The sequence below is a fragment of the Helianthus annuus genome, chromosome 14, assembly GCF_002127325.2.
Source record: "Helianthus annuus cultivar XRQ/B chromosome 14, HanXRQr2.0-SUNRISE, whole genome shotgun sequence".
Lineage (NCBI taxonomy): Eukaryota > Viridiplantae > Streptophyta > Magnoliopsida > Asterales > Asteraceae > Helianthus > Helianthus annuus.
The window spans coordinates 130,242,889-130,314,977 of NC_035446.2; the positions used below are offsets into that span (position 1 = coordinate 130,242,889).

The following is a 72,089-nucleotide window of genomic DNA, read 5'->3' on the forward strand; positions in this document are numbered from 1 at the left end:
ACAAGTTTTACAAGCATAAATTTTTTCAAATAGCATGCCGAGGAAAATGGTTTATTACGTTTTCACAACATTATTTGAACCCGGTTACCAAAAAGATTTATTTCAAATCTTTTTCAAACAACTATGAACTCGCCAACTTTATGTTGTTTTGCATGTTCTTTATCAGGTTACACATTCAAATTATGGCACGGTTGGAATAAGAGAACCCATTGTGATTCGAGTACTTAGTGGGAGTTCAACTGTGCAATGAAGATACCAATCGCTACGCCCAACTCTGATTTTTGCGGGTGTGACAAACATACACCTAGCTTGTCAACTGTTAGCTCCTTTGGTTAGGGTCTTTCAGAGAATGTTAAAAAATATGGGACCTTGGCGAGATTAACAAACATGACCTTACCCCCTAGTAAATTCAAGGTCGTTGTTACGTTGTTGTTGCGTCACTCAACAATTCAATCAAACCCTTTTTCAAAATCTCATATCGCAACTTTTGTTGTTGCATCATTCAGCCCCGCATCATTGTGTTTTCTTTACCGCCATCTCTTTATCGATGTCTGATGTTTATTTCAATTGGGTTTGAATGTTTGAACACTTGGGCCTGGGGATTGGGTTTAATTGTTTAAACATATTTGGGTCACTCAAAATCTGACTCAAATTTGGGTCACTTAAAACAAAATGGCACTCAAAAAGCTTAAGCTAATATAGGCCAGTTAAACTGTTAACCCAATTAGTCAGGGTTACACAGAGTTACATATATTAAATAATGAACACAAATTGACATTTTCGTATCTTTGACTTATGATATCATAGAAACTCAAGAACATGTTTGCCATATGTTAGCATCAAGACTTCCTCCCGTCCGCGACGAACACGTGTTGGTTCGATTCGTAAAGGGAATCTGTGACGTTCGTATCATACCTAACTCGATAGCCACTTCTTTCATTGTTGGCCTATATTTTCTATTCAAATTCAAGCATCGCATTGCAAGGTTAGCTAATAACATAAGCTCGTTGCTCACACCCTCTTTAAGCACCATCATATAAAAAATATACATAACATGCCCTTCTTCAAAAGCCAACATAAAGTGTGTAGCCAAACTTATATGTTCACCAAATCTGTTTATGAAAATTGGCTTTTCTCCTGTTAACAGTTCCACCAAAGCAACTCCAAAACTATAAACATCACCCTTTTCCGTGAACTGGCTGGATTGGAAATACTCAGGATCGAGGTAGCCAAATGTACCTTTGACCAAGGTGCTCAAATGGGTTTGCTCTATTGAGACAAACCTTGAAGTTCCAAAGTCAGAAACTTTGGCCCTGTATTTATTATCCAAAAGTATATTAGTAGTTTTGATATCTCTATGATATATTGGAATGGAAGTTGCCGAATGTAAGTAAGCAAGTGCTCTTGCAACCTCTGTAGCTATCCGTATTCTCATGTCCAAAGATAATGGGAACTCTTTAGTATCGTTGTGTAAACAATCATACATGGTACCATTTGTAATGAATTCAGAAACGAGTAGAGGGACATTTGTCTCCAAACAACATCCAAACAATTTGACCACATTCCTGTGATTGACTTGGGAAAGAATGACCACCTCATTGATGAACTGTTCTAACCGACTTCCATCAACAACTTTTGATTTCTTGATTGCTACAATCCTTCCATCCACAAGCATCCCTTTATACACTGTACCTTGGCCTCCTCGACCTAGAATTCTATTCTCGTTGAAGTTGTCTATGGCCTTTTCTAGTTCATGGGATGTGAAAAGTACGGTTTTACCGACTAAAGACGAGTCTGCTTCTTCTTGTTGTTTTAAAAGCAAACTGCTGTTTCGTTTAAAAAACCTCTTTCTTTGACTCCTTTCTCTTGCTTTCTTGATCCATTTATACAATGTATAACTTGTTGCCACAAGAAAAAGTATACCCATGCTTAGGGTTGCACCTGGCCAATACAAAGATGCGAGTTAGAAACTAATCTAAAGTTTCAAAAAGGCTCAAAATAATTAAATGAATTGATGTTAAAAGGCTACAGAAGTCTTATGAGATGAGTGTATTGCTGTTATAACTCAGCCATTCATCTTGTAGCATTTTAGGCGGTTTTGTTTTAAATAGATCTTTAGAACCACTTTTTTGGCGTTTTTTTTTTGTGTGGATCACCCAAAATTATTATTTGAGCCACCCAAAGAAATGATTTTTATTCAGAATTGAAAATATGTTGGGTCTTTTATGAGTTTATCATGTCTGGCCATTATGAAATTGCCACGCATTTGTAGAACTTGCAAATAAAACAGGATCGAATAATGTACAAAGAGATCAAATATTACCTAGAGTAATACCCAAGGATGATGATTTGCTTTCATACCATTCAGGATTTTGGCTACAAGTGAGGTTGCTGAATTTGATTAAGCCATGCACAAGATACATGATCATGTAGTCACATGAATAAGGGCACCTTGCACATTCTTCCCTATCTAAACACAAGTAGTATAAGAGAAATCAGTTTGCGATAAATTGAAAATAGAAATATATAGATGCTTAATACCTTCACATCCATTATATAAATAAGGGTTTCCTTCGTAGCGTCCATCAAGGAAACATCCCCGCGACTCCATTGAAGTACCATTACCCATATCCAGTTCCAGATTCACAAGGTAAGCTCTTTGACAACAGTATGGTGTGTCATTTGATGTAAGGATCCACATCAAGGTAATGGGAACAAAAATGTTGTGTGCATCAACAGAAAGCCTTCCTTTAATATATGAATCCTCGTCCACCAATAAGGCATACTCACAATCTCCAACTCCATCCACACTAGTTAGATTCATGTTGTAGGACTGTAGATAATGCGGAATTGTTGCTTGGCAATAATTAATGTCGTAACAGTTGTTTCTTTCACTAAAAATGTCATTCTATCAATAAGTCGAACACCCAGTGACCACTCTCTCATTATCCATCATAACAACATTACCACACCCCTTAGAAACAAACATATTGTGTGATTTGGAAAACAAAAAGGGGCTCCTAACAAGATCGATGCTCATCATCTTGCTACCAAACCAACTATGGTTGTGACAATAAGAGATTGTTGGTGTATTAACAATGATTGTTTGGTCTTCCAAATTTACACCCAACACTTATAGTTGTTTGAGTGCACACAAATATGGCGTCGAGTAGTTGTAATCAACGATGTACCATTCATTGACAGAACAATCCGCACCAATTCCAAAAGGGTATGTAATTGTCACGTTCCCGCATGTATCACTACACCTTGGCTTGGCATACTTTGCAGTTGCATTTGTTGCTATTAACCAAAGAAAAATGAATAGATGCAGCTGAGCTAGAAATAAGCTCATATTTGTAAAGGAGGATATATAGGATTATAATAGAACATGTAAAGGGGTGTATGTGTTTATAATTGTTGGTATTATTGCTAGAACCTAGGAAAAATGTAAACTTGGAATACTGTGGGCTTTTCTATGTGAATATCACAATGTTTTTGTTTTTCTCTAACGACTTAACTGAATCGTGATATAACATATTATTTAACTTTCCTTGTGTAACTTTAATATTTAACTATTTTAAAATCCCGTGTATTTCACGGGTTGTATAAAGAAAATACTTCTTATATATCTATTGATTTGATAAATTACATATAAATGTAGATTCTACTATACTCAGAATTGGTTCCCGTATTACGATTATTAACATATTTTAACACCCCGTACTCTTTAACATGAAGTTGCTTCTCATTAACAAATGAATACGAAAAAATCACAGGTTGTTTTATATAGTATACTTTACTTATATAATATATAATATAATTCATTTTATAATAAAATGAAATGATGCATTAAATATGAGAAACAACTAAATTACAATATAAAAGTTCTTTTTGTTCTTTATTATTTCTATTGTATGTGTGACTTGAAGTCTTGAATCTAAGACCTTCAAATCTAATTATACCTAAAGGTTTTTGCCTTTGTCAATGGGTCACCAACCTCCTAGGTAAGTAACAAAGCAATCTATAAATCTCTAATATTCCGTTGTACACCACATTTGTCGTCTTATTTGTAACATTTTTCATCTTTGTCTAATATTAGTAACTTGACTTTGTGTTTTCTTTTTATCCTTGATAGTATCACATACAACTATCATGAGCAAAAACCAATTCTTTTAAGTACAGTCAAACCTTTGATAGTGATTGTGTTTGACTTTTATTATTAATAATCATTTGCTAAACATCAAATTGTTGTTTAGTTATAAGATATGCAAACATTTTAAAAATGATTTTTAGTTATTACTCAAGTTTTCATTAAAAAATAATAATAACAATACACAAAAGGTAATAATTATTCTATTAATTTATTAAACAAAAAAAGGCAATTTAAACTATGTTGATTGCGTAAAAGATATATTAAAATTTTTACAAATTTTTTTATATTACAGTTACAGTTATAAATTATATTTTAAAAGGTCATTGTATTTACTAAGTGTATTTATTAAGATTTGTGGCTTGCAATCACATTCAAAAGGAAACAATCCGCACAAAAAGGAAAGTCTAATTACTTTAAAATTTGTGAGAAAAGAAGAGCAAAAAAGTCTTGTATCTATATATCTAATAAAGCAAACCATTGGGGAACATATGTCACCCTTTGGTTTAGGCCAAATCAGCAGACACATCATTGTACATGTGGCATAGCTCTAAATCAAGGACTGGGAAAGCTTATTTGGTACGCTTCATATACTCTCTCTCATTCTATCATTAATCATTCAACTGATTACACCAAAACCCTAATCTCTCTCTCTCTTTGGCGACTAAGAATCCTCTGCGTCTCTCTCTCAGTACCATCGGCGAAAACATTCAATCGGATATTTCAATCATCATTCTATCGAAATTGACGGATAATTCTTTGAGTTTAAGGGTGTTCAAGGTGATTTTTAGGGTTTCAATTAGGATCTTCGTATAATTTAGGGTTCGATTTCGTATGATTTCATATTATACCATGTGTTTAGGGTTCGATTTCATATAATGCAAGTTCATTTTCATACGATTTCTTGAATAAACATTCGTTTAGGATCCAACTGGTAAGATTTTCGTCTTTTGTTTTTCGATTTGTAATTTGTTTTTGCATATTGTTGTTGTAATGTTTTTCTGCGAATTGATTCCTAGATCAGATATTGAAGGCAAAGAAGAAGATTTAGATGTCAACAATGGCCATAGGTATGAACCGGGACCATCCCAAGATGGTCCAAACTCAGAAGAGGAACTGCAGAAAGATCAAGTTTCAGGAAACGAGACTTCATATTATAAGCTAGAGTTTGTAAAAAATCATTTGATCTCAGCCCATGGAAATCAGGTATTTTAAGATATTGACCTGCAACTTAATAGAGTTTTTACGTTTATCTTTGTTACTGCTATTTTGAAAAAAAAACATAAATATAACAAATCCTCTACAGAATTTTGTTGAAGTGGAAGATTTTAAGAGGGCTAAACTTGATGCTATTGCACATTCGGCTCCTAAAATCATATCCCGTCTTAAATCTGGTGGAGAGAGGACAACACTAGCCCTTAAATCACTATGTTGGAGATGCAAGGGCCTTCAAGTGGAGGTAACATCTGCTCATTTTATGTTCCTTTGTCTTCCAACGCTATGTAAAAGATTATTGATGATGATAATTTGTGTTTACATTCAAGTTCTTACTTATATAAGATGTTAATGAAACAATTGATTTACATCGAAATAGAGGGCAAACGGTAATATTAAGCTTTTGATGTTTCACTGCAGAAGAAAAAAATGATGGTGCTGAAAAAGAAGTGGTGAAAATAGCAGAGTCGTCTAATGGAAGGTAACACTATAAAGTTATGGTATTTGTGAGAACGAAGAGTAGTGTTTCGGGTTTATTTTTCATTCATAAGTGTATTTGTTGCTTTACTGTATTGGGGTTTATTGTTTTGTATTTTAAATATTTATGTTATGCGTCTGCGGTCTCGGTTTGAATTTTTTTTTTGCCAGCAAAATTGAGCCAGTTTGTGTTGCTGGTTAACACTTTAGTTCTGGGTCGGGTTGGGTTGGGTTGGGTTGGGTTGGGTTGTAGGGGTTTACTTTTTAACTAATTAATGTTTAGCTAATTTTTTTGGTTAGTTGGTTTGAAAATCGTAGTTTGATCAAACAAATCATATTAGTTAAGAAGTTCTATACATCCAATGTTAATTCTTTACTGATTTTAGCAACTAGGTTTATTGCCCAGAAAGTTTTAATTTATATTCGATTAGTACCTCTATTCTATTGTGAAATTTTAATATCGGTTTATTGCCCAGAAACTCGAGTCCAGAGACAACCTGAACGCTGACATTGCCGCCGTGAAGCCTACCCACGTGTTCAATGCCGCCAGAGTCACCGGTCGTCCGAATGTTGACTGATATGTGCCGCACAAGGTGGTATGTGTTTAATTTTGATGTGGTATTTATTTAAATATTTGTTTGGTTAAAAGGCTGTACAAATTAATTGTTGAGAATTTGGGATGTGATCAATATCTAAGTATGGCAAATCCGCTGACAGGTCAAACGTTGAAAGTATGGTTAAAAAGCTGAGATATGAATCCTGTGATCAATATTGAAGTTCTATATACTGATATACATGTTCATTGGAAATATCTGCTGGTACAAATTATATCACAAGACGATGCTTCAACGGCCGCTGGGGACGTGAATGGTGAGGAAGGTGGCCGCACATCAAGTCATAAACTTAGGCAGATGCTGTCAGAGATCCTTGTAGACAACATTAATCTATGACAGCAGGTGAGTATGCAATTGACTATTCTGCACAACTGACGTTTGTCTTTTGTTGACCTTTTTTGTTTCTTTGGCCACATTCCCTTTTTTCAGATTCCAGTTTCTATCCCAAATCACAGTTTCCCTTTAGCAATCAAATGATAAAATTCAGCTCCATTACTAATTTAAATATTATAACATGTTTTTTTTTAATTTAATTAATTAATTGTTAAGTTCTTTTAATAAAGGCATCCACTTCTTTATAAAATGCTAATGAGTTTAAAAAAATGCTAAAGTTATAAATTAGTTTTTTTAAGGAATTGAGTGACATTCCTTTGTATATGAACGAACTATATATAATATCCTTAACATTTTTTTTGCATTTGGAATCACAATTAAAAGTATCCAAAAAAAATTAATTGATGTCAATTGAGCTTGAAATTATTTAGTCAGGTAATCGTAGATAAATAAGTATAATTAGCATGCATAGTCGTAGATAAATAAGTATATTTAGCATACCAAATTGTTATTACTGTAATCAAGGCCAGTTAGTGGCCTCACTACTAAATAGGGATGAGCATTTGGTATCAGGTAGCGGTACCGAACCGTACCAGGTATATTCGGAACCGGTACAGGTACCCACTTTATTTGATTTTAGATACCGGTACGGTACCGGTATTTACGGGTAAAACACCGGTAAGTGTCGGTACCGTACCGGTACCGAACCGGTGTATTCGGTATTGGTACTTTCGGTACCGAACGGGTATCGTGCTCATCCCTACTATTAAAGCATTCACTTTGGACCTTAAAAATTTAGGCTGACAATTTATAAAAGAAAGTTATATAGGGCTTTTTATCAATTTGGGTTGGACTGTGAAGGGCCAAAGAAGCACACTCCGTGGCTTTGATTTAGGGCATCCAGGTTTCTAATATTAATTGGTTATTGGTAGATGAAGTCTGTTGAATACACAATTGCAAGAACAACTTGGAGGACTGAACTCATTTGCTCGCCCCTAATTTGAACTTTTGTTGCCAGTTACCGTCTTCACCATATATTGTACTTTTTGAGAATCCACTGAAAGTAGATGTTTCTTATGGCATTTGATGTAGAATTATATTACATACCATTTCTATTGTTTAGTGCATATGAATTTGGGGCTGAATTGACGAATATGTGTTTGTTTTTGCTTGCTTAAATATGCACTCCTCATGTATGAGAAAAATTACAAGTATTTCTCACTCCTTGGGCGATTTGGATTTCGCTTTGTCAAAGAAAATATAAGGGATGCTTGGGTGCGGGGCAGACATCGCGTTCTAGCAATGGATGGTTCGGTTCTATATTGGATGCGATGGAAGTTGTTTTGAAGGTAGTTTATTCCTACTTCGTATATTGTGTTTGAATATATGTTGTAGTAGTTGGTTGTGAAAGATATTTAGATTAGAACATAATAATTTATGGTGTGGTAAATTGGAGAGACTTTTGTTGCTGTTAATAGTATAGGTTGCACAATAAAAGAACTTTATTTTGTTTATTATGGAATGACAGGCATTTGCACCAAGGAGGTACTATGAAATCGACCTCCGTTAACGGCGTGAAGATGTATACAGCTGCAGGATAACATCGCTCGCTGGCCACTTGGCTACCGCCGAAGAAGCTTAGAGCTTTTCGCAAAGACAAAAGTATGGATTTTGCTTATTGTTTTTAATTTCGTTAATAAACTTGAATGTGAATTTGATTTGTTAGATGTGGTACTTTTTTTTTCATTAGCTATACAAGAACTGTTGTTTTCTTTATTTAAGGGTGTTATTTCTACGAATAGATTACACAGAAAGGGTGGATTTGATCCAAGATTTAAGATTTGTCAACGTTCTAAAGGCATTGGTACATAATTGTACGCCAATTACTCGACAAAATGTCTCAATGAAGTGCTGCCAAGTCATAATAATGTCCAGCAATGTTGCATCTGATGTATGTGTAAGAGTTGCAGCAATAAGCAACTAACACACTTCTACTACAAATTGCACCAGCAATATATATGTTTAAGTGACCAGAATTGTTAATTTGCAAAAACAAAAAAAAAAACCATTTAAATATTTTATACTCTATTACAAGAGTGTAGTCTACAAGGAAGTTTTTTTCCGGGATTTAATAATTTTCTGTTTGTTTCTTCCAATGTATGCGTTTGTACAAATATTACATTTCAAAGTAAATAATATGATTTTGGTTGAAGCCACGCATCGCGCGGGCATTAACCTAGTTTTCCCTCCTAAAACAAAGCAATAAGGAGTATAATAATAACAACACGTGGAAATTAATGGTTTAAGAGAAAGCCATGTGGCTTAAGATAGTTTTGATTTATTATAATTTACTAGCGGTAAGACCCGTGTGCAAACACAGGTGGTTTCTTAGAAAACCATGCATAACAATATTGATAGAACATATAGATACATGTATAGATATTGTACCAAAACGTGTTATCTATTATAGTTAAAAGACAACTATAAACATGCATCATCAGTTAATATATAAGATACATATGAGTATTTCCATTGTCCTATCCACAAAAAAAGGAGCACCCACCTATTGACAATGAAACCTGTTTATAGACATAACTACATATAGAACATGTCTAAGAAGCAAAATTAGTACCACCGACGAACCAAATGTACAACCACAAACAATCATGACATGAAACGTTGTCTATAAATCTTCAATCAACGCAAGACAAACTAAGAGGACTTTATCTTTGTCACGAAATGCACAACTTTTTTTAACTTCAGCAATTGAGTAGACTTGTGAAACTCTAACGAAAGTTCATCACCAAAAGCAATATTGCAAGATCTCAGATAAGAAGACCATCCAACAATAGTGTAGTTGAATCTAGTATTGGTTTTTTGAGATGTTGTAAACAGTTCCTGGACTTCACATTTGAGATTCTGGATCTTGATAGGCTTAGGATTATCAGTATGCAGATCCAACGCAGAAGACACATCTGATGGCAGATGCTAAAAAACAGAAAATTGAATAGTGAATTTTATAAAATATTGATATATAACTGAAATTGTTGAAATAACGAAACAAAGTAACGACTGCAAAAGCTTACAAGCCTGTCTTCAGCATGTGTGGTGAAGTGTAAGACTGATTCTGAAGTGGATGATACTAAACGAACCTTTTAAACTTTACACGGTCTATCAACAGCTTGGTTATCCTCAACAATTGTCTTGCCACGAAGATTGTGCATCTTTTCAATCTAAGTAAATTAATTTAGAATATAACAACTCTAAATTCTTGAAATTTTGTAACTTTCTTTATCAACACAAACTATCTTCTCAACTCAGCTTTGAAGTTTAAGACTCGATCATATAGAAGAATATCAATATACTGAGACAATAATAAAATAGACAGTATAAAACTAATAAATGCTTACATTAGATACAACACTTGAAGAGGCAGAAATGTCACGAACAGGAAAATCTTTAGACTGAAGTTGAGGATCGTTAACATCATCAGCTATTTTTACAGAATGATCTTCAGGCTACAACAAAATTTAAAAAAAAACTTTCTTATACTTATTATACAATAAAATATATGCGTAGGAAATTATAAATTTACAGCATTTTTAACATCTGACTCATCAATCAGACGCGCAATCTTTGAATCAAATAGCCCATCATCAGCAAACTATATTTATAAGAATGATCATATATAAGAAACCATATTTTAAATCATAATAACATATAAATATTACATGTGTATATATACATTAAAAATATCCTCAAAACTCGTAAACTGCTTAGAATTACCAACCGAAGCTCCAGTATCCTCATCATTTAAAGCAACTTCCCCGGAATCCAGAACCTGTTTGTGTTTAGCCTATATATAATATGGGATTTCAAAAGTTATTAGCATAATATAATAAAAGTTACTTATCACCATCATGTTATTAAACAATGTATTTTATCATCAAAATTTTATACCACAACCAATAAATCAAACCCATTATCTCCATAAACTGAATCATCCAAAACAACAACATCAGCTTTCTTGAAGGAAACCTCAGTTCCAGTCTCGGGGTGGAAAACGGAAAGCTCAAATGTTTTAGATGCAATCATGGTGAAAACCAACCAAGATTCAACTGCTATCGGAACTTCTTCAATCAATTTTAACCATCTATCAGTAAATCCGCATCCATCAGTCCATCCTTTCATCATCACATTCCAAAACATTTCGCCAACATAGATAGTTGCCATCCCATACTCGTAATTTTTACCATAGAATTGTTTCCAAAATTTGTCAGCCATTAGCTATAGAAGAAGCAAAGAAATAATTAGTGCATACTTACAAATTTGATATGAACTAATGAGCAACAGAAGTTACAACGGGTTAGTCAACAAAAGTTAAAATGAGAATTACTCAACAGGGTTAGTCAATAGTAGTTACAGTATTTACACACAACCTAACCACTGTTTGGCTATCAACTATTAGATACCTCTGTTGCTATCCAACATAGGTTTCGTAACAACTGTCATCCATTATGTCCAGTAGAGGTTGCAACATGGACAGATGTTAAATATCAGATGTTAGTCAACCGAGGTTAAAAGACTTAGTCAACAGAAGTTAAAAAGTTTAGTCAACAGACGTTAAGATTATAAGGAAACAGACGTTAAAAGGGCAAACATATGTTAGCAAGTTGTTGAGCTAGAAAAAAATGTTTACAGTAAGTAACAAAATAATATATCATTACTTACAGTCATGCCAAGTTCAGGTCTAATATTTGCTGAAATGTAAGAGTTCTCGTAGACATTTTCTTTAAAACATGAGACAACGAATGACAAACTTCCAATAGCTTTTACCAATACAACATCTTTGGTTTTCAAACAACAATCTCTAACAAACTTTGTCCATTCATCTGTAAATATACAATGATCATCTCTATTCGTTACTCGTACTAACCATGATTTGTCACCATCAAGTAACTCTACAATTCGACCGTACGGGACCTCCTTGCCCCACAACAGAGTTTCAAAATCAAGTGGTATATTCTGCGATAGTAGTTAACAAACATCTTACATCAAAAATTAATGTAGCATCCTAATAGTAGCAAGAAAGTTACCAAAAAATATAAAATCATCTTCATTAAGGAATTTTAAAAAGGATGGTGTTTGATTGGATGGATTCATATATGCAATAAACAATTGAAACTTACAAGTTATAAAGATGAACAACATCCAACAAAAGTCATAGACAAACAACATTATAAAATAGACATCACTAACATCCCTTAAACTAAATCAGCACTTAAAAAAACAAAAGTATCAAATATTAACTGGACTATTTGTATAATCACACATTTAAGGTATTACAAAAACAAAGCACAAAATGAAAATCATCATCTCTCATAACAGTTAAGCAAATGAGCATCAACCAAAAATTATATGGTTGATTTATCAATCGTAATGTAGAAAAGAATATCACGAAGGTGCATGCACAAATTGTGACAGAGAATGCTATCAGTAACTTTATTTATGTTAATGCAGTACTTAATCGATAAAAATACACCGGATTACAGCGACTATTATTTGCTTCAACAAAGAATATGAAACGCCGTCAGTGACAAATACATACTCATAACATCAAATAATGATTAATCTAACATTTACAATACAAACAATAAATTCAAAGAAACAATACTTGGTTTTATAGCGTGTAATCTATATTATGCAATAGAACCTTTCCGATTTTGATAAGAAAGTTATTTGAGAAAACTTACGAATATGTTTTCTGGAGCTTATATTCAATAATATAGATGAAAAGTATATTAAATGGAGTTAATACAGATGTTACATTTACACTGGTTGGTTGAAATTAAGTTTTGTAAAATTTATAGTTTACCCCCTTTTTCTTTAAAATAATGCAATTTTTGCACGGCAGCAACCACTGCTTCAATATAAATTTAATGTTAAATAAGAAAAACTTATCTATTAATTCATATATTTATATAATTAAGAATAGTTTTTAAATCCCGATATTAAAGATTATTATAAGTTAAATAAATAAACAATTACAAGTTAATAGATAAATATCTTACTTTCAACAATCCCAATACAATCTTACCTCTTCTTCTCCAGCGAAAAAACTCTACAGTTTCTTCTTCTTCTTCTTCAGACTTGACGATCAGAAGTTTAAAATTTTAGATCAGGTATTTTTTTTTGTTCTCTTATGTATTTTACAGGTATGCTTTGACATGTTCCTTTCAGTTTCCTCATTTCAAATTATATAAACATCAAAATCATAATCTACTGATATTAAAATAGATAAACTTATATGAACTTGTTTTCTTTATTTTATAATAAGATTTATATCAACTTATTTAGTTACATTTTGATTCATTCCATCTAAATAAGAATATGAAATATTGTTGTTTCATAAATATTTGGTTGTATATTTTACGAATGGTTTTAGAATTATTGTATGAACTGCCATGTAGTATTGATAAATTTGTTCTATCAATATTAATTTTGATAAAATATTTCTGCAATCAGTTTATAGTACTCATATGTCTGATTTGTAAGTGAATATAGCCTTGGCTACTGAAAAAAAACTGAAGTTTGAAGTTGACACAAACATGGATATTTGAAAACTTTAATGTCATATAATACTTTTTTATTATACAAGAATATAGATTTCATCTTACACGGTGTTAGATTCATATTGTTGGTTGTATAGACCATATTGAAGTACACAACATATAAGTTTGGTCCTACAGGGTGTTGGATATTTTTTATACCTTAAATAGAATGCTTTTCAGATACAATTGATTTTATGTTTTAGTATTTAATTGTTATTGTATTTTTTACTTTCAGATGGAGTTTATGATAATTATCAATGTCTCTGAATTGACAGACCTAAATGAGGGATTGGTAAGCTATATTCTTAGAACAAATTAACTCAAATCACAATTGTATGCTAAAAACTGTATTTATAAAATTAAAGATATATTAAATGTTGTGTATTTTATATACATAGGTACTTCCAAGGATAATGAGTAACCAATTACCAAGAAAGTCTGAAGTAATAAAGTTGGTTAATTATACGGGATTTAAGTATAAGATTGCAGTACAGAGCATCGGTCATAAAAGTAAGAGGATAAACGTGCCAGAATGGACTCGGTTTGTTGAAACTTATAGAAATAAGAATATAGACAAGCTGTGTTTAAAAAAAATGAAGGAAGTAAAATTTGGGATAAATGTTTTGAACAATGAGGGATTGGATATTAGAAACGATGGCTCGAACAGAGATTATGTTCATGGTTGCTTGATACAGGCTGAAGAAGAATCATACTGCAAGCAAGTTAAAAATTGCTACCTTATTTTTATATATTGCCAGTGTATCTTTTGGGCTGTTAGAAAAACTTCTAATTTATATTTTGTATCCTATATAAAATCTAATATGACATTTCTGAAAAGTATGAAAATTATAGCATTTACCACACGATTTGCTGAAGCTGTTGTCGGAGAGGAGATTAAAAATTGATAACTTGGTTGCAAAAGTACATGGACCAAAGCAGAGTAGTAAAGTTGATGTGTATTATGTTTTCTCTCCTGAAAACAAAAAGGGATTGGCTGCTGGTTTTATGGGACCAGGATGGACAACTTTTTGCTTTGAAAATGACATTGAGGAAAGCTGCAAACTGCTGTTTCAATGGATGGGAAGTACTCCTGAAGACCACTTTAACTTCATTGTGAAAGTTTTTAACAAAGACGAGATTGGACTTCATGGGGAGACTAAACATCACTGCAGCCGTAGCAATCACCAACACCGCAAAAAGCGTCCACATTATAAAAAACAGTTTGAATACCATGATATAGAGACACACAGCTTGGTATTTACATATCTACTTTTTATATGGTTGATTTTACTTATAATGTTGGATCTATCTGTTATTACTTAAAGTATGTGCTGTTTTGAATGAATAACTAAAGAAAGAATTTTCCTTTACAGGCAATACCGAGGAACTTTGTTCGACAACACCAGCTAAATGACTATCGTAGAGCTGTGCTATCATTTGGTCATGTGAAGTTTTTGGTACAGCTGGTTGTTAGGAAAGATCCTAGAAGACCTGACGATAACAACCATCTAGTGATGTATACAAACTGGCAGCGTATCCTGGATGAAACGGGAATATCTGTGGGGAAAAAGCTGAGGTTTGAGATAGTCGAGGAAAAAAGTGTAACAGGAGATAAATACACTTTGAAGTTTGTTGATATAGTCTTTGAACATCTTTTCAGCATTTAATGATTTATGTTTTAGTTGACATGTTTGATGGACAAATTTCTTCTTCGAAAACTAACTTAAGAATGAAGTTATGTAGTGTTAGTATATAAAGTTATATACTTTCAAAACTTTGTGGTTTTACCTTTTTCTATTTTTTCAACTAAACATTACTATATTTTGCATCTAAACATTACTATTTTTCATTATATTTCCCGATCACTCAACAAAAAGAAATATAAGACTCAAAATTAATAAAATAGTATACAACTTGTAATTACAAATAACAGTGTTTTAAAAATCTGCTCCTACCAAAGGGACAAACTCAACATCTGTTTCGCTAAACTTTGCAATCCAAAAGGTCTGTTGAAGACAACCACTGTTGAAGGAAAGTCTGTTAAACCAAACAATCTCAGCTCATGAACCAAACAAAATCTGCTGATGAACTAAAAGGTCTGTTAAGACAAAGACTGCTGAAACAAAGGTCTGCTAAAGAGAACCTCTGCTGATGAAGCCAAATGTATGATGAACCTAAGTTCTGCTGTGGACCAACAGATATTGCACAATTCAACAGAAGATCTATAATATAAGATCTTTAATAGATGATGATCAACAACTCATAAGGTCTGTTGAAGCAAAGTCTATCAACAAATGCTAATGTAACTCAGATCCTAACAGTTCTTAGGGGTTAACAGATGTTAGCACGCTATAACAGTGCTCAGCCTCTAATTGATGTTAATGTATCTTAGACCCTAATAGTTTTCCCACTAACCAATTGATTAAATTTTCATTCATTCACTAACAATAATATACAACCCTACTACTTGTCCAGTCCATGAATATCACCAAAAATATATATAATGTATAATAACAATATTATATAACAAACAAAAGGTTAAATTTACTTGATATTCAAAGCGTAGACATTACATACCAAATACATTAGTTTAGATGCTTCATTGTAGCCCTTACACACCAAACTTTTAACCACAGCTTGTTAAAACAACAGTTAACAGACATAAATAAAAACCACAAGGAGTCTTCAAAAATAAGTGGTTTCTACTTATCTCTCATAAGAATTGTTTTTTCATAAGCATCTAATTGTTAACCTTAGACAACTTCTTCCGGGTTCTTCTCACATTAGTGGATAACTCACCAACGTTGACAACATCAGCATCTTGAGCCATCCGCTTTCCATTGGGACTTGATCCAGAATTCTTTTCAACTTCAACGGATGAAGAGTCGGCCGTAACAGAGACAACATCCTTGCAACAGATCACAAAACAACTATTGATCTCATTTAATAAAATAATGAACTCTTTTTAAAAATAAATACTCACCCTTGAAGTTCATTCAGCAGACACCTGGGAAGATTCTGAAAGGTTAACATCTTTAACGTCAGCTACCTCTTGAGTAACCTAAAGGATCATAATATATGATATCATATAAAAAGTGCTGAATCCAGTCTTTGAAACTCAAAAGAAAAATAAATAGATTGAAAAAGTAATTTTATATGCTACCTCATCAGTATTTTCATCACCATTACCATCTCCACCAACCAACTCAGCAATTATTACTGGATCATCACATGTTTTTTGCACAGTATAAACACGATAGTCATTTTTAAGATTGAACTCTGAAACATCAATCTTAAAAGCAGCCTTCTTATCAACCAATCGAAATATCTCATGAGGGAAACATCCAGTATCATTGGCCTTAACCCGCCTCTCTATGTCACTCGCCGCTAATCCAAGAAGCTTCTGAACATCTCTATCAAACATAACAAAAGAAACACTACCACTCTCATCCTGCACTCGGACTTGCACCTTGAACCTGAAATATATACAAATGACTAAGTAAACTGCAAATCTATATTCAAATATCAGTCTTAAAATGTTACTTATATAAATATAACGTTAAATAATCATCATTGCTTACTTTGTGGTGATGGATGTACATTCACTATGACACTTGGGACAAACCAAAGAAGTCGCAGGAAATCGAACAATATCATCCGAAACATTTTCAACATTCTGCAAGTATTCACTTTTACCCATCACCTTCTTGAAACACTTACGACAGGCAGCATAAAACCAACCATACTCTTCTTGCACAATCTTAATTGTCGCAACCACAACACAAGACATTTCATGTAAAAACAATATATGAACTTGTAATCTCTAGTTTGACAAACATGCAGGTGACAAACCAAACAAATAACCAAACTATATAAAAAGAGGTGAAACCTTTTCTATCTCACTAATCTCAACATGTTTCTTCACACCATCAGTTACAAATTCTTTATGCAATGGAAAAACACTCTAAGACGATAGTATTGTTTGAGAAGTTGAACCACTCCCTTGTCCAAACTTCAGTATAAGACTTCTGAATATCACAAATGATTAGAATTAGTATACAAATAACATGAAACCAAGTATTTGACTTGAACATCTATATACAATAGAAATTACATTGACAAATTACCTCCTCCTTAGCTCATTAACTTCATCAATTTCGTCATTCAGAAAAATTCGTGTTGCAAACTTATCACTTTGAACTGTATATCACCTACATGCAAAAGTATATAGATATTTAATGTATACCTATCTTTATATTGCCAGAAATAAACAGTATAGTTATGATTTGCAGAAAACAAAAATACCTTTCCACTCCTTACACTTTCCATGCTGTATAACAGCCATCACATGCTCATGAGGTGGGATTTTAGAGATGAAGTCCTTAATCTGCAGAGACTAATCATTCCACACAGTACACCGCAAAACCTTACCCCTACATGAAAAGAATATTCATATGACGATATACTAAAGACTAATTTATGACCATTTCTTTACAAATCTCTAATATCAAAACCAAATTCAATGAATAAAAACACAAAATCAAAGGAAAGTTATGACATTTATTAAAGTAGCAAATGAGCCATAAATTAAATAACATATTCACTAAGAATAAACTGTTGATCTCATTTATTACCATGATTCAGCATTAGATACAAACACTATAGATCTCATTTATTACCATTACCATGATCCCACATTAAATACCAACATTCTTCATCTTATTTATTAACATCATTAAATACAAACAATGATATGTACATGACTGCACATGTAAACAACAACTTACTCCTAGTCTTCAATATCGAAATTGATCTTCTTAGTCTCCTTTGGAGGTCGATCAAAGATTTCAAGATCTCCACAACAAACCACAGATCCAGCAACATCTATATGATCACATTATACAAGAACATAAGTAAAACTCTCTAATATTATACAAGCAAGACATGATTACAAAAATATACACTACCAACACTCAAAGCTTTTAACGCCTCTCCTTGAAGAATATCTACATAAGCTCTGAAGTTGAAACCATACTCAACACCTTGCCAATCTCTCACAGGAGTAACAGTTGTGCATCTATAAAAGTTGGTTTTATAAGGCAGCACTACTACTTTATATAAATCTTTATTCTTACCAACACCAAATTTCGCCAGAATCACAACAGCATCTTCTTGAAGTTGTCCATCAAAAACATGTATCAGATGACTCTTAATACCTGCTTGAATCTTAGCACCCTGAAGAACATTTAAAGAAAGTATCTTCTTAGCATACACCACTACATTCTCTAATAAAACGGAAAAGCAGAGATACAAATTACCTTTCCATCAATGAAGATGAGATCCATCTTGTAACCCTGATTCCATTTTCGAATAATTCTCGTTTTCATGTTCCACATATCTTTCCCAGGATTCAAATCGTTAACAAAACTAAGATTGTTACTATCAACTGATATTGACATGCTTCTAATTCGGAATATGGATTGTGATTAAATTTCAAATTTCAAAATCAGAGAAGATGAAAGCGTGACGAAATATAAAGAGGGAAATGAGAAGAAAAGCCTTATATAAGAAGGATGATTGATAGGAGTTTCTGAGTGACATGCATTAATTGAAAATTACTTATTCCCATGCATTTTTGAATTTGAATTTCTTGGTAATTAGCCTTAAACATCTGCTGATCTAAAAGCATTACGGAGCATAACAACAACTGCTGCTAGATATTAAAGTAAAGTCACATATAAATGAGCAGATGTTACCTCTGGCAGAGGTTTAGACAGAATTTAAAATGATTTTATATAATAGGCTTTATAATGCAGTAACGGCATAAGAAAATCATTGTTGAACAGACTCTCTGGCTTACACATCAACTTTTCTTTTGTCATTGGGATTTCTCCTTTTATAGAAAGTATAGATAGATTATAGATTTATAGATGTACCAGGTTAGGTACCCGTATTCTATATGAGTTTAATAATGTAAAATATACAATTCATTCATAAGTATTTTATAGTTAATGGCCATTATAGTAGTTTTGAACAAAGTAAATTAGGCCATTGTATGCTTTTTTAAATAAACCTTTATGCAACTTTCAACCTGCTTGGCCCTTTACAGTTCTAGCTATCTTTGACCCATTGACATGTTTGAGATATAACATAGTCTAATCCACCAATTCACAAGTAAATTCAATGAAACAACCACCTACAATTCTATCAAAAGTTTCAGATTGTTTGATGGAATAAAAGTCAGTTCTATCAAAAGTTTCAGATTGTTGATAGAATAAAAGTGTTAGTTTTTGTTGATCAATAATAACAACAATTTTCCCCAATTATTATAAGCAATGCTTATGGTCATGTCTAGATCAATGAACTATGCATTTATGCTCTGTTCCCGAGTTAACTTAACAAGGGAAAAGAAAAGAAAGTAAAAGTGAGAAAGGAAATGACGAGAAAGGAAAAAAAGTTGTCTTTCCCCCATTTCCTCTCAAATCGGAAGAAAAGAAAAAGTAAAGAATTTAGCCTAGTTTTCCTTTTATTTCCTTTCTGAAATGAAACTCGGGAACACGACATCTTTTATTTTCCTTTGTTTTCCTTCCTTAAATGAAACTCTGGAACACAAAATATTTTTACTTTCTTTTTGTTTCTTTTCCTTCCATTAGTAAACTCTGAAACACAATGTTAGAGAAACTATCAGAAGAGATAATTATAGTGACAATATCCAAGAAAATTGAACCTCAATTATGTGGCAAAGGTAAAGACCACTGTAACTTTAGCCTAATTTTCCAATTTCTATTTTTTCAATGCCTTACACCTAGTACCCTACCAAACATCCTTGAAGATTGCAGTTTGAACCATGAAAGTGAAACAATGAGCTAGAAACAAGAAACTTGTGCTTTAACTTTGAACACAAATACCTCTTGATAAGCTTAACTACTGCTGTATAGGCAACCCTCAACAACGTTAACAGCAGCAACAAGAAATAACACTTCATAATAAGGCGCACCCCGTACCTAAATCCAAACACACTGGTCTGTCTAGATGGGGTTGCCAATTAATCCGTGAGCCCAGATGTTCCCAAACTGGTGACTTGCCAGCCTGCATACCTTGTGACCAACTAGTCTTATCGTGGGTCATGTTGACATCCAGCCAGGACCATGTGGTACATCTGGCTTCGGGCCTGAGAAATTATAGCAAGCAAGGAGAGTCAACACTCATGACTCAATAGAGATATTAAGAGCAAATGCTGATGAAGGTCAATCCAAGTTCAAAATTTACCAAGTTAATTTTGAGTCGAGTGCAAACCCCTTTATAGCCATTTCACGAAGTAACTTAAAGATTTCATCTTTTTCGCCCTTTGAACAAAAAGCTTTTAACAAAGAATCTTATACTAATTTATTAGACATAAAACCTCCAGAAAACATCATTTTCGACATGTTTTTAGCCTCCTCTAGTTCACCAAATTTGCAGTACCTGTTTATTAATATGGAGAAAGTGTATGCATCAGGTTCCACAACCTTTTCATGCATCATCAACAGTAATTCACTCGTGTACTCCACATTCCTGAACCTTGACGAAACAAACTCACACCCTCATCAACCCTTTTCTTATGACATATACCCTTCTACACAAGATTAACAAGGTATGTGTTAACACTAAATCCACTTTTAGTTTGAAGTAACGACGTGAAGACGGTGATTACCTACTGATGGTTGCCGAAGAGAAAATGGTCACACGACAATTTAGTATTTTTATTCAGAACCGGGTGTTTCTCTTTTAAAGCCTTCAAAGTGAGTCAGTTTCATTAATGGCCCATCAAATATGTATTAAACTACATCTTATACTTTAGTACTTTTTATATTTTCATATTGATTTATAGTCCCTTTAATAAAAATTATTTGTCACTACACGCCTCTCCCTACCTTCATGAATTTGTCTATGTGACAACATCCATTAATTACACAACGAACACACATTGAAATTTTACTGTCATTGACTTACGCTTTCATTTAAACTCAAGATTACATTTGCCATAAATTAGCATAAGACTTCCTCCTTGTACTTGATGAACTGGTATTGGTTTAGACCGTAAAGGAAATATGTGATGTTCGTATCATTTCTAGCTCCATAGATACTTCTTTCATTGTTGGCCTACGCTTTCCATTAAAATTCAAACATCGCATTGCAAGGTTAGCTAATAACATAAGCTCGTCCATGGCAGCCTCTTTAATCATAACCACATCAAAAATAGACATAACACGCCCTTCTTCCATAGCCAACATAAAGTGTGCAGCCAAACTTATATTTTCACCAAGTTTATTTACAAAAATTGGCCTTTCTCCCGTTAACAATTCCACCAAAACAACTCCAAAACTGTAAACATCACTCTTTTCCGTGAATTGACTAGATTGAAAATACTCAGGATCAAGGTAGCCAAATGTACCTTTGACTAAAGTAGTCAAATGAGTTTGCTCTATTGAAACAAACCTTGAAGTTCCAAAGTCAGAAACTTTGGCCCTGTATTTTTCATCCAAAAGTATATTAGTGGTTTTGACGTCTCTATGGTATATGGGAATGGAAGTTGCTGAGTGCAAGTAAGCAAGTGCTCCTACAATCTCTGTAGCTATTTCTAATCTCATGTTAAAAGAAATTGGGAACTCGTCTATTCCATTGTGAAGACGATTATACAAGGTACCATTTGGAATGAATTCAGAAACAAGCAATGGGACATCTGTCTCTAAGCAACACCCCAATAGTTTGACCACGTTCCTATGATTGACTTGGGAAAGAATGACCACCTCGTTGATGAATTGTTCCAACTGGCTTTCATCAACAACTTTTGATTTCTTAACTGCTACAATCCTTCCATCCACTAACATCCCTTTATAGACCGTACCTTGGCCTCCTCGACCCAGAATTCTGTTCTCATTGAAGTTGTCTGTCGCCTTGGCCAGGTCACGTGATTTGAAAAGTATGGTTTTACCAACTAAAGAAGGATCGGCTTCTTGTTGCTGTTTTAAAAGTAAACCACCATTTCGTTTGAAAAATCTCTTTCTTTGTCTCCTTTCTTTTGTTTTCTTGATCCATTTGTACAATGCATAGGCAATTGCCACGAGAAAAAGTATGCCCACACTTGCGATAATATCTGAATCTAGGCCAATGTAAAAATGGTAGGTTAGTGACTTATCTAACCTTTCATAATTTTTTAGTTATTCAAGCTCAAAATATGTTCATCTTCTTGTAACATTTTCATGCTTTTTTCTCTCTTTATTTATGAGGATAAAAGTGATCCTTAATGCCAAATGTTTTCAATTTTTTTAACGGCGGCCAAAAGTTTTCATGTGTTATATATGTCATTTTATGGACATAAGAAAAGAAGATTAGAAAACATTGTGGAAAGACCTCAAATCAAATAGCCGTTCCCAACTGATAAGATACTTAGAGGGTTCAGAGTCTCTAAATCACATTTGCAAAAAACGTAAGGCATGTCATTTGAAATTTAAAGGAAAAACAAATCTAATCTTGTATTTTGATAAGAAAAACAAAAGGTACATCCATATTAATAATGACAATGGCACCTTAAAAACAAATTTGCCGCTCAAAATTTAATAGAAACTATATTTATTGAAGTCACGCGTTGTGGCGAAACGAAGCAAATGAAAAGGTAAAACGAACGTTATTTGAAAAAGAAGCATGTTGTTTATAAAGCCAAACCGTCAGAATCGGTTCATTTTATCATCGTACCATTTTATGATAACAAATAAATACTCTATTTTGAATACATGTTTGTTTTTAACAAAACTTATACGGGAATGTAAAGGGAAAAAAATTAACGAACGTAAGTTATTAAAAAAATATCAAATTAACTATAAAAGGCTAAAAACTAAACCCCCAAAAAACCTAAAAAAATCTAGAAAAAAATAAAAAAAAAACACACAATTTTTTTATATTTTTTACATTAAAATTGCTACTTTTAGTAGCCATTTTTTTTAAATTAATTTTTTTTGGTAACGAAATATGAACATAAGTTATTAAAAAAATATCAAATTAACTATAAAAGGCTAAAAACTAAACCCCCAAAAAACCTAAAAAAATCTAGAAAAAAATAAAAAAAAACACACAATTTTTTTTATATTTTTTACATTAAAATTGCTACTTTTAGTAGCCATTTTTTTTAAATTAATTTTTTTTGGTAACGAAATATAGCGATTTTTTTATAAAAATATTAAAAAAAAAGAATTTTTTTTGTGTGTTTTTAGCTATTTTTAGGTATTTTTGGTTGTGTTTTCATTGGGTCTCGTGGTTCTTGCAATAAAGGGTGGTTCCTAACGGATTCTTCTCCTATATATATATATATATATATATATATTGGGGAAGGTTATCTTGAGAACGCTAAATATTGCGAAATGTGTAGGATAAATTATGAGTTGTGTAGGATAAATTTATGAGTTGTGTATGATAAATTTAAGTATGTGTAGGATAATTTTCGAAATGTGTAGCATAACTTTTTATGTGTGTAGGCAGTGAAAATTAGTGTAGAGAATAATAGTCTTTATTAGTAATTAATTAGGTAAAGACTGTAATAAATGAGATGAAAGAATAACTACTTAATATTTTACAATTGTACTTTTTGTTATTTTTTTCTCAATTAAATTTTCTTCTTAAATGAAACCCCCCTAATAAATAATGCCACATATATGGTTTACACAGACATTAAATTTATATAAAAAGATATTGAATTTATTGTAGACCGAACTACAGAATTCGTAATATATATAATGTGTGTGGGAATTATAAATTTGATTTTTTAGGCTCCTACTATTCCCATACTTCTATATTTTATTTCTATACTCTTTTTACTCTATCTCTATATATATGTATATATATAGATAGAGAGAAAAAAGGTGTATGAATATTAACTTCTTATTTTATAACCAAAAAATCATGACAAGAATGTGTACGCAGAACACTTATTTTTGCAGGAACAGGAAAATAAAAAAGAATATCATTCATTTTTTTAGTTTTAATATGTTTTTAATACAAGAAAATAATTGAAATATTGCATATTTATTTCATATTAAGTTACCTGAAATTCAATGTAAAAAATAAAATAATATGACCAAATTTGGTTTATTAATTTATAAAACATAGACATGTGCGAATTATATGCAAGTTATATTAACTACACATAACTTACACATCGTGGATAAAGGATTAAATAAACATGTAAACAAATTAGTTAAATGTTCTGTTATGTAAATATATATCATAGCATTTATCTCTAATAAGTAGAACCTAAAAAAAATGAAATGATAGAAAAATTAAAGGATTTGTAGAGCTTGCAAGGTTTATTATTTTTAATGTTTTCCCTCACAATAATATGAAGTTATTTGTAGAGCTTGCAAATGTATACAGATCATGAAGAAAGAGATCGAGATAATATATTACCAATAGCAATAGATGATTTATTCTCAGAACTCATAGGGTAAGTTGGGGTGCAAGTGAAGTTGGTTAATCTACTTGAGCCATCGTCCTCATATATTGTATCATAGTAACAGTTATAAGGACACCTTGCACATTCTTCCCTTACTAATTAAATACACCAAAGTTTTCTGTCAGAAAGTTAATAAACAAACACAATATATAAACTAATAAAAACTGATAGATATTTGATTAGATACCTTCACATCCATATGACAAATAAGGGTTTCCTACGTAGCGCAAACCAGGAAAACATTTCTGTGTGTGTACGGAAGTACCATCACCCATATTCAGTTCAAGATTGAAAGGGGAACCTGCTCCTTGACAGCAATCTTGTATGTCACTGGATGTAAGGATCCATGTGAGAGATATGGGAACAGAAGCCTTTTTAGCAGCAACCGAAAATCTTCCTCTAAGATATGAATTCTCATCCACCAAGAAGCCATACCCGCAATCTCCAGTTCCATGCAAACCTGTCAGATTCATGACGTACGACTTAAGATAATGAGGAATTGTTGTTTCGCAACAATTAATGCCGTAACACTTGTGTTCTTCTTCAAAACTGCCCTTGCGACAGTAAGTTGAACACCCCGTGACCACGCTCCCATTATCCATCATAACCGCGTTACCACACCCCTCAAACACAAATTTATTGTGTGATTTGGAAAACAGGAATGGGCTCCTACCAAGATCGATGCTCATCCTCTTATTGCTAACCCAATAAGGGTTTAGGCAATAAGAGATTGTTGGTGTCTTAACAGTGACTGTTTGATTTTCCAAATTTACATCCAAGAGTTCCAGGTGGTTGAGTGCAGATAGATATGGCTTCGAGGAGGTGCACTCAACGATGTACCATGGGTTGACAGAACAATCCGCACCAATTCCAAAAGGGTATGGAATCCTCACAATCCCACACGTATCATTGCACCCTATTCTGGAGTAAATTGGACTTGCAATTGATGTTGTTATTAATGTAAGGAAAATGAGTAAGTGTAGGGAAGCTTGATATGAATTCATATTTGTAAAGAAGGATAGGATTATAGGAGAAAATGTAAAGTGTGTTTTTTTTATAATGATGGGGGCATGATTGGGGAACCTACCAAGAAATTAACAATTCTACGCCCTGTTGGAAAAACCGAACTTACAATAACATTGTGGATTTTTCATTGTTAAGATTACAATGGTGTTTTGTTTGTTCTCTAATAGCTTTAGTTGTCATAATATATTGTTTTGTTTCTCTCTTCTAAATCTAAAACGTAGACGAATATCCTTATTCTCTATATCTTTTTAGCAACAATTTATATAATTTCAGACAACCTAACCTTACACTTACAAGGATTTAAACCTACACCACTTTGATGAGTGCAAACATCATACCACTAGACGACTAAGTCATGAGTTTTTTGTTGGGAAAATTAGTGAATGGATATTTAGTTAATTTATAATTTAGTGAAATTATAATTACTAATTAAACTCCTTCATATGATGAAACTCTTGAGTAGAGTTTTATATCACTTGATTAGCTTTTATTAGAGTTTTTATGACTCTAATTAAATCACTAATTAAGTGAAACTTTTATTAGAGTTTTATGTCTCTAATAAAATCACCATTTAAGAGAAACTCTTCACAACACACAACTCTTGTAAAAAAATGGTAGGCTATGTGACTCATTGGAATTATGAGAAAACTACAAGAGAAAGATAATATGTATGAAGAATTCTTGGAGAAGTGGTGAAGACTTGAACATCCATATGTTGGGAATTATAGAGAGATAAGTTTTCTCTACTCGATTCCATCACTTTCATATCATTATTTTCCACAAGTTCAAACACTATAATTCTATTCGGTGTAACCTCGGGCGTGTGGCCATTTCCGGCAGTACATACTGTTTCGGCTGTTGTACCCTGGGAGACAGACGCGTCGTCTTTAGTAGAGGCGCGAAATCTGTTTTAAGGGAAGCGTGTTGAACACGTGCCTCAACCAAAATCGCCAACGTTTTAGTGTTCTCTTTGTTGCAGTCAAGAAGTATTTTTCAAGACTCAAGATGATGAATACTCGAGTCTAGGATGCTATCAAGTGCGCGTGAAGGACCCACCAGAGATGCGGCTTGAATCAAGATTGGTATATATAATTATATTATATATTCTTTTTATTTAGTTATTGCAACCGATATTGTACTATGATATTTCCTACGAATAATAAGAGTCTCGTTATTATATATTTTGTAATTATATTTTACAAAAGGTGAACCTAATTCCTACAAACTTAAAACAGATTTCGTGAGATTGTTGGTACAATCTTAAAAACCTTATTTATAAGGATTTTGGGTTTACGAAAGGATTTATAATAGAATTAAAAAAAATATATATTGTTAGAGGTTATGATCTTATAAATATTTTTTGGAAATATGTATGTAGTACAACTTGTTGTGTTTGGATTTTTTTGAGATTGAGATACAATCTTAAATCCTATACCGTGGTACAAAACGAATAGTTTTTTGGTTCCAACATTTGGTTTTAAAAACGATTTTGGGAATCATTAATTTTTTCTAACTTTTGTGTTAGATCGGGTTTATTAGTGTAAACCATACGTTTTTTGTAAACGTTAAATTCTCTAACATGTGTATTAGACCGGAATTATTGGTGTAAACCATACGTTTTTTGTAAACGTTAAATTCTCTTAAGTAGAGTTTTTATGTCTTTAAATAAGAGTTTTATGTTACTTGATTAGAGTTTGATGTATCTAATTAAGTCTCTATTTAAAGTAGACTTTTCATCCACCCATGGATTGATATGAACAAATAAGTCTTATAATGATTTTTGTAATCATTTGTCTTCTAACATGTGTGTTAGAAACGTTCATAAAACACATTAGTTTGGAAGCAATTTTTAATTGTTTAGTTTCTAACGTGTGTATTAGAAATGACTTATTTATTTGAACCATATATGTGCTTTTAGCAAGTCAAATTAACATTTTGTGAAAATGTTAATATTTCTAACGTGCGCGTTAGAATTTCTTTCATTTTAACATGATTGTTAAAAATGGTTAAAATACAAATGCTTTGAAATGTTTTATGTAAACATTTTATATAAGTAATTTGTTGTAGCATTGATTTTAATGCTTTGTATGATTTAGAAATAAAAGGTCATACATTGAAGTTGATGTTTGATTGGCTTCAAAAATTAAATCACATAAAGTGATAATGTAGTTGTGTGGGATTCATCACCAACTTTAATTTGTGATTTGTAAATCAATTTGAGTGAAATTTTAATTACTAATTAAACTCTTCATATGTGAAACTCTTGAGTTGAGTTTTAATGGTGACATTTGATGAGTTTTATTAGAGTTTAAATATATAATTATTGAGACTCTTAACTCTTCATATGTGAAACTCTTGAGTAGAGTTTTAATGGTGACATTTGATGAGTTTTATTTGAGTTTAAATATATAATTATTGAGACTCTTAACTCTTCATATGTGAAACTCTTGAGTAGAGTTTTAATGATGACATTTGATGAGTTTTATTATAGTTTTAGTCTATAATTATTGAGACTTTTAACTATTCATATGGTGAAACTCTTGAGTAGAGTTTTAATGATAACATTTGATGAGTTTTATTAGAGTTTAAGTCTATAATTTTGAGACTCTTAACTCTTCATATGGTGAAACTCTTGAGTAGAGTTTTAGTGATGACATTTGATGCTTTAAATTGGTCATGTTATATATATATATATATATATATATATATATATATGACTTAAAGTTTTCTAACATGTGTGTTAGAAAATGTGTATCACGAATACGAGGTTAGAGATTGTTCATAATGAACATAAATGTTTTATGTAAACATTTAATTACCTATGTGTGCATTAAAACTGATGAGAAACAGTTTATTTTATAAACTATATCTTTGGAAAACGTTTTATGTAAAAGTTCGATTCTATAATGTGCTTGTTATAACATTTTTTTTCTAACATGTGTGTTAAAAAAATGTTATTTGGTGAAAAACAACTTGGTGTTGTTGTGAACAAATTTAATTGTTCAAGTTTACTACTTAAATGTAGTATTTGTAACCACTTGATGTTGTTTTGAGCATAATTGTCCAAGTTTAAAGTTTCAAGATGAAATGGGAAACTTGTACTTACAAGTGCATGGAGTCTTATTGAGGGAGTACCTCAAGACATGCCATGGGACAATATTGTTGAGAAGATTTCGGTCAGATTATAAAGTGTTGAAGATAAAAGCACTTTGCTATTTGATGTCTACATATTGTCTATACTTCCGTTTAAATTTCAAAAGTGATTGACACTTATGATTTAGTTTCCAATGTATTTTATTGTTTTGTGTTCAATATCTTTGGATAACACATGCAATTTTTTACAAAGAAATAAATCACTAATGGTTATGACGTATAAATTATTTTTGTGGAAAATAATTATAACGTCGGTTATACATTGTTTAAAAGAATATGGTTTTAAACTGATAGTACATGAAAATACTTGGACATAAACAACTTTAGAGTTGTTACATTGACTAAAAGTCAAAGACGAAACATCAAATGTGTAACCACATCATGAATGAGTAATGAAAGAACGTAGTGAGTGTATTGAGATGAAATACACTAACGACATTCATGTCGCATACTTCATTAGAAGTTATTGAAAAATTCACAAGTGTGAATTCTAACATATGAAAGTAAAAGTACTATATGTTATTGTATACCTTTAATAAATCTTGCGAGATTTATAAGTAGATGCGTCTACCACTTGATTATTGTTAGATCTATATGGAGATTTTATCTTCATTTGGGAGAGCATATATCCTAAATATACATGTCTCCTAATGAATAACAATAGATGTGTGCAAATCACTTATGGCAAAATTATGAATGCTATGTTGTTGAGTGTCAATCTAGTTGACTCTATCTCACACATAATAGTGATTGTAGATGAGAAACATTCATCTTGTTGGTGATGAATGTGTTCACCAAGTGACTTGGATTAAGGCTTATGTTTAAGTACTTATGAGTCAATGGTAGATCGTTGGAGATCAAAGGTAAACAAGTTATGTTCCTTAAATGAATGATGAAATTTAGCTTTGTGCTATATACAATAATTTGTGAGACCTTCCTAAATATTGATGTTTTAGGATTATGAATAAGTCTCATTATTTTGTCTTAACAAGGGATGAATGTTGCAAAGTGATATTATGATATCCTTAGGGCTGTGAAGAATCAGAATGATGCATCTTCTGTTCACAAGCTAAAGTATTGTAGTCTAAAGCATGCTAGACTAGTACTTGGTTAATTATGGGTCTTGACGGAGACTAATTAACTCTAAACATTCAAATGTGTATGAACACAAAAAAGTTTGTGTATGGACAAAGTTGAGAGAGAATTTTCATTCATTATAAGGAAATGACATGTAACTTTTAAAAGTTTGTTCGAAAAGCTAATGAGGAGAACTCATTGTCTAAGCTTATTATAGATGTTAAATTAGAATTATTCTAAGTTGGTGACAAACTTATGACAATGGCATGTGTTTCTTTGGTCAGCTCGGAAGCTTGTGTAAGCTAATGCAATATGAGTTGAATTCACTGATACAATAAGGTTGGTCTTGTTCAATCATATGTGTATAAATGTCGCCATAAGTGGTGTTACGGAAATGTTGATCAAATGGCAAGAAATGTGGGGGAGGAACCATTTAAGAAACAACCCTATAAGGGTATGTAGAAATGGTTCTCATTAACACATCTAAATGTTATCCAATAACACTTAAATGTGGGGGGTGTCTTGCATTTGTTTTTAGCAATAAGAATTTTGTAATCCAATCTAACATTGCAAATAGACGACTAAGTGGAGGACACAAAGGTCGTAGTGCATAATGGAGATGTATTTGCCTTAAATGATACACGTATCTTACGAAGACGTATGTTATAACCAGATTCAGATGGTCACTGAGGTTATAGTCTTAGAAGTTGATAATAGGAAAAATTAACTTACGAGTTAAGAACACATCATGACAATTGATCTCAAATACGCAAAGTTATTAGCTAAAGTTATGGATCCAACAACCTGAGGGTTTATTAGAGATCAAGTTGTGGAATGGGACTGAAGCCCTTGAAAAATGAAGTTCATATGATGGAAACCTAACTCAGTAGACTGGAGATCCCAAGAATTGAGTTCAATAGGAAAACCTAATTGTATGAATAAGCGAGGTCACTGTGGGGGAATAACCCTACGCATTTAATAAGGTAGTTTATTATAAAGATTAATAAACTTCCTAGTCCATTCCTAAAAGTGACAAGTATGAGGCTAAGCATAATATGTGGTAAATGATTTGGATAGATCACGATAACCACAATGCTTTTAATGATCTAAGGAGAATCACCTATGTTAGAGAGAAGTGGGGTCGCTTCGAATGGAATTGAGGGCGCAATTCCTAGAGCTCTCGCAGAACCAGGAAAGTGTTCCACGACCATTATTGGACACGACTATGAGGAGATGACCCGGCTAGGGAGAGTCTTGTGTGAAGTGTATTGTCGTCTACACAAACGGCAGACGAGTTCAAAGACATCGAGATCTACTCAGAGCTAGTGGGCTAAGTGCATTTCATGAGCGAAGGTTCAAAGGGTAACACCTACCTATCATATGCAAAACTCAACTGTCGAGGTTCCATTGGAAGTTTTATGTGTGTTTTGAACAATCTCCATTCATGTGGGGGATTGTTGGGAAAATTAGTGAATGGATATTTAGTTAATTTATAATTTAGTGAAATTATAATTACTAATTAAACTCCTTCATATGGTGAAACTCTTGAGTAGAGTTTTATATCACTTGATTAGCTTTTATTAGAGTTTTTATGACTCTAATTAAATCACTAATTAAGTGAAACTTTTATTAGAGTTTTATGTCTCTAATAAAATCACCATTTAAGAGAAACTCTTCACAACACACAACTCTTGTAAAAAAAAAATGGTAGGCTATGTGACTCATTGGAATTATGAGAAAACTACAAGAGAAAGATAATATGTATGAAGAATTCTTGGAGAAGTGGTGAAGACTTGAACATCCATATGTTGGGAATTATAGAGAGATAAGTTTTCTCTACTCGATTCCATCACTTTCATATCATTATTTTCCACAAGTTCAAACACTATAATTCTATTCGGTGTAACCTCGGGCGTGTGGCCATTTCCGGCAGTACATACTGTTTCGGCTGTTGTACCCTGGGAGACAGACGCGTCGTCTTTAGTAGAGGCGCAAAATCTGTTTTAAGGGAAGCGTGTTGAACACGTGCCTCAACCAAAATCGTCAACGTTTTAGTGTTCTCTTTGTTGCAGTCAAGAAGTATTTTTCAAGACTCAAGATGATGAATACTCGAGTCTAGGATGCTATCAAGTGCGCGTGAAGGACCCACCAGAGATGCGGCTTGAATCAAGATTGGTATATATAATTATATTATATATTCTTTTTATTTAGTTATTGCAACCGATATTGTACTATGATATTTCCTACGAATAACGAGAGTCTCGTTATTATATATTTTGTAATTATATTTTACAAAAGGTGAACCTAATTCCTACATTTTTTTCCCTGTAAAATCTTATACGATTACTCTGTTAGAGATCATACCTTGTAAAGTCTAGACATCTAACGTTGGAACGCTTCAGCTTTTGGGTTGAAAAATTCAAAACTTGTAAACATCAAAATATTTTTACTTTTTTAAATCCGAATCGGTTAGGTTTACATCTTTTTGAGTTGCATTAGAATATTAAACACCTCAGCTCCATAGTAGAATTCGGGTTTTGCGATTTTTTTTATTTTGCTATATTTTCATAAAACTTTTGAGTCAAATCTTATAACGGATAATTTACAATAAAGGACCCGCAATTTTTTTGTATCTAAATTCTAATCAACTTATTTGTTCTTAACAATAGTCACTAAAAGCGTAGGGTTTTCATAGGGGTTAGTTAACGTACAATTGGCCTTAACGTACAATGCGTACGCGATGTAAATATAACATGTGGATTTGAGGTTATAACATGCGGATTTTGACGTAAAAACTCGGAAACTTCACAAACTCGGAAGATTCACCATGCGGACTTCACAAACGCGGAAAGGTTCACCATGCGGACTCACAAACTCTGAAGATTTCCAACATGCGGACTAACAAACTCGGAAGGTTTCCAACATGCGGATTTATGTTTTTGAGGTTTATAACGTGCAGAATTCTCATCGCGTACGCTCGTACTTAAAGCCAATTGTACACTACACTTTCTCGTTTTCAAATATCCTTTGCTTATAACACGAACCGCTCTAGAGTAGAATTCAGGTTTTGCATGTAAGCTACTAAACAAATGAGAATTACCAATAGAAAAACTCATCGGTTGTTATTGATGGATTGCAAAGGGATCCACGGTAAAATCAACTATATGAACTAAACAATCAAGTTAATTGGAAAAGATGTAGATAACGATGGAACGTAATCTTAGGCTGAATTGGTTTGTGAAATTCAATCGAATTTGAATTCGTACATATTCCAATAGGAGTTGAAATTGGAATTTCATTGAAATCTTTCACCCGCCCCCATCCTCCCGCCCTACTGGTGACCCGAACCGACCCTGGCCTATGACCCTAACCCAGACTCTATCTGGACCTGAGCCGCACCGCTCTAACCCAAACCAGAGTCAGCCTGTTGACTCAAGTCGGGCTGCCAATCCGCACCGACAACTTGACCCTCATTGCCGACCCAAACCAACCGCAAACTGTGAAACCGTCACTGACCCATCTCGTGGTTTCTGAATCGAACCGCACCGCTGACCTAATCCAACCTGCACCATTGGCCCAAACAAAACTCGACTTGCAGAACTAACCCGGTACGACCCGCACCGCTGAACTGACCTGACCCAACCCGTCGACCCGAACCGGCTTATCTTGCAAAACTGAGGCGCGCCACTGATCGGAGTGTCACGGTCCAATCAAAGATAAAATTTTATAACTCCTAATTACCTCAAACAAATAGTTAGTAGCAGGTAGGGTGTCGAACCATGAAGAGTCTATGGTCTGTGTGTCAGGATTCAGATGATTATTGAATTAGGACAAATTATGAAGCTTGCTATTTTACAATTCTTTGAAAAGAGGTCGGGTTGAACCTAGTAAAATATGTCATTAATAGATAATGGTTAAGGGAAAATAAAAATAAAAATAAAAAATTTCGGGTATATGATTGAGTATATAGTTTGGGTAAACGAGTATGTGGTTTCGGGTAACCAGGTTGGGTATCACTTAATCCCATACCCGCGATTTTTTTTAAAACTAATATGGTACTCGTCCCATACCCATCAGACTTCGAATATACCTATCTCATATCTTTCAGGTTTCGGGTATACTCTCGGGTTCGAGCTTTTCTGCCATCCCCAGTTTATTTAACTTGAGCAAGACACAAGTTTTTTTTTTTTTAAATATAACTATTTTATTATTAAGTATATAACATTACGTTTACTTCACTTCAGCCGTGTAATATATAAAATTTTAACTTACTAAGAAGATATGTCAAAATCCACATGTATTGATCAAGAATTATATAAATTCTAGATTAAAATGCCAAAATAGTCTATGAGTTTAGGCTACTTTTGCCGCTTTAGTCTAAAAATACAACATTTTGTATCTGAGTCCCTGAGGTTTCATTTTTGTTGCCATTTTCATCCAATTGGCAAACTAGGTTAGAACTTTCTATTAACTTCTCCCATTTTTTATCGTTTTCCTCATTTAATTAAAATATATTATGATATAAAATGACAATTATATCATTCATTTAAATGAGAAAAACAAAAAAAAAAGGATGAGAAATTAACATAAAATTCTAATTTATTTTTACAATTGGATGTAAATGGCAACAAAAACTAAACCTCAGGAATTCAGATACAAAACAGTTTCATATTTGAATTGAAGTGGCAAAAATAACCTAAACTCAGAGGCCATTTTAGCATTTTATTCTAAATTCTAACTATCTTTTAGTTTGTTATCTCAATAGAAAAAATCAAACATTGGGAAAAAAAATCAAGATGATAAGTAATCATGTGTAAGTACATTTAATGGTGTTAAAAACACTTGATAATAAAAAAAATACATTTTGATCCTTGGATAAAAAAATACACCCGTTACAGTGTCTTAATGCGAAGAAATTACCAGAAACATAAAACGTACAAAATAATAACTTAGTCGATCTAGGACCTGCCCGTTGCGGGGAAGTTTTCAAATGGGAAAAAATGGACACGTTGCGATAGGTCTGTCAAATATGAAAAGATGGAGCAAAAACGTTGAACCTCACATGCACGCTACGACATGTTAACTCGCAAAATTTAGAACAAAACGTAAAACGAAAAACTTGCGAAAGACAAAAAGTACGGGGGACCAAAGTTGTAAATAATAAAGTGTTGTGTTAAATTACAAAAGATGAAAAAGTTTGAGTTAAAAGTAAAAATTTCAAATGAGTTAAAATGTAAAAGAAAAAACTTTAAGGTTAAAAAGAAAAATCAAGTTTTTTTTTTTTTTTTTTTTTGAAAAATTTCCCAAGGTACAAGTCAACGTACACAAGAAACTTGCTAATTTATATATATGGAATGGAATATCCAGTTTTGGGCCTGCCTACCTACCTATAAGGGGACTAGGGGTGATCCGTGATGGTCCCTCCATCACGAGTGATGGCCAGTTGCACACCGCCGCCACCTTCAACCATAACGCGTGGAATTAACAACGCGTTGAACTCTTCACGCGTTGTAAAAATTCGATTATATGTGTATGACTTGTACGTTGTCTATTAATACTTGTATGTTCAGATCTGATGGAGCTGATGTTTCGTCGGAATTTGTTGGCTTCGCCGGAAAACTCGGTATGCAAGTCGAAGAAGATGGAGTTGATGTTTTTGAAAAGTTTAATTTCTTTTTAACACATTCGGTCCCTGTGGTTTATAGTTATTTACGAAACTTATTTAAATCTTATTCCTTCTAATTTCAACTTTTAAAACTGGCAGGTTTGGTTCTTGTCATAAAAAAATTGTTTCTTTTATAAACTTTATAAAAACAAAAAAATAGTTGTGATTTCATCACTAGTGATGACCACCGTCATTAACAAGACTTATGAGTAATAAAATAGTGGTTGATAACATGACGAAACTTGATTGAATGTTTGTGTATGATGAAATTCGATCACTTGTGAGTTGTGAACACCCCATTCCCCTAAACGAGTCCAGTTAAAAAACCAAGTTTCTTCGCCTGTTCCCTCCATTCCAATAAAACTAGGGTTTCCAACGGACATGTCGAACCTAAAGAGTGACGATGATGACGATTACAAGTTTCTTCGCATCATAGATGCCATGGCTTCAATCAATCAGAAAGTTAACCTCATCGGCGTTATCACTGAGATCGGCATATCCAAACAGAGCAGAGGCACTGGTGCGTACACATTCTTATTTGTTGTTTCATTTCAGTTCCTAGTGAGATTTTTTTCACCAATTGTCTCTGTTATTTTTTCAAAATACAATTTTGAGCATATATTATTACTTGATTAGTAGTGAAATTGAATTTGAACTGGCAATGATGAAACAAAGGCCGGACTTACAGCTGCCCCCATAGTGGTTGGTAGTAGGTTGATGACAAGTTCTATAAGGTTATTTCTGAGCTAGTGATTTGATTTATAAATATCTCATAGTGTGTAACTTCCCAATTTTATAGATAACAGTTAATTGTGAGTTTGTCAAGTGACCAGATCTTGAATTTTATTGCTTTTTTTTATATTTTGTTTCAACTGAGGTTTAGAAAACATCTTCTAAATTAGGTAAAAATTTTGTATATTTATTAATATTAGCTTTGTAATTCCTTATAATGTGACCTTTCGAATTGCAGCTAAAAGTTTTTTTGTTTTGTTTTTTGTTTTTGTTTTAATCAATGGTTCGTTGTAGATTGTTGCTGTACAATAAAGATTGTTGATGAATCCAATGCAAGCTCTGGGATCTCCGTTAACTTTTTTGCTGAAAACTTTGAAAAGCTCCCGCATGTTGAGTCTGCTGGGGACATTATTCAGCTCGTGCGTGTCGTGGTATATTCATCTGTTGCCTTATGGACACGTTCAAGTTAATTTTGTTTATAATTTTAAAGTTGTGGTGCGTGAATAAAGCCCGTGTTTGTTGTCTTTTGTTTGTCACTAGGAATTGAGGTACTAATTACATAGGTAATTATTGTTGGTGACTTGATTTTTTTTGCTTGTTTGTTGGTATTTCAGATGAAAAGTCATCGGTCAGGGGTTAATGTTCTTTTTGATAAAAAGTTTTCATCGTTTGCTATATATGAAGGAAGAGAAGGTTCAAAATTTACACCTTATCAAGTTTCATCTAAGTTTCACGGTAGAGATCGAGACAAGAAGTTCATCGCAGGCTTGAGAAAGTGGACAGTCAGTCATCGACCTGAGACAGGTACAGGTTATAATGTGAAGACTTTTGTAGGAATTTAGAAGAAATCCTTAGTGTTCTGCATATAACCTTCCCATATATATATATATAACGGTTGTCACTATTGAATGGTTGGTTTCTCATTATAATTATGAGCATTCCTAGTTTGTAACTTATGGTGAATAATGTAATTAACAGCATCAAGTGATTCCTTGTCACTGAAAGATATCAAGCAAGGAAACCAATCCACCTTAATTTGTAAGGTAATTCAACACAAAATGTTCTTTTAAGTTTTAATGCTTCAATGTGTTTGGTATAGGTTTATAGTAAATTATAATAGTCTTCCATCATTTGTGAAGCTACTTTTTAATGGACATTTTGCCATCTGTAGGTTCTTCATGTATGTGAAGTCAAAGATGGTGAGTGGATGCTTTTCGTATGGGATGGAACCGATGCTCCACCAGTAAATATTCACACAAAGTGAGTGACGTTTAACCTTTAGTGGTTAAGCTCACATGTTGACTCCGTGTTATTCATGCTTATTAACCACTTATACACATATGTGGAGTCTCTACAGTTCTTTGTTGATTTTCGTTCTAAATTTTGTCGTTATCTGTAGGTTTGATGAAGAGTTTGACAACCCTCTTCCGTTGCAGCTGGAATCAATACCTCTGTCAAGAAACGTTTTGTGTAAATTCCCAACTGTTGGAACTGTTTTAAGGATGACTAATAGCAACTGCAACGAGAAGCTGGGCCTTCACTTACTGAAGCCCGGTAAATGGGTTCAATTTAAGAATATAAATTTTGAAGTTCGTTATGGTTTATGGTGTGGCATTCTGCTCTCAAAATCTAAGTTCAGTTTCTTGCCTGACGATGATGACCATGCAATACATTGTCGAAGGTTAAGTATACACAATAAATTATTTGGACTGTTAAAATTGTGTAAACATTCTCACATTTTATCACGTGGTTCAGGACATATGAAGAACGGGCGGAAAGCAAATGGGATCGAAAGCCGTTCACGTGCCTCCCCTGGCCTTCTAAAGTTACAGGTCCAGTCCTTACACTTTGCATATTTGTTTTTAATTACCTTCATTTATATACAATCCCACGTTCTACTTTCTACATTTATATGCAGATACGGACCATCAAGATGTGCCATTTGTTACGCTAATGGACGTCCTCACCTATCCAGAGGTATAACAGTCTTCTTCCACTATCAAAGCAATCGTTATGTGATGATGAGTTTAAATATTCAGGTGATAGCCAAATTCAGATGTGTGGTTCGGGTAGTGGCGACACTGCCAGGTCATCCTAGGGACTTCAAAGCTCCTTGTGGTACTTACAGGATTAGACTCACCCTTGAAGATCCTACTGCCAGAATTCATGCTTATATATATGCAGAAGACGGGGTTTGTATTTTCTATTTAAATATAGAGTAACATAACTCTCTTTTGCTTCTAATCTTTATTGTCCTTGCTTTCTTTTTTTATTAGGTGAAGTTTTTTGAGGGCTATCCCTCCATTGATACGATGATTAAAAAGCATAACGCATTGCTTGGAGTTGAAGAAATAGATGATGCCGATTCGGATGAAAAGCCAAGAAATCCTCCATGGGTGGAATGCTGCTTATGCTCTTATAATATTGATGAGACTGACGTCTGGGGTAGCATAAGATATCGGATCTTTGATACCACACTTGTTGGTTGAGTGCTTAAGTGATGACCTACACATGTTCTGTAACTTGTACATAAGCATCTTTTTTGATCCCTCTCTTCCCCCCCCCCCCCCCCCCCAACCCCCCCCACACACACACACACACAATTTTTGCTCTCAATCAGCATATGGAATTAAGATCAGATCAATATTTGATTTTGATTTGTTGGGACTATGCCTGGCAAAACGGACAGGTCGGGTTGGCAGGGAAACAGGTTTGGGTTAGGACGGGTTGTTTTGGAAAATGGTTCGGGTCAGGACCGGTGGTAAAAATTAAAGCACCTCATCTAATACTTAAAAAACCAAATGTCAATTTCATAATGATCTAATATGCAAAAGCAGGCAGCAGGAAGGAGTAAACACCTGAATTTCAGGATAATCGGGCAGTTGCTCTTCGATGCAAATCTTAACATCGAGCTCCAGCTGCTTCCCCCTTCAACTTCTTCCTGGCCGATGGGCGACCTTGCGCCTTCCTATACCTGTATACCTTTCCTCCCAAACATCTTGAATCCATCAAACCTTCATCTATGTGATGGGTGACGAAAATAACGACATGGATGTAAATAGGTTGGCCATTTAGTTGAGTATAGACTGTATAGTTGCGATGATATCATGAAGGTCATCGTTATTATACTTGGACAGTCAAACATCACATAACACAATAGTTTATAAAGTTTCTACATAAAGCAAAGGTGAAACAGTCCTCTAAATGACATCCACCTAAGATGTCACGTATATTTGTAGTTACTATTGTTAATGCTATAAGCACTTTTTGACTACGAAATGCCTCGCATGTATATGTATGAGACTAACACTATCCCCTTGGCTTCTAGGTTACTTCAATATAATACAACACTACCTCATCTTGCAGTTATTGTTAACAAAGTTTGTCAGTTCATATATTGGCTTCTAGAGCTTCTATGAGATCCCTTGAATGCCTTGAAAGAGTTGAAGGCATGCTGGTTATTTATGTTTTTCAAATGACAGTCCATCCACTTGTTTCTTACCATCTTCCTAGACGACAATATCATCTCTTGATCATTCAGAATGCATAAAACATCTGGTTCTTCTATAGTTTCCTGCACCCAGTGGCGGATCTAAGAATTTTTTTCACTGAGTTCTTTTTGGTAGATTCTCACTATTTCTCACTATTTTTTTTCCAAATCATACGAGTTTCTCATTAATTTTTCCTATTTTTTTCTAAATTGAATGGGTTCCTGGGAACCCATAAAAGTGGCCTAGATCCGCCCCTGCCTGCACCAACGAGAAAGTTACCAAGAAAGACAAGCTTTAGGTTGCTCTCGGTCCTCGCCCTTCGCTTGCGAAATCATATCATATCAAATCGGGCTAGACAAAACCATATAGAAGAGTTAGGGGGCGTTTGGTTCGTGGAATGTGTAGGAATTGGAATTAGGAAGTTTTTCTTTGTAAAATTGATCTTGGTTGAGGGAGGGAGGAATTTGAAATCCTTCACTCTAATGAAATTTGTGACTATTTCAACATTCCTTAGAAATCCTTCACTCTAATGAAGGAATGGAATGGAATGTTGAAATAGTCACAAATTTCATTAGAGTGAAGGATTTCAAATTCCTCCCTCCCCCAACCAAGATCAATTTTACAAAGAAAAACTTCCTAATTCCAATTCCTACACATTCCACGAACCAAACGCCCCCTTAGATCCATTGGAATTGGATTTAGTATCTTGTTTCTTAAGTCCATACATTTCTATAATCTATACTGTATTGTAATAGATATAAAGAGCAAAAGAAGTAATTTTACAAAATTTTAAGACTTTAAGATGGCTTTAGAGCAAAGATTTTTTTATCAGTCCACGGCTAAAGAAATGAAATTGTAGTTCGATATTCAGAATAACAGGAAAGGTAACAAGCCTATGATGCCTTTCAATGGGACTTGAAGTCTATAGTTGATGCCTTGGCTGCTATCAATTCTCTTCTATGTACCCAAAGTAGTTTTTACTATAAAGCCTTTTGATTATGAAGCTTTTGTTACAACCATCTCCGACTCTAAGACTGTTCCATCGTTTGAGGAGCTGTGGACTAAGGTCCTTAATCAAGAATCGTGTCTTCATCGCATACAAGCTGCACAACACAATGAGCAGCAATCAGCCTTTGTGTCTCAGACTTCGGCTGCTTTTGATAATCGTTCCTCTCGCTCCAACTACAATGGAGCTCGCAACTACAATGGGCGAAATCGATAATTACAATATTTAAATTGCTATAATTTTCATATGTTAATATTCTTTTGTTTTTAAATATAGGTAAAAACAAGCATTTACTCTTTAGTTTGAGTATAATATTGCTATACTTTTTAATTTAAAGAAAAAATAAGTTGTATGACTATCAGTGTATGTGTTGCCTGCCGCATCACGTGAAAACACCACTTGTATATCAATATACAATATAAAAAGAGTGTTAAACTAAAGGTTATGAATTTTAACTAATAGGAACTAATCCTCTCTTTTTATATAAACAGAAATCTTAAATTCACTTTGAAAAAAAAGAAGCAACAAACATCTTAATAGATGTTTAATTACTTTTTTTTAACGTCAGACCAACTGTTAGCCGGCTTACTCTAAAGGGCATAACGAGCTCTTAAACCCTCTCCCTAATTTCAAATCCTTCTTATTGGTGCTTGCCCATATTTAGTGAATTTGCATTTGCTAGAGATCAAACTTAAGAAATCCTAAGAGTAGACCACTTAATGAAAAATTTATTGATCAACTAGGCTATACCATCTTAACACATGTTTAATTACTTGATGATATGAATTAAATTCTTTCCCATTTAGGGCTTTGACCACGTTTAATTACTTGAAAATCAAGGTCGGATATAGCTTTATAAGATGGGTAGCCCCTGCTACCCCTTGATACTACGGCGTTAGTGTAAATTTCGGAAAAATTTAACGTTTTTCGATTTCGTTGCCTTTTTTTCTAAACGTTGCCCCTATAATGATTTTCTATATTCGCCACCGCTGAAAACAGCTTCATGTGACGATTGCTTTTATTCTGGTAGCAATGTATATACACCAAGCTCTTTTTTTACATAAAACTTGATTAGAAATTACTTGAAAACCCGGATTTGATCCTTGAGTCAAACGAGTTTTACCGGTAATTTCACCGTCGTGCCTATGGGCGGATGAGTTACCGGGTTTTTTCCCGGAATTGGTGGTGGACTCGGGTTACTCTCGGAGTACTCCGTTTGGTCCAGTGGATGCCTCGAGAGTGCTCGGGATTGATTGGCGATGGAAAAAAAAGTACTGACTACCGTTAAATACTTGAATCCCATTCTGCTGAACAACACTGGCTTCGAAACAACCCATCTTCATCATCTATGCTTCGAATCAACACTCAAAGAAACCTCATCAATGGCATTCACACAACCCACCTTAACAATCTCTTCAAACCCAGAAACCTTTCCCACATACCCACCGAACAATCACCCACACATTTGTCCCCCAATCACCTCCCTCATCCTCCATCATCCTCCAAATCAGTCATTAGAACCGTATGCGCATTAGTCTGCCAATCATACTACCAACAACAAACCCACTTCAAATCCACACCAACCCAACTCCATCTCTCAATAACCCCCGATTATTTAACACCAGAACAAGCGATCACCGTCGTTGCCTCACTTTCCGACGACGCTGGGTCAATGGTGGCTCTGAGTTTCTTCTATTGGGCAATTGGGTATCCGAAATTCAGATACTTTATGCGGTTTTATGTTGTTGCAGCCACTTGTTTGATTGAGAATTTGAATTTGGAGAGGGCCCATGAAGTGGTGAGGTGTATGGTGACGAATTTTGGGGAGATTGGGAGGTTGAAGGAGGCTGTTGGGATGGTTGTTGAGATGAGGAATCAAGGTTTGGAGGCGTCTACTCGAACGCTGAACTGTGTTGTTGGTGTTGCGATGGATATGGGTTCGGTTGATGTTGCACGCAAGGTGTTTGATGAAATGTGTGAGAGAGGTGCGGTTCCGGATTCTTTAACTTTCAAGATTTTGATCAGTTACTATTGTAAAGTTAATGACGTTTCCCTAGTTGATCAGTGGTTATGTGCAATGTTGGATAGAGGATTCGTTTTAGATAACGCGACATGTACACTGGTTCTTTCTTGTTTTTGTGAGACGGGTGGTGTTAATCGAGCGTTATGGTTGTTCCGTAAAATGATTGGGATGGGGTTTAAACCTAACGTTATAAACTTTACTACGTTAATAAATGGTTTGTGTAAGAAGGGAAGTATTAAGCAGGCTTTCGAGTTGTTAGAGGAGATGGTTACGAAAGGCTGGAAACCAAATGTGCATACGCACACAATATTAATCGATGGCATGTGTAAAAAAGGGTGGACCGATAAAGCGTTTAGGCTGTTTCTAAAGCTTGTTAAAAGCGAATCTTATAAACCTAATGTCTACACTTACACTGCTATGATAAGCGGGTACTGCAAAGAGGGTAAAGTCAACCGTGCAGAGATGCTGTTGACCCGCATGCGTGAACAGGGGTTAGTTCCTAACGTGGATACTTATACTACTCTCGTTAGCGGGTACTGCAAAAGTGGAAATTTAACCCGTGCGTATGAGTTGATAAATGAGATGACGAAAGAAGGGTCACCTCCGAATATGTGTACCTATAATGCGGTTATCGATGCGCTGTTTAAAAAAGGAAGAGTTCAAGAAGCGGATAAACAGTTAGACGTAGCGTTGAAACACGGGCTGCAAGCTGACGAGGTTACATACACTATTCTCATAATGGAGAAATGCAAGCAATCGGAACTTAAACACGCCTTAATCATATTGAGCAAGATGATTAAAGTCGGTATAAAATGTGATATACATCTTTACACCACTCTGATTTCGACGTTTTCTCGATTAAAACAAATGAGCGACTGCGAGAGGCTTTTCGACGACGCAGTGAAACATGGTTTAATCCCAACTAAAGAAACCTACACTTCAATGATATGCGGATACTGTAGAGACGGAAATACGAATTCCGCTATAAAAATGTTCGAGAGAATGAGCGAACATGGTTGCGTGCCTGATAGTATTACTTACGGTGCTCTGATAAGCGGACTTTGCAAAAAGTCAAAGTTAGACGAGGCTCGATCTTATTACAACGCCATGTTGGATAAAGGACTTAACCCGTGTGAGGTGACCCGTTTAACAATCGCGTACGAGTATTGTAAAGCGAATGATCCGCTTACCGCCATGAAGGTTGTAGATAGATTAGAAAAGAAGCTATGGGTTCGTACGGTAAACACTTTGATAAGAAAGCTATGCAGTGAGAAGAGAGTCGAGATTGCAGCTTCTTTTCTTCATAAACTTGTAGATAAAGACAAGAATTTGGATCAAATAATGTATACAGCTTTTGTTACTGCGTGTTATGATAGCGGCCATTATGTTATGGTTTCGGATATACAGGAGAAGATATCAAAAGGAATTGGTTAGCAGGCGAAAGATGGTCATTTAACGGTGTCAGTATTGTTGTTGAACAATTTAAGGGTGTTTATGAACAGATGATTTGGAGAATTACTGGATGTGGTGTTCAATCTTTTGATCTGTTGCACAAGAAATGGGGAGAATTGCAATGTCAGATAACTTGTTGAAGAGTTTGTTGACGTGTCATTTTGATTTGTTTGAATGTGTACCAACCCACGGCTGACGTGGCATTATAATGTATGCTGACCTGGCATCTTATTTATTTATTTTTTTCTGATGTGGCATCTAATGCTTGCTGAAGTGGTATCCTAAGGGGTCTATTTGAACCGGTCAACTGGTGAACTAGACCGGATTTCAATTTATTTTTAGTTTTCTTTTCATTTTCTCCATCCAAAATTTATTTGCTACTTCAGTGTAATTTGTTTATTTAAGAGTTTAGATTATTCATGACATCCTCTACAGTGGCGAAGCTTGACCCGAATGATGGGGGGTCGAAAACGTATATACCGAAAAATTTCTATAGAACCGGGGTATCGAAAACGTATATACCCAAAAATTTCTATACGAAAATTACATATATAACACTACTGAGCGAAAAGTTCGGGAGCGCCCCCCCCCCCCCTCTATATCTATACTTCGCCCTTGGTCCTCTAGTTTTTTGAAACCGGCACAACCAGTGAATTGGTAAGATGCCTGATTCGAAGACCAATTCGATTATGAAAACATTGGTATTTACACTTTGTCCAAAGACACCTTCAACAATAACCGCACCAAAATCTTTTTTTTTTCTAAACCTGACAACTGCATGCTATTGGCTCATCTCATTACTCTAAAAAATGTTTGTAAAATAATAAGGTAAATATAATATTTACAAAGTTAGTTGGTACTAACTTTATACATAGAAATTTATAATTTCAAAATACTGAAACTTGTTATAAACCTAAATTGAGTAAACTGTAATTTTGGTCCTTGTGGTTTGGTCAGTTTTGCCACTTTAGTCCAAATCTCAAACTTATTACATCTGGGTCCTTGTGGTTTGCATTTTGTTGCTATTTTAGTCCAAAAGTGAAATTTGACCAGATTACCCACTTTTGACCCTGCTATTTTGTCTTCACCCTTAGGGGCATTTTGGGCATTTGTAATTATTATAACTCAAATTAATAAATAATAATGCCATTGCCAGAACAACAACAATAATGCACTGCCAGAACAACATCAACAAGCACCGCCACCTCCTCCCCCTTCTCACCACCACCCCCACCACCGGATCTGCAGCGCCACCACCACCACTCTGCCGCCACAAGCACCGCCACCTCCTCCCCCTTCTCACCACTGCGACCATCACCACCCTCTCCCCACCCTGTGTCAACTCCATACCTCTGCCACCACCGACCCCCGCCACGACCACCTACTACTACCCAACCTCAACCACCACCACAGTTATCAAATTCCAATTCATTCAAAATCAACTTCATTATGTGTAACATCTTAAGAAAAGAATCAAATACATACAACTCAATCAATTAACAAAAACTCTAATAATAGCTTCTTCCCTACTACAACCTCCACCACACACCGTCCAAACACACTGTTAAAATCACCCCTGCAACCACCACCATTGCACCTCCGAACAGCTTGTCAATCAACACAACGAAGAAATCCCCATGTGTCCCCCCTCAATTTCACCTGCTTCAATCTAGGGTTTCAACCAGGACACCCCAGGATTTCCCTTTCAGAAAATGGACCTGATTCCGATTCAGGAGGATGTGAAGGTGGAGGAGGTGAGGGTGTCGGGGGTGGCGGCGGTGATGGTGGAGGCGGTGAGGGCGACGGTGGTGGTGGTGGATCTTTAGTGGTGGTGGTGATTGACGGAGGTGATTCAAATCCGATTCAGGAGGAGGTGAATGTGAAGGAGGTGAGGGTGTCGGGGGTGGCGGCGGTGATGGTGGAGGCGGTGAGGTGAGGGCGACGGTGGTGGTGGTGATTGACGGAGGTGATTCACAAGAACAGTAAATCCGATTCCGGGGGAGGTGAAGGTGGAGGAGGTGAGGGTGTCGGGGTGACGGCGGTGATGGTGGAGGCGGTGAGGTGAGGGTGACGGTGGTGGTGATTGTTTGAGAAGATGATCTTCAGTGATGGTGGGGTGGGGTTTGATCTTCAGTGATGGTGGGGTGGGGTTTATATATTAATGGGGTTAATTAATATTAGGTTATAATAAACCTAAAATGTCCAAAATGCCCCTAAGGGTGAAGACAAAATAGCAGGGTCAAAAGTGGGTAATCTGGTCAAATTTCACTTTTGGACTAAAATGGCAACAAAATGCAAACTACAGGGATCCAGATGTAATAAGTTTGAGATTTGGACTAAAGTGGCAAAACTGGCCAAACCACAAAGACGTAGTTTACTCACCTAAATTACCTAGTGAAAATTGATTTAAAAGTTTGTTGTATAATTTGATGTGTGCATTGAAGTTGAAATAATTCCAGTGCAAGTATATTATAAATTATAGTCTTTATACACTGGATTGGTGTAAATCTTTGGTACATACGTTAGAGATTTTTTTTTAAATTAAAATACTTTTTAATCCTCTTAGTTCTTCCAAACATGAAGTGGACCCAAAACAATGACAAATGCAGAAAAATAACTGCCAGAAAAATAACCGCCACCAACTGAGAAAAAAAAAACGTGTTTTAAGTGAAGTGGAGGGAACCAACTTGGCTAATTTTGACCCACACAAAATTACTCATTTTGATCAATCATATACACTTTAATAAAAAAAAAAAAAACTTTCCATAAATACCTCTAATTAATATTATTATATATTTAATTGAAGTACATATATATTTCTTGTTTCCAATTCTACTAAGTTGTTTTATTAGTATAAAATTGTGATCACATAAAATATAAAACATTGCATACAGTATACAAAGAGTACCTAAAATTACTCATTGTTACACCATAATTTCGTTACAAAATACGAAATTGATAGCACTTGAGATTCCTTCTCTATCATACAAAAACAACTTTAAAATATAGAACCTGCAGTTCTACCTAAAGAAAACCCGAAGTTCTCCTATGATATACATTGTATACACAGGCTCGTTTTTTTAAATACTTGATTCTTTCATTAGTAGGTAAAATATCGAACTTATCAAAACTCGGATTCGTCGCATTTAAAATCTCGGGTAACAACTACCTCCCACCCATAGACTCTTCATGTTAAAATTCATCCGACAACAAATAATCTGAGGAGACAGTCAATGATGAGAATCAAACCTCCCCTCAAGACAACAAAAGACTAAGGCTATGATATTCCTTCGTCACCATCTTCATGAAAACTTGAAGAGGGAGTACCTTATTGTTGAGGACCCTCTCGAGTTGTGGAAAAATATAAAAGAAAGATTTGACCACCAGAAGTTGGTCTTGCTTCCTAAAGCTCATTATGCATGGATTCACTGAAGTGTGTCTATCGGTCACAACACAAAACAACAAGCTCCTGCTATAAAACCATCAATCACGACCTGCTGGTGTAAGCAAATTCCCTGAAGCGAATGTGGCATATTATTAAAGGGGGCCTGGAAGCGGTAGAAGTCATGGCCCCAGCTGAGGCCGTGGACGTAGACGAGATATACATGACATCGGGGGTCACTCTAAAAATAGTTTTACATGAAGATTGCGACTTTTTACTTGATATGTTTAAACTCTTCTAATGTTTATTTAAACATTTGTAATGGTTTAACTTCATACTTTGAATTATGTTTATTTATTATTATTATTTCCAGAAGAAATATGTATACTAGCTCCAGCAGAGCTATCATTGGTGATGAATGTCATTGGTGATGAATGTCTGGTAGATTGCAGTAGTACTAACACTATTCTTAAACATATGAAATATTTTTCTGAGTTGTCTCCGGCAGAGACACTGGTTGGTACCTTATCGAAAGCTCCGGCAGAGCACACACAACATTATCTTCGGGTACCCAACGGATTATTGATAATGCATTATATTCTAGTAAATCCAGAAGAAATTTACTTCGTTTTAAAGATATTCGGAAAAACGGCTACCACATAAAAATAAAATCTGAAAATAATAATGAATATCTTCAAATTACTTCAAACAAAAATGGCCAAGAAACCATTGTCGAACAATTAGAAGTCTTATCCTCTAGATAGTATTGTAATAATATCAATCCGATCGAATCATATATGGTGACTAACTAGAAGTTATTAGATAAAGATACATTTAATATATGGCATGAACGTCTAGGTCACCATGGTAGCATAATGATGAGACGAATAATTAAAAGTGTCAACGGGCACCCTTTTAAAAACTTAAAAGTTCTGCTACCAAAAGATTTATCATGTGCAACATGCTCTCTGGGCAAACTTATTACTCGACCCTCACAAACTAAATTGAAACATGAAACCCCATCATTTTTAGAAAGAATCTAAGGGGATATTTGTGGGCCTATACATCCTTCATGTGGACCATTTTGCTATTTCTTGGTCTTAATTGACGCATCCTCAAGATGGTCACATGTGAGTCTTTTAGCTACTCGAAATGTAGCATATGCCCAACTTTTAGCTCAAATCATACAATTGAGAGCTAATTTCCCGGAAAATCAAATTAAAAATATCCGGATGGACAATGCAGAAGAGTTCACATCCCAAACTTTTAATAACTATTGTATGTCAATTGGGATTAATGTTAAACATTCAATGCCTCATGTTCACACACAAAACGGTTTAGCTGAGTCTTTGATTAAACGATTTACAAATAATCGCTAGACCGCTCCTAATGAGACGTCACCATCTTCTACATGGGGCTACTCTATTTTGCATGCTGCTGCACTGATTAGATTAAGGCCAACTGCTGATCACGAATGCTCTCCATACAACTGGTCTTTGAACGAGAACCAAGTCTGTCCCACCTTAGAATTTTTGGTTGTGAAGTATACGTACCAATACCGCCACCACAACGTACTATAATAGGACCCCAAAGAAGACTGGGTATTTATATTGGTTTTAACTCCCCGTCTATTATTAAATATATACAACCAATGACGGGAGACATGTTTACAGCACGGTATGCTGACTGTCATTTTAATGAAACATTGTTCCCAGTCTTAGGTGGAGATAAGAACAAAGAAAGACTTGTAACACAAGAAATAATGCGGAATGCACCATCACTATCAAATCTCGACCCTCGAAGTGGTCAATGTTAATATGAAGTCCAAAAGATTATACATTTGCAAAGAATAGCAAATGAATTACCAGATGCATTCACGAACACAAATAAAGTGACAATATTACATATACCAACGTTAAATGCACCTTCTCGAATTGAAGTAATCCCGGAAGCGATTACCATACAACGAAAGCGTGGGAGACCAATCGGTTGCAAAGACAAGAACCCACGGAAACAAAAAGATCAAAATCACGCAGTTGTTGAAAACTCACAAAAGATAATAAATGAAACCCCAGTAGAGGTAAATGTCCCAGACGAAATAACTATGATTCCAGAGGAAAATGAAGTTTCAGAAGAAACACCGGTCTCGAACGAAAATGAGATCTCTATTAATTATGTACAAGATAGTACAATGTGGAACCGGAATAAAACACGTGTTGATGATATATTTGCATATGCTATACCAACGAATGTAATTAATGAAAATGATTACTGTGACACTTCGGGTTTTCCCGAACAACCTTCTTGTACTAGCACGGTGTGTGCATATATTATTAAATGGAAATTTGTAAATTTTGTAAATTATATGGGTGTGCTATGTGATCCTTGTATTAAGTATGTGAACTATATATATATATATATATATATATATATATATATATATATATATATATATATATATATGTACGTGTATAATAGTGAACCGAGACCATGAACCCGACTCGAGACCACTCTCGGTCTCGAGTAAACAGTAAACGGTTGGGCCGGTTGGGCCGCAACCTCCCTTAGCCCACTCGAAACCCACTTAGGGTGCACCACCTTATACATATACCTAAAACCCACACACACTCTCCTCTACACTCTCCCTCACTTCATCCTCACTCCCTCTCTCTAGAAAAACCTTAAACCCTAACAATCAAGCATCACCTCTCCTCTCCTTTCTCTCTCGGACCAAACCGGTGACAACAAGGACTTTCGGTTCAAGCTTGGGATCTTATTTGGAAGCTCATTCATCGATTACTTCATACTCTCACACCTTGAAACCTAACCGGTTAGTGGTTCCGTACAATATAGAGATGGAAATACCATATGTGTTTACTTGATAAGTTATATGCATTCTAAATATGTCCTTATATAGTCGATATTGTGGTTGTTGTTTAAGTGAAGTGTATGTTGATCTATTGTTGTTTTGATTAAGATGGTTTTGATACTTTGTGTATGTGATTCTTGAATGTGTGTAAGGTGAACCGTGTGATTAAATGATGAAATGATGATGATAATGTGAACTAAAGTGCTATATTTGCTTAAATGAACATGTTTGCTCATGATGAAAACCCTAAGGATGAACAACATGAATATGATATAAAGGTGTTATAAAAATTTGAAATCTGGTTGTTTGATCCATTTGATTAGGGTTTTAGACAACAAAACATGTTTGTGAACCCTCATTGGTTAGTACACAAAAATCATGGAAACAAATTTTGTTGCATAGTACAATTCGGGCAGATGCATCAGAATCAGCAGGTAAACCACTCGAGACCAACGGTTGCGACTCGAGACCATGGAGCTACAACTCGAGACCGCAACGGTTGCGACTCGAGACCTAGACCAAGCAACTTCGAAACAAACTTCAGGGACTCGAGACCATCAAGGTCTCGACTCGAGACCACATCGTGACAACTCGAGACGGGACTCGAGATCCCCGGGGTTGCGAGTCATGCCTGCACCACTCGAGACCAACCATTACAAGCCGATACCTCCTGGTTGCGACTCGAGACAGCATGTTCTCGAGTCGAGACCACCTTGTCTCGACTGGGCTGTTCACTTTAGTTATTGGGCCATAACGTGATTTGTTTGGGCTGCCTGTTTAACTGAACTATGTGTTAGTTGATGCTGTTGACTGATCCAATAGTAGAACAGGCCCAATAACTCTACATGTAACTATATGCATGCTATGTGTTAGATTATGTGTTAAATATACGTGACATTCTCTGTACCCAAACCTGACCTATACTGGTAACCATGTTAGGACGTGGTGACCAGCGTGTTTGACAAGTAACCTAATCTGCCGAGCAACCCAAGGTGAGTTCACACACTAAAAGCATGCGTCCCAAGGAGGGACACGGACAAACTGCCAACTTTGGGAAAAATACTTTTGAACTATTATTTCCGGGGGAAATCCGAATGGGTATTTACTATCTCCGGGGGAGATACGTTTGGATATTATTTATAAATCACAACTAGCCAAGCTAAATGAAACTCTATCACCTTAAGTCCCTGCTTACAGTATCGATTAATCGCCGGGGGCGAACGGGTTATTAGTTGATAGCACTATTAGGTTTGACAACCTCACACCGTGACCGGGGGAGATCGGGCGTGAACTAGTAGACCTTGCATCTTGGTCACTGACGATAGACATTGACTCGGGGCACAACAACTTTCCGTCAACAGTTTCGGTATCTACAGTTTAGTGAGCTTACAGATGGGGTAGCTCCCCACAACGTGATTATAAATGCTTTATCTAAACAACTTACGTTTTCGAAAACTAAAACTGGACAACTAGTGAACTCGCTCAACATTATGTTGATACCCTACTGCATGCTTTGCAGGTACCCAGTGATTCAGGAGCTTGCAGCTTGCGGATGTGTAGTGGTCGTCTAACCCGTGTGTTGGGTTCTTAACAAACTTGAACTAAGAAACTTGTTTTAAACTATTTTGTCTATGCTTCCGCTACTTACCTGAACTATTACTTAAACTTAAAACTTTTGAACTTCGACTATGATATTTGCTGACCTTGGGGTTGGTGAGTATTACTTATGTTATATATATTACATTGCTCAGTATAAGTTGTGGCTGGATCCTGGTCAGTCACGCCTCCAAGCGATGGTGTTCCGCATGTGGAATTTGGGGGTGTGACAGATTGGTATCAGAGCCATTGGTTATAGTGAACTTGGTTTTAAAAAGGGGAAAATCTTTTTGAGAAAAACCAGACTATAACCTGTGACTTGCGACGACACTACACTCCAAGTGCAAGACTCAACACATTAGACCTCATAGCTCGGACCAGTGTTTACTTGCTTGCTTGCTTTATGTTTTCTGTTTTGCTATACGTACTAGTGTGCCTAGTTAGATAGATACACCTCCCTCTTCTATCTCATTCTCGCTACATTACGACATCACACTCATACTATGTTTTCTGATTATGAAGACAATGAGTGGACATGGAAGAGGAAACATTAACATGACTCAGGCTCAATTCACTAACCTGCTTAACACGGTGGCTGCAGCTTTCGCAGCTCACCCTGGAGGTAAACTCGTTATCTTAGGATGTTTAGATCCTACCGCCGCATCGTCTTTTACCCCTAAACCTATACGCTTCGCTTCTCACGACAGGTCAGCATGCACCTGCGCAACCACACGTGTGTACTTTCAAAACTTTCATGGATTGCAAGCCTCTCCCTTTCAATGGCACTGAGGGTGCCATAGGTCTCCTACACTGGATTGAGAAAGTTGAAGCCGTCTTTGCTGTCTGTGAGTGTCCCCTGCGAATTGGGTGAAGTTTGCTACCGGTACGCTTGAAGGAAACGCGCTTTCCTGGTGGAAGGTGCAAATTCAGATGTTTGGATTGGAAACTGCTAATGCTACTGCGTGGGAGGATTTCAAGGACATGATTAAGGAGGAGTATTGTCACAGGGATGACATCCACAAACTCGAAAACGAGTACTATGAGCTCAAGATGGTTGGATCAGAGATCGAGGCATACACCAAACAGTCCAACGACTATGCTGCTCTTTGCCCAAACATGTCTCGACCTATGTATCGAAGAATCGAATTGTACATCAAGGGCTTGGCTCCAGAAATTCGAAGCCATGTGACTGCAGCCAACCTCAATACCATTCAGCCGCTCGTTCGTCTTGCTCACCAACTCACTGATCAGGCCGTGGAACAGGGCAAGCTGCCCAAAAGGATCAGTGCTACAGCTGGAACTCCTAGTGACAACAAGCGTAAGTGGGAAGGAAATCAAAGCAAGGATGCTAACCCCACTCAGGCCCCAACCCAGCAAAGGAAAACTGACAACAACAAGGGCCCTCAACAACAGGGTGGCTATCGCGGGAACCACCTGTCACACCCCGACCACGTAGGACAACAAACCGTGGTGGAAACGTCGGGGAGTGTTGCAACAGAAGCTATTATTTCACAACCATGGATACAAAATAGTTTTGTTTTATTGATAAATTAATCATTACATTGTCTTAACACATAGAACAAACAAGTTTTATATCGTTTATCATAGTTATTATGTCACTAAGGCCTTGTCCAGATCCTACGTGACGCATGCATCCTAGAAATCAATCAATCAATCAAGCATCAACACCTGAAACATATGTAAAAAACTTAGTCAGCAAAGAAATGCTGGCGAGTACATATGTTTTATAAGGGTATTGGAATCATGGCTCGTTTATATGTTGCAGTACTTTATTAGACTACAAGAGTCAAAATACAAACCTTGTTTTGAAAAGTGTATTGCAACATAATTAACCAACTCAAATCAAGTTGATTATAGTTTATAAAATCTCGTAGCCATGCTTCTTAACCCAAAAACATTTGTTTTAGAAAACCAACTTGTAAAATATCTTGTAAAAACTTGTTAAAAACTCGTATAGCTTATATCTCTTAGAAAAACATCGTTGTATGACATCGTTTCAAAATCATTTACCCAAGTGAACTAAATAACGCCACGATATGTAATATGATGAAAACACTTATATATAGGAAGTACCAGCGGCGTATCCACCATGCTTTCATCACATTACACCCATTCCGTTATCTAAACACTAACCAAAAACCAATCGTTTACCCAAATCGTTTAACTTGTTAAAATCGTTTCAAAATCTTTAACTCATTTAAAATCGTTTAAATCATCCTCGTTTTAATTTGTGAAAAACTATTTATGGTCGTCTCGCTAACAACATTCAAACCTTCGTGTCTCGATCACCTCGCTTCTCGCTTCTCGAGTTAACAAACCACCAAAGGGTAAGTTAACAAACACCAGATTCAGTCGCTACCCATAACCCCCACACATAACCATGGGTGTAGTAAAGTAACGGGATTTGTCAGATCCTATGGTACCATAACCTAATACTGGTCGGTTGGGCCAAAATTAATGAATGTCATTTGTTATGTAACTACAACCATCAAGTTTTGTTCACATTATTGAAATCGTTATTAGTTTAGTAAAAATCATTTTAATCGTTTTTGAAATCATCGTTTAAACCTTGAAAACATTTCATACATATGAATCACCCCAAAACATTTAAAAACAGTAAAATAGGGGAACTATGTACTCACATGGAGTTCAAAGTATCTTCAATCAATAGAACTCAAGCAAACTCAAGCAAACTTAAGCAAACCAGAGCAATCAAACAGCACCTAGTAATCGAATCACTAGTCAAACAATAGACGCCTAAATCGGAAGATTGGATAGAATGAAGTCTTGTAAACCAAATGAGTGTTGGAGCTCATGTGATATGGTTTAACAAAGCTTACATCCTAAATTGAAACCTAACCTAAGTGCTTTCGACCCATCGCGACCCATTAAGGTAGCTTAGGCTACTTTAACGTGTCGTGCGCGCAAAGCGCGTTTGAGGCGTCTAACTAGTCCTATGACAAGTAATATATGCCTATACATGTTTAAATATGTTACATAATTATTTACGTGACAAAAGTTTAGGTTACATATGCTTAATTACCAATTATGTATGAAAAGGGTATTTTGGTAATTTACCTAAGGTATATACACTACTTATCATGCGACTAATTAAACCTAAGTGACCATAAGGTATAACCTCGGAAGGTTATTCCTTATACAACTATGGTCACTAAGTATGTTTGGTCGGATCCTAATGATCGACCAAAGGGGTCGTGTTCGAAAGTCTAAGCGGGTCTTTAGTCTGCTTGACTTACGACTCTACATAAGCACTAATCTAAAAAGCTACGAGCTAAACATGTCGACACATGTTTAGTTAAGTTAGAAAACAGGTTTTGATATCAAAACAAACAGTTTTGATACCCTAGAGTAGTTTGGTTACAAAATACGCGAGAATACGCATTTTGGCCGAAACTACGACTCGTCACTGAGCCTAGATAACGTGGTAATCAGTAGATATAGTCACTAGGACTATAACCATCGTGATTATGATCACGTTATGAAGTTCAAATGAACTTCGCGTTGACCATAAACTGGTCAAAGCAGAAAGTCAAACGCAGTTTGACTTTAACGATAAAAACGAATGAAAAGAACGAAAGAATACTTACAAAAGGTCCCCGCAAGCTCTTGATCCGATTTACTCTCAGGTATGAAGCATAAACTTCAACTTAGAGAGCCAAAATCAGATTCAAGTGTGCTTTGGGAAGAAAGTGAGGGTGGATATTTATAGATTTCCTTGAACCGTTAAGATCGTTCGTCGAAAAACGTGATTTAATCTCAACCGTACACATGTGCCCATGGTTTTGTAATACCATGGGCACCCCTAGAATGGCCCATAGTATTTTATAAACCATTAAATACCAACCCATGGTTTTGCAAAACCATGGGTTAAAACCATCAACCCTTCAAAATTGGACTAGGTTCATTGAATCTAGTCAGAAATTTCAAAAATGGCCCCTGCACTTGTAAAACTTGATTTTATTTGCACTTTTAAGTCCCGTTAACCCCATTTCAAGGCTCTAAAATAAAGTTAACATATAGGGATCTTAAAATATGCTCAAAACATCTCGGATGTCGGTTCGTTTGGTCGTATGGTTGCGTTGTTCGGTTAATTACGATAGAAATCGTAATGAACGCAAAAACGATCCAAATTACGCGACGAATGGAATTTTATCATGCCAATCACTAAATAAAATATTTTAATGATTACATAAATTTTTGGATGTCCGGATATATTCAGAACGTAAGATATGCGCGAAAATGCAAACTTATGCACTTTTGACGCTTTTAGTCTCTATTGATCAAATAAGTTCATTTTAGCATACCGAACCCCTCAAAACCTATTTCTAAGCTATGCAAAGGATATTTAGGGTATGTTTACCTTATGATCAAGTTCCAGAACGTTCGTTACTATACAAATCGGTATAGTTTCGTAGTTTGACACAAATAGTCCCTGCGATCGAACAAACTTGATTTCAACACACCAAACCATCGAAAACTTATTTCTAAGTTATGTGGAGGTTATTTAAGTATGTTAAGCCTATTTCACTATTCCGGAGTGTTTGTTGCGTTAAACTGGTTATATTTGCGCATCCGTGCGCGTATAACCTTCCAGAAAGCGATCTAGAGCTTGAAATGGGAATCTAATTAAATTGCAAAATCACCAAACACAAATACACATATAATAGCACAAAAACACATATAATAGCACCAAAGAACATTGTTTTATTAATAATCAACATTGTTTTATATTGAACCATGACTACAGAACACAGTTGTCACACCACCCCAAGTGCAACAAGTGCAATCGACACCACAACGGGCCTTGTGGGAAAAGTCAGTGTCAGCGATGTAGCAAGATGGGCATGAGGCCAAGGACTATAGGAGCCCACGTCCCGCGGGGCAGAACCAGCAGCAGCAACAACATCATGGGAACGTCAAGGGTTGTTTCCAGTGTGGAGCTGAGGGGCACTTTAAGAAGAATTGCCCTGAACTGAACCAGAACCGCAACAACAATCAGGGAGCTGGAAACAACGATCAAAACAACAATGCTGGGAATGGTGCAAGGGGAGGGCTTTTGCGATTGGAGCTGGAGAAGCGAGGAATGACCCCAACGTCGTGGCGGGTAAGTTCCTACTCGATGACCGTTATGTTTCTGTATTATTTGATTCTGGAGCCGATGCTAGTTATGTGTCCCTACGTATTAGTAAGAAGCTTAAGCACCCGCCTTCGTTACTAAGTTCTAAACATATCGTCGAGTTAGCTAATGGTAGAAACATCGAGACATCACATGTTATCAACGACTGCAAACTAGTACTGTCTGGTCAGACCTATAGCATCGATCTTTTCCCTATTGCTCTTGGGAGCTTCGACGTCGTTATCGGTATGGATTGGTTATCCAAACATTGCGCGGAAATCCTCTGTAAAGAGAAAATGGTTCGCATTCCCCACCGTTCTGGCAAACCCCTCATAGTGCAAGGTGACAAAGGTGGAGAAGTTACAGGCATTATCTCATTCTTGAAGGCCCAGAAATGTTTACGAAAGGGGCACACCGCTATCTTAGCACTTGTCACCAACACACAGGAAAAGGAAAAGAGGATTGAAGATTTTCCAGTGGTACGCGACTACCCCGAGGTGTTCCCTGAAGAACTACCTGGACTCCCTCCCCACCGTCAGGTCGAATTCCAAATCGAGCTAGCTCCCAGAGCAGCGCCTATAGCTCGTGCACCTTATCGACTAGCCCCCGCGGAACTAAAGGAACTCTCCACGCAACTGCAGGAACTATTGGATAAAGGATTTATCCATCCTAGTTCGTCGCCCTGGGGAGCACCAGTGCTCTTTGTTAAGAAGAAGGATGGCACATTCCGAATGTGCATCGATTATCGTGAGCTGAACAAAGTTACCATCAAGAATCGCTACCCTCTCCCGCGTATCGACGATCTATTCGATCAGTTGCAGGGATCGAGCTACTACTCTAAGATTGACCTACGATCGGGCTATCATCAGCTAAGAGTCTGTAATGAAGACATCTCCAAAACTGCATTCAGAACTCGTTATGGTCATTACGAGTTCCTTGTCATGCCCTTTGGAATGACTAACGCGCCTGCGGTTTTCATGGACCTCATGAACCGAGTGTGCAAGCCTTACCTCAACAAATTCATGATTGTGTTTATCGACGACATCCTGATCTACTCGAAAAGTCAAGAAGAGCATGAACAGCACCTACGCCTTATCCTCGAACTCCTTCGCAATGAGCAACTGTACGCCAAGTTCTCGAAATGTGACTTCTGGCTTCGAGAAGTCCATTTCCTTGGGCACGTGGTCAATAAGGACAGGATTCACGTCGACCCAGCTAAGATCGACTCTATAATGAATTGGCCTACCCCTAAGACTCCGACCGAAGTTCGTCAATTCTTGGGATTGGCAGGATATTATCGTAGATTTATCAAGGGGTTCTCAAAGATCGCTCAGCCTCTCACGGTTCTCACTCAGAAGGGTATTGCTTATAAATGGAATGAAGCTCAAGAATTCGCATTTCAGAAGCTAAAGGATAACCTCTGTAGTGCTCCTATTCTCTCGTTACCTGAAGGTACCGACGACTTTGTGGTTTACTGCGATGCGTCCATTCACGGGCTCGGTTGCGTGTTAATGCAACGCGAGAAAGTTATTGCCTACGCCTCTCGACAACTTAAGACTCACGAAAGGAACTACACTACGCACGACTTGGAACTGGGAGCAGTGGTTTTTGCTCTTAAGATATGGAGACATTACCTGTACGGTACCAAGTGCCCTATTTACACCGATCACAGGAGTCTCGAGCATATCTTCAAGCAAAAGGAATTAAACATGCGACAACGTCGATGGGTCGAACTCTTGAATGATTATGAATGCGCAATCAAGTACCATCCGGGCAAGGCCAATGTCGTGGCAGACGCCCTCAGCCGAAAAGACACTACGCCCAAGTGAGTGCGAGCGCTACAACTTACCATCCAGTCTAACCTCCCTACTCAAATTCGAAATGCTCAGGTTGAAGCTCTGAAACCGGAAAACATCAGGGCTGAGTCCCTGCGAGGATCGAGACAACGATTAGAACAAAAAGAAGATGGCGCTTACTACGTGACAGGGCGCATTTGGGTTCCACTCTATGGAGACCTACGTGAACTCGTGATGGACGAAGCCCATAAGTCCCGCTACTCAGTACACCCTGGTTTGGATAAGATGTACCATGACTTAAGGACTACGTACTGGTGGCCGGGCATGAAAGCCCACATAGCAACATATGTCAGCAAATGTTTGACCTGCGCGAGAGTCAAGACTGAGTATCGGAAACCAGCGGGCCTACTCCAACAACCAGAAATCCCGAAATGGAAATGGGAACAAATTTCCATGGATTTCGTCACTGGCCTACCTAGATCCCAACGCGGGAATGACACTATTTGGGTGATAGTAGATCGATTGACCAAGTCCGCACACTTTTTGGCCATTAAGGAAACAGACAACTTTTCTACCTTGGCAGAGGTTTACTTAAAGGAAGTAGTTTCAAGGCACGGGGTGCCAACCTCCATTATTTCCGACCGAGACGCTCGTTTTACTTCGGAGTTGTGGCAAGCTATGCACAAATCCTTTGGCTCACGTTTGGACATGAGCACCGCTTATCACCCACAAACGGATGGGCAGTCTGAACGCACCATCCAAACCCTGGAAGACATGCTTAGAGCATGTGTGATCGATTTTGGCAAGAACTGGGAGAAGCATCTACCGCTAGTGGAATTCTCCTATAATAACAGCTACCACACCAACATTCAGGCAGCACCCTTCGAGGCATTGTACGGTCGTAAATGCCGATCACCTCTTTGCTGGATGGAAGTTGGTGACAGCCAGGTCACAGGCCCAGAACTGGTGGTAGACACAACGGAGAAGATTGCCCAGATCAGACAACGTATGGCGGCAGCTCGTGGCCGCCAGAAAAGCTACGCTGATAAGCGTAGAAAACCGCTAGAATTCCAGGTCGGGGACCGGGTTCTACTTAAAGTCTCACCCTGGAAGGGTGTGGTTCGTTTTGGTAAACGGGGTAAGCTGAATCCGCGATATGTTGGACCATTCGAAATTACCGAGAAAATCGGTAAGGTTGCGTATAGATTGAATCTGCCTGAAGAGCTGAGTGTGGTGCACAATGTTTTCCACCTGTCTAATCTGAAGAAGTGTCTGTCAGATGAAACACTCATAATCCCCTTCAAGGAACTCACTATTGACGAACAACTACACTTTACTGAGGAACCGATTGAGATCACGGATCGAGAGATCAAAACCCTCAAACGTAGCCAGATACCTCTCGTGCGAGTTCGTTGGAACTCGCGACGTGGCCCAGAGTTTACCTGGGAGCAGGAAGACCAGATGAAGTGCAAGTATCCCCAGTTGTTCCCAAACGAAACCCGCAGCACTGAAGCTACAACCGAATTTCAGGACGAAATTCCAAACTAACGGGGGGATGATGTGACACCCCGTTGAAACACTCTCACACGTACTAGCTTGACAGTGGCTGCCTTAACTTTCGGGACGAAAGTTCTTAAAACTTGGGGATAATGTGACACTTCGGGTTTTCCCGAACAACCTTCTTGTACTAGCACGGTGTGTGCATATATTATTAAATGGAAATTTGTAAATTTTGTAAATTATATGGGTATGTTATGTGATCCTTGTATTAAGTATGTGAACTATATATATATGTACATGTATAATAGTGAACCGAGACAACGAACCCGACTCGAGACCACTCTCGGTCTCGAGTAAACAGTAAACGGTTGGGCCGGTTGGGCCGCAACCTCCCTTAGCCCACTCGAAACCCACTTAGGGTGCACCACCTTATACATATACCTAAAACCCACACACACTCTCCTCTACACTCTCCCTCACTTCATCCTCACTCCCTCTCTCTAGAAAAACCTTAAACACTAACAATCAAGCATCACCTCTCCTCTCCTTTCTCTCTCGGACCAAACCGGTGACAACAAGGACTTTTGGTTCAAGCTTGGGATCTTATTTGGAAGCTCATTCATCGATTACTTCATACTCTCACACCATGAAACCTAACCGGTTAGTGGTTCCGTACAATATAGAGATGGAAATACCATATGTGTTTACTTGATAAGTTATATGCATTCTAAATATGTCCTTATATAGTCGATATTGTGGTTGTTGTTTAAGTGAAGTGTATGTTGATCTATTGTTGTTTTGATTAAGATGGTTTTGATACTTTGTGTATGTGATTCTTGAATGTGTGTAAGGTGAACCGTGTGATTAAATGATGAAATGATGATGATAATGTGAACTAAAGTGCTATATTTGCTTAAATGAACATGTTTGCTCATGATGAAAACCCTAAGGATGAACAACATGAATATGATATAAAGGTGTTATAAAAATTCGAAATCTGGTTGTTTGATCCATTTGATTAGGGTTTTAGACAACAAAACATGTTTGTGAACCCTCATTGGTTAGTACACAAAAATCATGGAAACAAATTCTGTTGCATAGTACAATTCGGGCAGATGCATCAGAATCAGCAGGTAAACCACTCGAGACCAACGGTTGCGACTCGAGACCATGGAGCTACAACTCGAGACCGCAACGGTTGCGACTCGAGACCTAGACCAAGCAACTTCGTAACGGACTTCAGGGACTCTAGACCATCAAGGTCTCGACTCGAGACCACATCGTGACAACTCGAGACGGGACTCGAGATCCCCGGGGTTGCGAGTCATGCCTGCACCACTCGAGACCAACCATTACAAGCCGAGACCTCCTGGTTGCGACTCGAGACCGCATGTTCTCGAGTCGAGACCACCTTGTCTCGACTGGGCTGTTCACTTTAGTTATTGGGCCACAACGTGATTTGTTTGGGCTGCCTGTTTAACTGAACTATGTGTTAGTTGATGCTGTTGACTGATCCAATAGTAGAACAGGCCCAATAACTCTACATGTATCTATATGCATGCTATGTGTTAGATTATGTGTTAAATATACGTGACATTCTCTGTACCCAAGCCTGACCTATACTGGTAACCATGTTAGGACGTGGTGACCAGCGTGTTTGACAAGTAACCTAATCTGCCGAGCAACCCAAGGTGAGTTCACACACTAAAAGAATGCGTCCCAAGGAGGGACACGGACAAACTGCCAACTTTAGGAAAAATACTTTTGAACTATTATTTCCGGGGGAAATCTGAATGGGTATTTACTATCTCCGGGGGAGATACGTTTGGATATTATTTATAAATCACAACTAGCCAAGCTAAACGAAACTCTATCACCTTAAGTCCCTGCTTACAGTACCGATTAATCGCCGGGGGCGAACGGGTTATTAGTTGATAGCGCTATTAGGTTTGACAACCTCACACCGTGACCGGGGGAGATCGGGCGTGAACTAGTAGACCTTGCATCTTGGTCAATGACGATAGACATTGATTCGGGCACAACAACTTTCCGTCAACAGTTTCGGTATCTATAGTTTAGTGAGCTTACAGATGGGGTAGCTCCCCAGAACGTGATTATAAATGCTTTATCTAAACAACTTACGTTTTCGAAAACTAAAACCGGACAACTAGTGAACTCGCTCAACATTATGTTGATACCCTACTGCATGCTTTGCAGGTACCCAGTGATTCAGGAGCTTGCAGCTTGCGGATGTGTAGTGGTCGTCTAACCCGTGTGTTGGGTTCTTAACAAACTTGAACTAAGAAACTTGTTTTAAACTATTTTGTCTATGCTTCCGCTACTTACCTGAACTATTACATAAACTTAAAACTTTTGAACTTCGACTATGATATTTGCTGACCTTGGGGTTGGTGAGTATTACTTATGTTATATATATTACATTGCTCAGTATAAGTGGTGGCTGGATCCTGGTCAGTCACGCCTCCAAGCGGTGGTGTTCCGCATGTGGATTTTGGGGGTGTGACAATTACATACCTAAAACTTTAGAAGAGTGCATGCACAAAAATGATTGGCCAAGATGGCAAGAAGCCATAAACGTCGAATTAAATTCGCTTGAAAAACGACATGTTTTCAAACCTGTAGTCCGAACACCCATAAACGTCAAACCAGTAGGTTATAAATGGGAAATAAAGAGAAATGAAAAGAATGAGATTATACGATATAAGGCTTGACTTGTAGCACAAGGGTTTTCCCAAATCCCAGGAGTTGATTATAAGGAAACGTATTCCCCTGTAGTGGATGCGATAACCCTTAGGCTCCTAATCGGCCTCACAATCTTTGAAGGACTTCATAAGAGACTAATGGATGTCGTCACCGTATACTTATACGAGACACTTGAAAATGACATCTACAGAAAAATCCCTAAAGGATTTAAATTGTCTGAAGCATTAAAATCAACACCTCAAGATACGTGTGCTATAAAACTTCAAATATCTTTATATGGTCTCAAACAATCTGGTCGTATGTGGTATAATAGACTTAGTGAATATCTCGAAAAAGAAGGATATAATAAGTATGATGTAATCTATTGTAACACCTCGAAAAATTTCGTCCAATAATGTCTTGACACGTGTCATAAGGTTCCGGTATGTGAAAACAAACTTTAGAGGGACTAAAGTTGACAAACAGTGAAAACTATGGAACGTAAGGGTCCAAAGTGTCAACAATGGATAAATAGACTCTATGATAACCCTACATAATGTTTATAACCTTAAACGGATGGATCATGGATCATACGAAGCGGAAAATGCACAAAAGTGAGGAATTATAAACTATAGGGGCCAAAAGTGTCAACATGTTGAATTTATACCTCTGAGTGAACTTTTGGCAGACCCGAAGCTTTGTAATGCAAAAATATGCTCACTAGAACATGTGGTAAAAATTTCGTGAAGTTTCGTTAACGTATGAGAAAGTTATGGCCAAAACCGTACTTGAGGGGTTAAAAGCGTCAACGTCGAATTTCATGGCTTTTCGGTTGAGCGCAAAGTTATCCGAGGACATTACCATGTTGGTAAATGTCCCAAGGTTCTTAAAAACCAAGTTTGGGGGTTTACGAGTCAAAATAAGTAGCCGAAACATCGCGTGCAAGGACAGGGACCAAAGCTGCCAAGTTTGAAAGAAGTTTGACAGCAGCAGACCTCAGGCGACCCGCCTGGACAGACCCAAGCGGGCCGCGTGACCCTATCAGGTGCAGAATTCACGAAAATGGGTATTTTGGGTCCGAATTTGAGTGCTAAACAGCTGTGGGCGCCTCCATAACTCACCAATAGGAGTGTATGCATGCCTAGGACACCTGGAGACCTCTTGTAACCTCTGCAACCTCCTTAAATCAGATCAAAAGCTCATATTTTTGGGCACATGCATTGTAAACAAGAACACTAGCAATTGCAAGAACTCTCAAGACTTCTCCAGGAGCTTTCTGATCATCAAGGCAGACTCCAAGTGCTTGCTAGGCTTCATTAGGACCTTGGTAATCCTTTATATCATCCTATAATTCGTTCCTGCTTTGATTATTAGTTAAAAGTCAAACCGTTGTTCTTATAATTTGACTTTTCGATTAAACGAGTTTGGCTCTGTCATTTCTCAAATTGAAACCACTGATATGTTGGTATTCATGTGGGAAACAAACCCTCAAAAGGGTATTCTCTGATTCCCACTTTATGCATGCTAATTGTCGAGTCAAATATGTTACTAAAAAGTCAACAGAAATCGTTTTTGCGAAAAATAGCTTAAATGGTAATGTAGATGACATGCAATCAGTTTGATCATCAAAAATAAATTATAATGAATATAAGTAAGTGTTTTATCATAATAAACTCGACAATCTTTAGTATAAATACGAATCGGAACCGAAAGTCTTGTAAAACGACTTTTTCGTAGACTATCGATTCGGATCCGTGCATGCATGTTTGAGATCTGTATTGGAGCCTATTTTTGACCATTTTTATTTTGGTTAAACTTTCTGGAATTTTTATATCTCGAGTCTATACTTAGCCGATTCATTTGCATGTTTCCGATTTATGCTTAAAGTTGACTATTTTGCCCTTTTTGATATAAAACGTGATTTTTGGAAAAGTGAAAGAGTAGAAATCTTTATTTCTAATATATAAACTTGCACCGAAAATTTGAGATCAGTTAGTGGTCCAGATTTTGAGTTATGGTCGATATCGTAAAACTATATCTTAAAGTTACATAAACGGCGCATTTCGCATATAACCCATTTCAGGTCACGTTTTGATATAAAACTTTTTACCCACTGATGTTATATATTATTTTGGGATTTTTTATGATTTTTATTTAATTTTTGGCTGATCGGATCATACGTTGCTAAGTCGATTCGGTTAATGTCGGTTTTGACCATTTAAGCCATAAAATGAGTTTTACACATTCTTTTGACCCCAAATCTTTTTCTACTGATTTTATATGTTAAATAAATTATTTTGAGCATTCTGGAAATATAAAAATCTCAGCTTTCTTTTGAAAACCCGGAAACGGCTCTAAATCGCATTTTAAGCGTTTTTAGCGCATAGTAAGCGTTATACCCGTTTTAAACATATAAGACTCATACCTTCTGATGTAATTAGTATATTTTCATATAATAACAGTAAGTATAAGTATATGAACTCAGATTTCCAGTTTTGGCATTTTTAGCCCTTGTGAAATTACTAAAATACCCCTACGGTGCATAGTTTGATTTTAAATGTTAAGTTTGGTATATGGGTCATACCCTACTGTTATAATATGTTAAATGGAGTATATTTACTGTATAAACCAGACCCGAAACTCAGATTTCTAATTTGACTCTTTTATAATCTTTTAAATGACCAAAATGCCCTTCTAAGGCATAAATTAAGTTTAAAATCATTCGGGGCATAATAGAACATAACTTACTGATATTATATCATATTTAAAGCATATTATCTCAGGGAACTTGCATTTGACTCTTTTGGCCACCCGTAACGCCCTTTTTGCGTTCGGTTCGGTTTACGTAACTAGTTTGCGTAAATTGACCGAAACGGGTCAAACGTTATCATTTTTGTCTCAAAATCCAGAATGTATTTAGTATACCCATATTATACAAGTATTCAAACTTGTCGGGTCTAAATCACATTTTATCCGGTCTTTCGCTTAATCGTGCGCTTGTACCGTATCGTCCTTAAAACTAACCGGTCAAAGCTTAGGCTTAAATAAAAGACCCGTTAGGAATCTAATAGGTTATTATAAACCTTTGTTCCAGATTAGGAGGCCCAGTAAAAGCTATCCACACTTACCAATTGTGATTCATGCTTGCTCAGGTAAATACATTTTGACTTATTTTCCCTATACGGGCTTGGGGTACGGTATTTAAAATACCGCTTGATCGAGCGTACAAATCCTGCGCCTTGGCTGTACAGTCTTGAATAGTTTGTGCGACTCGTTTAAACAGTCTTGTTTTACTTTAAGGGTTTGGGGGGTTATTGACCGTGTCCCGGATATCCTTGGCATTATCTTACGAGATGGCCACGACCAGAGCACGGGGTGTAGGCGTACACCCGACGTGTATAACTCTTTAATGTGGTGTGTCATTTAATCTTTAGCCCGGACAGCAGATCCCGGGCCACCAAATGTACGAGTAACATGTAATTCGTTCACAAGTTTATATTGCATAATTATCCCAAGTTAATAAAAATATTTATGCCTTGTGCATTTAAATAAATTTTCAATCATTTTCAAAATGAGTCAGTTGATTTGTATTTACCAGTGTAAACTGACGTATTTTTCCCAAAAGGTTAAAGTGCAGGTACTAAACGAACTAGGCTGGCTGTTCCTAAGAGCGTCCATTATAGTCTCGCAAGCTCGGACGACAAATAAACTGTTGAACAATTTATCTTATTTTTATTTGATCCGCCTGTGGATCCGTTTCAACTACTTGTGATATTTATTATTACATTTTAATTAAAGTTGAAATGAATCTATTTCTGCTTCCGCTGTGCATTATTATATTGTGTTGTTTGTCTATGACGATGCCAACCACGTCACTGTACCCCACACCGGGCCCACCGGTGACACGTGGAGGTCGGGGTGTGACAGGTTGGTATCAGAGCCAACGCTGAGTGAATTAAACACTAGTCTTTTGTGTTTAATCTCAGTTACACAATTGCACATTCCTCGATTTTCGAGTCTAGACAAAGAACTTAGGAAATGTTCAAATTTCGTTTGTTTTATTTTTTTTATTTATTATTAGCTTTGTCTTATATATTTTGTTGTGCAACTTGTTTGATTTTTGACAGGTTCATCATGCCGCCACGAGTTCGAGGAAGGGGACGAGGAGGATTCGCCACCTCACATGACCACGAGGCAGGGCCTTCGCACAGGCGAGCCCCATCAGCATCGCACAACACTGCAGCCCATGATCTTTGGAGATCATTCGCCGAGCCAGCCAGGCACTCGGTATCTTTGAGTACCTCGCCATCCCTACCCCACTCATTTGGGCCCCATTCTGAAAATGGGCCCCACGACTCCCATGGATCTTTCATACCTCTTCACCAGTCACCTCACAACTACCCAGCACCCGGTTATCAGGGCCTGTACAACCCTGATGCCTACTTGGATGAACCAGTGGGTCATAACCCACTAGGACCTGAAGACCACTTCTCTGGTGGTAACGAGATGGAGGTCGACGAGGACACTGACCCTTCCCTGCCGCCGTCAGGCACGCCTAATCATCCCATTGAGATATCCGATGGGTCACCGTTTAGGGGATCACCCTACAATGGTGTTGACAGCTACGAGGAGAGGTTCAAGCAGCACGATTGGTTTTATACCCCCAGCCACCACAACTCTCCCATGCACCAGTCTTACCACGGTTCTCCCGTGCACTCTCAGCACCACTCCTAGCAGCAGCAGCAGCATCAGCAGCAGCCCCAGCAGCAGGACCCATCTGAGGCCTTCTGGCGCGACGTGGTCACTCCGTCGCCACCACCACCACCGGTTTTGCCTCCTCCGCCTCAGAGGCCAAGGAGGAACGCGCGTATGTCTACGCGAGGAGGGATTCGCATTGGCACCCCTCGACATTCAGGTAGCAGCCGCTACTCGCCGCTCCACGAGGAGTCGGAGATGGGAGAGTCTCCGCATCCCGTCTCAGAGGTTTCTTCTGCGCCTATTGCGCCTCTACCGCCGCAGAACTTTGGAGAGCCCATCCCTGCGTATGCTAGCGCAGCACAGTTCAACCCTTTCGAGCCGACTTTTCCACCCGGTTATGATTATACGGGAGATCCATACTGGTTAGCTTCAGGCTACAACCCTCTCAACCAGGAGAGTGCTTTTGGGGGTCCCTGGGCTACGGGACAATCAGCTTTTGGGTACGCACCGCAAGGGTACCAGCAGCCGCAGCCTCCACAGCCACCGCAGTATCAGCCACCGCCGCCGGCGCCGATGATGTCGCCACCGCAAGTCCAAGAAATCCTGCAAGGGATACACGACATGCGACGGGAATTTCAACAGGAAATGCGACAAGAACGCCGACACAACCGTGGTATGTTCAAGAAGATGGTTGACTTAATCAAGGGTAAGAGTAAGAAGGATTATTAAATCCTGTGTTGTTAGCTCTTTTACTCATGTCCCTGCGTGGACATTTATTCCTGTATTCTACCCCTGTGTGGGTATATTTCCCTTATTTTACCCCTGCGTGGGTATGTTGTTTCTGTTTAACCCCTGCGTGGGTTTGTTTTGTTTGTTTTGTTGTTGTTGTTTGGTTTAGCCCCTGCGAGGGCATGCTATTTAAGTTGAAAAGTCCCGTTTAGGGCAAAAGTTGTACTAGTATACTTTAATTAAGATGGTTAATGTAAAATTTTTCTTCATTTTATTTATGTGCATGAATTTAATATTCAAATAAATGGAAAATATCAATTTTTATTTGATTTGCCATTTAATAAGGATCTTAGTAAGGTAAAACCTAGCTTGAATGTCTTATTAACAGGCCTGACCAATATGGTAAAACCTGGTTGAAAAGATTCAAATCTCTGTTAACATCTGTAAACATGTTAACATTCTTGACTAAGCGTGATTCGTAAAATCACACATGTCACCCTTTTTAATAAAATTATCTACAGATTATATCTGTATACAAGTCTGGTAATGACTTGATACCTACGGGTTATGACTATGTCATATAAAGCAAAAAGGCAGTTGTGGTCTATGACTCCCTGCCAAGTAAAGGATTATTTGTTTAATTATACAATGCTAATCCTATAAAAATCTAAATTTATAATTTAGAAGATGTCCGAAGTGACTAGGCATATTGTGCCAATATATATATTTCATTCCATAATATAGTTGCTAATAAAAGCCCTGAATGAAATTAATTAAATTAACTATTATGGTTCTTAATACCATGGTTAATAAATCGTCTAGAACGATAATACTGTTAGGTTTCTAAATAGACCTTGTCCTTACTTTTATGTAGCTTAAAGCTACATGGCCAAATCGGAAGAAACCAACAGTCATTCTGGGGAGCACCCAGATAATACAAGGATTCACGTCACTGGTGCGGAACTGCAAGCACTGGTAGAAAACGTTGTTGCCAAAGCTATGGATAGGCAATTCAGAGAATCTAGCGGGACTCGGAGTAGGACCCGAACCGTATCGCATGTCAAGCCCAAGACTCATTCAGAGGCTCATAGTAAGCCGCCTTCTAAGAAGAATGAGCCGAAGAAGGATGAGGGGGATAATCACTCCTCCAACCACAGCAGTATTCCTAAGCAAGAAATCAAGCTGAAGCATGATACGCACAGCAAGTCCTGTACGTACAAGTATTTCGTTTCATGCAAACCCAGAGATTTTACTGGGGAAAAAGGAGCAGTTGATTGCATGACATGGCTAGATGAGATGGATACTGTCGTTGATATCAGCGGGTGTGCTGATAGGGACGTTGTGAAGTATGTGTCCCAGTCATTTAAAGGAGACGCGCTAGCATGGTGGAAGTCACTCCTACAAGCTGCCGGTAAAGCCACACTGTACAGCATGACATGGGAACAGTTTGTGGCCCTAATCAAAGAGAATTTCTGCCCGCAGCACGAGGTCGAAAGGATTGAGTCGGATTTCGTATCCCTGGTAATGAAGAACCTCGATTGTCAGGCATATCTCACCACGTTCAACACCTTATCTCGATTAGTGCCGTATTTGGTGACCCCGGAGCCGCGAAGGATTGCTCGATTTATTGGGGGTCTGGAACCAGAGATCAAAGCGAGCGTTAAGGCATCAAGGCCTACGACATTCAGATCCGTAGCTGATCTATCCCTCTCCCTCACTCAAGATGTAGTCAGATTGAGAGCTATGAAGAGCTCAGAGGAAAACAAGAGGAAACGTGAGGATGACACCTCACGAAGATCTGAGAAACGACACCGAGGGAACAACGACCATAGGAAAGGGTCGGGATTTAAGAAAGGAGATCATCAATCGGGTGAAAAACCCAGATGCAAGACCTGCAAGAGACACCATTTTGGGAAATGTCATTTGGAAGCGAAATCCCAGTCTCACGAGAAACGATGTGGAATCTGCAAGTCCACAGACCATAAAGCCTTGGATTGCAAGAAGATTAAGGACGCAACTTGTTTTGGTTGCAATGAGAAAGGGCACATCCGGCCAAATTGCCCAAAGAATGCGAAGAAAGCTGACGACGGAAAGAAGACTAATGCGAGAGTCTTCAGAATGGACGCCAAGGAAGCAGTTCTAGACGACAACGTCATTACAGGTACGTTTCTTGTAAATGATGTTTTTGCTAGAGTCTTGTTTGATTCAGGAGCTGATAAGTCATTTGTAGATGATAAGTTTTGTAAATTGTTAAACCTTCCTGTTAAAACCTTAAGTGTGAAATATGAGGTGGAATTAGCCGATGGAACCATAGAAACCACCTCGACTGTTCTAGATGGATGTGTTATATCCATTAGGAATCATTCTTTCCCGTTATCCTTGCTTCCCTTTAAGCTAGCTGGATTCGATATAGTGATAGGCATGGATTGGTTATCGAGTAACCAAGCCCAGATTCTGTGCAACAGAAAGCAAGTAGTAGTGAAGACTCCGTCTGGTGAGTCACTCACTATTCAAGGAGATACCCAGCATGGATTGCCTGAGCAAGTGTCCATGCTCAAGGCATCCAGATGCATGCAGAAGGGATGTGTCATTTATATTGCACAAGTTACCATTGATGAGCCAAAGCCGAAGATTGAAGATATCCCTGTTATCTCAGAATACCCTGAAGTATTCCCTGAAGAACTACCCGGCTTGCCACTGGATAGGCAAGTGGAGTTTCGGATAGACATCATTCCAGGCGCTGCGCCTGTAGCAAGAGCACCATATAGATTGCCACCAACGGAGATGAAGGAGTTGAGGACGCAGTTGGATGATTTGTTAGCTAAAGGTTTTATTAGACCTAGCTCGTCTCCTTGGGGAGTGCCAATCTTGTTCGTTAAAAAGAAGGATGGATCGATGCGTCTGTGCATCGATTACCGTGAGCTTAACAAGGTCACTATCAAGAATAGGTACCCGTTACCTAGGATCGACGATCTGTTCGATCAGTTGCAAGGAGCAAGCTATTTCTCCAAGATCGACCTGAGGTCAGGTTATCATCAGCTGAAGGTCAAAGACGAAGATGTGCACAAGACAGCGTTTAGGACTCGTTATGGACATTACGAGTTCCTAGTGATGCCGTTTGGGCTCACCAACGCACCAGCCGCATTCA

The 72,089-nt window shown here is 36.7% G+C and overlaps 6 protein-coding genes, 1 long non-coding RNA gene and 1 other non-coding gene across 8 annotated transcripts; 4 read left to right on the forward strand and 4 right to left on the reverse strand.

Annotated features, from left to right (window-relative positions):
* Window positions 1-811: 811 nt before the first annotated feature.
* Window positions 812-2,824, reverse strand: LOC110907412 (wall-associated receptor kinase-like 22). Its single transcript, XM_022152400.2, has 3 exons — window positions 2,542-2,824; window positions 2,324-2,470; window positions 812-1,941 (listed from the first exon to the last, which is right to left on the reverse strand). Exons 1-3 carry the CDS (start codon window positions 2,822-2,824, stop codon window positions 812-814), a joined length of 1,560 nt encoding a protein of 519 aa, XP_022008092.2.
* Window positions 2,825-5,780: 2,956 nt separating this feature from the next.
* Window positions 5,781-8,565, forward strand: LOC110903788. The gene is made up of 5 exons (XR_002572166.2): window positions 5,781-5,846; window positions 6,319-6,438; window positions 6,560-6,798; window positions 7,722-8,138; window positions 8,318-8,565. It is a non-coding gene; the product is annotated as an uncharacterized LOC110903788 (long non-coding RNA).
* Window positions 8,566-17,364: 8,799 nt separating this feature from the next.
* On the reverse strand, window positions 17,365-18,859 carry LOC110907411. Its single transcript, XM_022152399.1, has 7 exons — window positions 18,719-18,859; window positions 18,363-18,635; window positions 18,188-18,284; window positions 17,885-17,901; window positions 17,706-17,787; window positions 17,528-17,600; window positions 17,365-17,428 (listed from the first exon to the last, which is right to left on the reverse strand). Exons 1-7 carry the CDS (start codon window positions 18,857-18,859, stop codon window positions 17,365-17,367), a joined length of 747 nt encoding a protein of 248 aa, XP_022008091.1.
* Window positions 18,860-21,388: 2,529 nt separating this feature from the next.
* Window positions 21,389-22,590, reverse strand: LOC110907410 (wall-associated receptor kinase-like 2). Its single transcript, XM_035983084.1, has 2 exons — window positions 22,584-22,590; window positions 21,389-22,542 (listed from the first exon to the last, which is right to left on the reverse strand). The coding sequence occupies exons 1-2, from the start codon at window positions 22,588-22,590 to the stop codon at window positions 21,473-21,475; spliced, it is 1,077 nt and encodes a 358-aa protein (XP_035838977.1). The 3' UTR covers window positions 21,389-21,472.
* Window positions 22,591-24,807: 2,217 nt separating this feature from the next.
* LOC118486555 (wall-associated receptor kinase-like 6) lies at window positions 24,808-25,889 on the reverse strand. Its single transcript, XM_035983085.1, has 2 exons — window positions 25,073-25,889; window positions 24,808-24,980 (listed from the first exon to the last, which is right to left on the reverse strand). Exons 1-2 carry the CDS (start codon window positions 25,887-25,889, stop codon window positions 24,808-24,810), a joined length of 990 nt encoding a protein of 329 aa, XP_035838978.1.
* A 10,217-nt stretch (window positions 25,890-36,106) lies between these two features.
* LOC110903787 (protection of telomeres protein 1b) lies at window positions 36,107-39,100 on the forward strand. Its single transcript, XM_022149574.2, has 10 exons — window positions 36,107-36,326; window positions 36,833-36,969; window positions 37,153-37,342; window positions 37,517-37,581; window positions 37,710-37,798; window positions 37,938-38,219; window positions 38,294-38,370; window positions 38,457-38,515; window positions 38,578-38,730; window positions 38,815-39,100. Exons 1-10 carry the CDS (start codon window positions 36,188-36,190, stop codon window positions 39,025-39,027), a joined length of 1,404 nt encoding a protein of 467 aa, XP_022005266.1. The 5' UTR covers window positions 36,107-36,187; the 3' UTR covers window positions 39,028-39,100.
* LOC118487082 lies at window positions 36,463-36,556 on the forward strand. The gene has a single exon (XR_004880248.1). It is a non-coding gene; the product is annotated as a small nucleolar RNA snoR113 (small nucleolar RNA).
* A 3,206-nt stretch (window positions 39,101-42,306) lies between the features above and the next one.
* On the forward strand, window positions 42,307-44,865 carry LOC110903785 (pentatricopeptide repeat-containing protein At4g19890). Its single transcript, XM_022149573.2, has one exon. The coding sequence runs from the start codon at window positions 42,384-42,386 to the stop codon at window positions 44,490-44,492; it is 2,109 nt and encodes a 702-aa protein (XP_022005265.1). The 5' UTR covers window positions 42,307-42,383; the 3' UTR covers window positions 44,493-44,865.
* The last annotated feature ends 27,224 nt before the right edge of the window (window positions 44,866-72,089 follow it).

What these genes read in the sequence shown, in the direction of transcription:
- LOC118486555 (XM_035983085.1), bottom strand. Translation starts at nt 25,889, where the DNA reads ATGAATTCATATCAAGCTTCCCTACACTTACTCATTTTCCTTACATTA. An exon ending in TTTGTCATATGGATGTGAAG is followed by an intron (nt 24,981 to 25,072) that starts GTATCTAATCAA and finishes GTATTTAATTAG; the next exon opens with TAAGGGAAGAATGTGCAAGG.
- LOC110907411 (XM_022152399.1), bottom strand. Translation starts at nt 18,859, where the DNA reads ATGTCAATATCAGTTGATAGTAACAATCTTAGTTTTGTTAACGATTTG. An exon ending in AAGCTTTGAGTGTTGGTAGT is followed by an intron (nt 18,285 to 18,362) that starts GTATATTTTTGT and finishes GTGATCATATAG; the next exon opens with ATGTTGCTGGATCTGTGGTT. An exon ending in AAAGTGTAAGGAGTGGAAAG is followed by an intron (nt 17,601 to 17,705) that starts GTATTTTTGTTT and finishes GGTGATATACAG; the next exon opens with TTCAAAGTGATAAGTTTGCA.
- LOC110903787 (XM_022149574.2), top strand. Translation starts at nt 36,188, where the DNA reads ATGTCGAACCTAAAGAGTGACGATGATGACGATTACAAGTTTCTTCGC. An exon ending in ACGTCCTCACCTATCCAGAG is followed by an intron (nt 38,516 to 38,577) that starts GTATAACAGTCT and finishes TTAAATATTCAG; the next exon opens with GTGATAGCCAAATTCAGATG. An exon ending in ATATATATGCAGAAGACGGG is followed by an intron (nt 38,731 to 38,814) that starts GTTTGTATTTTC and finishes TTTTTTTATTAG; the next exon opens with GTGAAGTTTTTTGAGGGCTA.
- LOC110907412 (XM_022152400.2), bottom strand. Translation starts at nt 2,824, where the DNA reads ATGAATCTAACTAGTGTGGATGGAGTTGGAGATTGTGAGTATGCCTTA. An exon ending in TTTATATAATGGATGTGAAG is followed by an intron (nt 2,471 to 2,541) that starts GTATTAAGCATC and finishes ACTTGTGTTTAG; the next exon opens with ATAGGGAAGAATGTGCAAGG. An exon ending in ATCCTTGGGTATTACTCTAG is followed by an intron (nt 1,942 to 2,323) that starts GTAATATTTGAT and finishes TGTATTGGCCAG; the next exon opens with GTGCAACCCTAAGCATGGGT.
- LOC110903785 (XM_022149573.2), top strand. Translation starts at nt 42,384, where the DNA reads ATGCTTCGAATCAACACTCAAAGAAACCTCATCAATGGCATTCACACA.